Here is a 72089-nt window from a genome sequence, read left to right as displayed (position 1 = left end):
ACTTTCATTCCGAAAATGACTAAATCAGTAACTAAAAATGCATTTTTACCTCAAACGAAGCTTCTTCTCACATTTCTGAGAATACCACGAGATTCCTCACGAAATTCTATTGAATATAGACCCTTGAATCACCAAAATCAGGTTCATATAGGTCAAGAAATAATTATTCAAGGCTCTTCAAAAACTCAATCCAAAAATGGACACAGGTGCAATTAAAATCATGATTTTTAACTGAATCGAATGCTCCAAATCAATTTTTAATCTCTCCAACGCGTTCTCCACGAAAAATCTCACAAGTTTGTCTTTTGAATTACCCAATTTGGAGCCCTAATGCTCAAGTTATGGGGTTTTAAAGTTGGAGAAAAAAACCCAAAAAAAATAAAAATAAAAGGGTTGTTGGCTGCTGCACTGCTTTAGTTTTTTGGAAAAAAAATAATCAAAATCTCAGACGGTGTACTCGAGATTCGTTCGGAATCCGATAAAAATAAAACAGATAAGCTACCCCACTAAATTCAACGTTCTGGACTCAATGGTGAATTCAGAATTTCCATACGAGATCATTTTAATAAAAAATGGGTCCCACAACAAAAAGTTATTTTAAGCCTCATTCCACAACGGGCCTCGATATTAGTCCGGAAGCCTCGAAAAAAGAACGAAGGATCGTCCTAGACCAAAATCAACATTCCAAAACTAACCGCGGTGTTAGAATTTTCATTCGAGTGTGCTTTCCAAGAATGTTGAACAAAGTCAACCATAGGCTAAGTTTCAAAGTCAAAAAAGCCAAATGACCCCAAACTCGTATCGATTGCCTCGATAGTCATTCCAACATTTGGTCATTCCAAAGCTAATGGAACCATCAGAGTATGAATTCGAGATCTCATTGACCCAAAACTCGAAAAGTCACAACAAAACCAACTTAGGCCTTCAAAATACCAAAACAGACTCGGGTAACCAACACTTCTTCTAGACCAAAAACCATCTCCAGAATCCAACATAGTCGTCGGAATTCCATTCCGAGCATCGGAACTCCAAAAGTTAACCAAAGTCAAACCTTGGTTTAAAGTTTCTCAAATCTTCGTTACAACTTCAAAACTGAATATGTAAACTCTCCTAGGCTAATTTCGATATTTTGGAGCTGCTGGAATCGACGGAATTCCATTTCGAGACTCATAGCTCTAGTTGACCCCAAATACCACTTTCTAGTACTTAAAGCTTATAAAAACTCAAAATTTCTAAAGACTTAACTTTTCATAGGATTTTTTAAAAATTAATACCCGGTACCAATCAACAATGACTCGGAGCAACTAAAGGAAGGGGCAAAATGGTCATTTTACAAAAAATTCCAAAAAAGACCTTGAGGGTCATTACAACATAAGTCATGAGCCTCGATACGTCCATATCTTTGATAAGCATGGTGATTTGGTACTTTTTCATAACCAAGTCCGACACGCCCAAAATAAACTTGCTCATTCGAGTACGAGAGTCGACTACCAAGGATGGAGTATACTTAGACAACTTTTTGAACTTGAAGGCATATTCCCTCACACTCATATTTCCTTGCTTGAGGTTGATAAATTCCAACATCTTTGCCTCCCTTAACTCGAGTGGAAAGAAGTGATCAAGAAAAACAAATTTGAAATCTTCCCAACCTATATGACCTTTTCTACTCTTTCCTTTCTCTCTTGATAGTACCAAACTTGGGAGACACCCTTGAGTTGATAGGTGTCACGCCCCGGGAGGGTACCCTAGACGTAACCGACACCCGAAGGCCATTTCTGACCTCCGAGCGAACCACCTGATACAGTCACTCATTCATTCAAGCATATTCTCTTAGCGGAAACTCAATTAAAGAAATCCTTCTCATAACATAAGGGCCGAAGGCCAAACATTTACAAATCAAAGAAGATAATCAAAATAGGACTCCTCAAGATGACCGCTCGACCTCCCCACACTCCAGTCTATGAAGCCTCTATTCAATTCTAAAAGGTGTCAATGACAAGCCCATTGCTACCGACAATCTAAATAAAGAAAAGACAATCAAAACTGTACAAGAAGGCCCAATATCCTCCGGAAACTAGGAGGACTCACCGACTGGCTGGAAGTGTATGTGGATCTTCAACGGAGCGCCAGTTGATGATCTCTAGTACCTGTCTCTGCATCATGAAACAATGCAGGCCAAATGGCGTCAATACATGGAATGTACGAGTATGTAAAATGGCCGAATACAACGAACATCAAGGAAGAATAAATCAACTCGGGAGCTCAACTCAAAAGGAGTGACAACTCAATCAAATGTCCTAAGTCCAAATAAGGATATGATTTAGACTGGACCAATCATATACAATTCAACTCAATCTGACTCAGATTTCTATCAAAACCTATTTGGGAGTTTCTCTTAACCGACAACCAATACTTATGAGCCAGTGAAGGTACAACGAAACGACGTCGTTGCCATGCCCGTTCATACCTTGCCAGGGCATGAACGACGAACACTCATGGATCCAATCCAACCAGGTCCTATAATGTCAGGACAAAAGCTCTCGAGGAAGCATCCGACTTTAACGGTTCAATCCCACCTATGTTTGGCAACACAGGTATTGGGTTCGAGTATGGACTATACTCTTGCCCAATTCGGTGCTCGATACTCCTCCCAAGACTCAATGCTCATAAAACTCCATCAAATCAACTCAATCAGCTCATATCAACAAGTCTCATGACAACCTTATCAACTCATCAACTCTATCACAATCAAATCTCAATCTCAATGCTCAATCTCAATCATATCTTCAAGGAAGTTTTAAATGCACATATATAACATCATCTAGATATAATCAATCATTACCTCCATCCATTTGAGAAAATCCTTGTGACTCATCACATCCTCAATACTTCAAATCGACATTTTTATAATAAGCAACATGTTTAAGAAAATAGTATACTTTATCAAGTCTACATAATTAAGAAGACCAATAAAACATATTTAGCAACTCATTTCTTCATCATCTCATACTCACATAAGGGCTCATTTTAGGAACCTCTTAGCTCAACAATATTAATGCATATAGAATCAAATAAATAGGGGACAAAACTCATTAAACTTAGACCATATCAAGAAACTCCATTTTCATGGACATCTAACCTCAAAACAAGAATAGAGCACATCGGTGGACTTAGCCCATGTTTTGGATAGCCTTACATACCTTAGTGAAGACTTGAAGAAAACCTTGTGGTTGGGTCTTCAATGGAAGCTTGAGGTCTTGAAGCTCTTAGACTCCTTTTTGGTTGGAAATGGAGAAGAAGAGAAGAAAGTGGAGCTAGGGCTTTTAGAGAGAGAGTGGGGGCTGAAGAAATGACCCCAAAATACACAAGGCTTGTGTATATATAATTTGGGAAATTTCCCAAATTGCCCTTCCTCCAAATTCTGAAAATTAGGCCAAAACGCCATTGGCGCGATAGTGGCGCGTCGCGCCCTTACAGCGCCAAGGCCAATTACGCCTAAAACCTGCACAACTTTTAGTGGCGCATTGCACCAGGGACCAAACTACTGAGGCATATTTCTGGCGCGATAGTAGCGCGTCACGCCCTTACAGCGCCAAGCCCATTATTCTGAATTCTGGGAATTTGGCCTGAAAAACCCTGCACAACTTTTAGTGGCGCATCGCGCCAAGGACCAAACTACTGAGGCATGTTTCTGGCGCGATAGTGGCGCGTCGCGCCCTTACAGCGCCAAGACCATTTCCCTAGTAGTTGCAACCCAGGCCAAAAATGGACTTCCTGTCATGCTAGTTCATCTTCGGATCGTCATATCTTTTGACTTCGAACACTAAAATTTACGTTCTTGGTGGCATTGGAAAGAAGACTCGATGACCTTTAATTTGATAGGTCGTGGGCCACCCATATTGACGTCTTTCAAAAGATAGGGTCGTTGAAAGTCGACCCTTATATAAACTCGTCCTAAACTTAGCCACGACGGATCTTTTGGAATTAGCTCGGTCCTAGGGATCCTCAATGACCCCACATCACCTCCAACGCTCTTAAATTTATCAAGGACTCATCTCAACTCAAGCACATACTTTGAAATAAATACGATGGGCCCCACACGTATACAAAGAAGGCCCGAATCTTAGGAAAAATTTTGAGGGGTGTTACATTATCTCCCCCTTGGGATCATTCGTCCTCGAATGACGAGCAACCAAGAATGGACTCGGGGTACAAATCACAATCAAAACTCAGTCATTCAATCAATCAAAACCCAAAAAGGCACAAATGAATTCGAGTCAAGGAAATGGTCATTACCTTCGATATTCTCCTCGGTAGGCACAAATAGATGTGGATATTTAGATCTCATGGCTTCCGCCGCTTCCCACGTGGCTTCCTCAACAAGTTGATTCCTCCACAAAACTTTTACTGAGGCAACTTCCTTGTTCCTCAATTTGCGAATTTGGCGATCAAGAATTTGGACTGGACCTCTTCATAAGACAGGCTATCCTTAATTCCAATGTTGTCAATGGGGACTACCAATGAGGGATCGCCCAAGCACTTTTTCAACATAGAAACGTGGAATACCGGATGAATAGAAGCTAGATCTGAGGGTAAGTCCAACTCATAAGCAACACTCCCGATCCGCCTCGAGATTTGGTACGGACCAATGTATCGGGGACTAAGTTTCCCCTTCTTTCCAAACCTTATGACCCCCTTCATGGGTGACACCTTCAAATACACCCAATTATCCACCTCAAACTCTAAGTCTCTCCTCCTCACATCGGTGTAAGAGTTTTGGCGACTTTGGGCTGTCTTTAGCCTCTCTCGGATAAGTCGTACCTTCTCCATGGCTTGATGAACGAGGTCAGGCCCAATCAACTTGGCTTCACCAACTTCAAACAACCCAATGGGCAATCTACACCTCCTTCCATACAAGGCTTCATAAGGATCCATTTGAATGCTTGCCTGATAGCTATTGTTATATGCAAACTCTATGAGAGGCAAGTGATCATCCCAATTTCCCTTGAAGTCAAACACACACGCCCTCAACATATCTTCCAATGTCTGAATTGTGCGCTCTGCTTGGCCATCTGTATGGGGATGGAAGGTTGTACTCAAGTTCACCCTCGAACCTAATCCCTTCTGAAAGGATTTCCAAAATTGGGAAGTGAATTGAGCTCCTCTATTTGAGATGATAGACAAAGGGACCCCATGTAATCTGATGATCTCCTGTATATACAACTTCGCATAATCTTCTGTGGTGTCAGTAGTCTTAACCGCCAAAAAGTGAGCTGATTTCGTCATTCTATCCACAATCACCCAAATGGAATCATGTTGCTTTCGGGACTTCGGCAAGCCTGTAATAAAGTCCATATTGATCATCTCCTATTTCCATTCTAGAATTTCTATGCTTTGGGCTAGACCACATGGTCTTTGATGCTCAACCTTCACTTGTTGACAATTCGAGCATTTGGAAATGAATTCCGCAATATCTCTCTTCATCCCACTCCACCAATAGATTTCCCTCAAATCATGGTACATTTTTGTGGAACCCGGATGAATAGCATATCTAGAACTATGCGCTTCGGCCATAATCCTCTTTCGAACATCATCGATATCCGGCACACACAATCTATTTTGGTACCGCAATACACCATCTCCCCCTTGGGTGAAAACCATAACCTCTTATTTGTGCACAATTCCCTTCAATTGGAGAAGGACGGGATCTTGGTCTTGCTTCTCCTTCACCTTTGCCACAAGTGAGGACGTAGACCCATCTTGAACTGTAACTCCGCCTTCATTATTCTCCTCCAGATGAACTCCCAATCGGGCTAATCTGTGTACCTCCCTCGCCAATTCCCTCCTTCCTTCCTCCGCGTGGGAAGTGCTACCCATAGACAACCTGCTAAGAGCATCAGCAACAACATTAGCTTTACCTGGATGGTAGAGGATGCTCATATCATAGTCCTTGAGTAGCTCAAGCCATCTCATTTGCCTCAGGTTGAGTTCCCTCTGGCTAAAGACGTATTGCAAACTTTTATGATCGGTGAATACATCGATATGCACTCCATACAGGTAGTGGCGCCAGATTTTAAGCGCAAACACTATAGCTGCCAGCTCAAGGTCATGAGTTGGGTAATTACTCTCATGAAGCTTAAGCTGTCTTGAAGCATAGGCTATCACCTTCCCCCTTTGCATCAACACACAACCCAAACCAATTCTGGAGGCATCACAATAAATCACAAAACCCTCTGTTCCATCAGGCAAGGTTAGAACAGGAGCAGTGGTTAGCTTGGTTTTCAATTTCTGGAAACTCTCCTCACAAGCATCTGACCATTAGAACTTAGCCTTCTTTTGGGTCAGCTTAGTCAATGGTGATGATATGGACGAGAATCCCTCTACAAACCTTCGATAGTACCTGGCCAAACCCAGGAAGATCCTTATCTCTATCGGGGATGTGGGCCTAGGCCAATTCTTCACAGCCTCAATTTTCTGAGCGTCAACCTGAATACCATCTCCAGATATAATATGGCCTAAGAGGGCCACTGATGCAAGCCAAAATTCGCATTTAGAGAACTTTGCATACAATACCCGGTCCCTCAAAGTTTGTAGAACAACTCTAAGATGATAGACGTGTTCCTCTTCATTCTTGGAGTAAACCAGAATATCATCTATAAATACAATCACAAACATATCAAGATACGGTTTGAATACTCGGTTCATGAGATCCATAAAAGCAGTAGGGGCATTAGTCAACCCAAAGGACATGACCAAAAATTCAAAGTGGCCATAACGAGTCCGAAAAGCAGTCTTCAAAATATCACACTCTCTCATCTTCAACTGATGGTAGCCGGATCTCAAGTCTATCTTTGAGAAACAAGCGGCACCTTGAAGTTGGTCGAATAAATCATCTATTCTGGGGAGAGGGTATTTGTTCTGTACAGTAACTTTATTCAGCTGCCTGTAGTCGATGCACATTCTAAGGGACCCATCCTTTTTCCGCACAAATAGGACTGGAGCACCCCATGGTGAGACACTCGGCCTAATGAATCCCTTATCTAACAAGTCTTTCAGCTGCTCCTTCAACTCCTTTAACTCAGCCAGAGCCATTCTATGTGGAGGAATTAAGATAGGTTGGGTATCAGGAAGGACATCAATCCCGAAGTCGATCTCCCTGTCAGGAGGGACTCCAGGCAGATCTTCAGGAAAGACATCCGGAAACTCATTGACAATCGGCACCAACTCAAGGGATGGAGACTCAATGCTGTTATCTTTCACTCGGACAATGTGATAAACACACCCTTTTGAGATTAGCTTCTTGGACCTAAGGTATGAAATAAACTTACCCTTAGGCGCAATAGGACTACCCTTCCACTCTATGACAGCCTCATTCGGGAATTTGAATGTGACAATTTGAGTCCTACAATCAATAGAGGCATAACAGACATAAAGCCAGTCCATGCCAAGGATCACGTCGAAATCAACCATGTCTAACTCAACCAAGTCAACCAAGGTATCCCTTTGATAAATGGACACAGTGCAATCTTTATAAACTCTCTGAGCTAAGACAGAATCATCGACAGGAGTGGCCACACTAAAAGGCTTAAGAAGACGTTCAGGAATTTTATTGAATTTACTAGCCACATAAGGAGTCACAAAAGATAGGGTGGCACCTGGGTCCATTAATACATAACAATCAAAAGAAGAGACTCGAATCATACCCGTCACGACGTTTGGAGAGTTCTCCTGATCTTGGCGACTACCTATGGCATATAGGCGGTTTGTACCTCCACTTATACCTGGAGTAGCGCCCCTCTAATTACCTCTAGCTGGTGGTGCAGTGGCAGAGGACTGGGCCCTGTTCCCCCATGTTGGGCATTCCCTCAAAAGATGGCCCATTTGGCAGCATTTATAGCAACCAACCCTTCCTGCTCTGCATTCTCCCAGATGGAGTCTACCACACTTGCTGCATGGTGGCTTTCCCTTCGAACCTTGACTTACACTGGCCATGGATTGAGAAACCTGGGGTCTGAAATTCTGGCGACTTTATCCCTGCCGATCATACCTATCCTGCGGCATCGGTGCGCTGGCGGTAGATGAGGCATAGGTGGAAGGCCTCTTTTGGAAGAAGGACCTGTCGCCCTTGCTTTGCCTCTGCTCATTCCCATGCCCAGCTGATCTTCCCTTTTTGCTCAGGTGCTCTTCTCTGTCCTTTCTTTTCTCTTCCTCTACCTGTTGAGCATATACCATTAATCTGGAAAGATCCATATCCGAGATCAACAATGCTACCTTGCACTCTTTCTTCACATGCCTCCCTAATCCGGATACGAATTTCCTCATCCTTGACCTCACATCAGGAATCATTTCTGGAGCATATTTGGACAGCTGGATGAACTTCAGGCCATACTCCCTAACCGACATACCTTCCTGGTTTAGATTAACAAATTCCTCCACCTTTGCTTCTCTCAATTCTCGGGGAAAGTAGTGGTCAAGAAAAGCTCCCTTAAATTCATCCCACCTAGAAGGTTCAACATCTTCACCCCTACCTTATTCCCATTGGTTATACCAAATGTTTGCCACATCTTTGAGCTGATAAGACACCAATTCGACCCCCTCAATTTTTGTAGCATGCATAGCTTTCAGAATCTTCCATATTTCGTCAATAAAGCTTTGGGGATCTTCATCAACCTTAGAACCCATGAATGCCGGCGGATTCATCCTCAGAAAGTCTCTAATTCTAGTGGCAGCAGATGGCTCCTGGGAACTAGAGCTGAGAGTCGGCGAACTCTGGTTACCATTTCGGGCAGCCATTAGTTGCGTGAGCATTGCAATTGCCCCTCGAAATTCAGCCTCTGATGTGGGTGCAGGTGGGGTAGATGGCACTTGAGGTGCCTCCGCATACCTCGCGGGTCGGCCTCTAGCCCTTGCTGGGCGTGCCTCTGACTGTGGCATCCCCGCATTATCAACATTCCTCTGGCTAGCGGTACATTTTGGAGGCATTATCTGTAACGTATAAATGCACGAATTAGAAAGGAAGTTTTATGGAGTTTAACTCCATCGCACGAATTCAGAGTATGAAAGAAGTGAAACAATTCCTAATGTCTTATAGCCTCCTGCTTATAAGTGTGGTGCACAACACACCCATAAGCAAGACTCTACTAGACATGGCTTCATAGACTCCCTAGGACACTTGAACTCTATGCTCTGATACCATGTTTGTCACGCTTCGGGAGGGTACCCTAGACGTAACCGGCACCCGAAGTCCATTTCTGACCTCCGAGCGAACCACCTGATACAGTCACTCATTCATTTAAGCATATTCTCTTAGCAGAAACTCAATTAAAGAAATCTTTCTCATAACATAAGGGCCGAAGGCCAAACATTTACAAATCAAAGAAGATAATCAAAATAGGACTCCTCAAGATGACCGCTCGACCTCCCCACACTCCAGTCTATGAAGCCTCTATTCAATTCTAAAAGGTGTCAATGACAAGCCCATTGCTACCGACAATCTAAATAAAGAAAAGACAATCAAAACTGTACAAGAAGGCCCAATATCCTCCGGAAACTAGGAGGACTCACCGACTGGCTGGAAGTGTATGTGGATCTTCAACGGAGCGCCAGTTGATGATCTCTAGTACCTGTCTCTGCATCATGAAACGATGCTGGCCAAATGGCATTAGTACATAGAATGTACGAGTATGTAAAATGGCCGAATACAACGAACATCAAGGAAGAATAAATCAACTCGGGAGCTCAACTCAAAAGGAGTGACAACTCAATCAAATGTCCTAAGTCCAAACAAGGATATGATTTAGACTGGACCAATCATATACAATTCAACTCAATCTGACTCAGATTTCTATCAAAACCTATTTGGGAGTTTCTCTTAACCGACAACCAATACTTATGAGCCAGTGAAGGTACAACGAAACGACGTCGTTGCCATGCCCGTTCATACCTTGCCAGGGCATGAACGACGAACACTCATGGATCCAATCCAACCAGGTCCTATAATGTCAGGACAAAAGCTCTCGAGGAAGCATCCGACTTTAACGGTTCAATCCCACCTATGTTTGGCAACACAGGTATTGGGTTCGAGTATGGACTATACTCTTGCCCAATTCGGTGCTCGATACTCCTCCCAAGACTCAATGCTCATAAAACTCCATCAAATCAACTCAATCAGCTCATATCAACAAGTCTCATGACAACCTTGTCAACTCATCAACTCTATCACAATCAAATCTCAATCTCAATGCTCAATATCAATCATATCTTCAAGGAAGTTTTAAATGCACATATATAACATCATCTAGATATAATCAATCATTACCTCCATCCATTTGAGAAAATCCTTGTGACTCATCACATCATCATGACTTCAAATCGACATTTTTATAATAAGCAACATGTTTAAGAATATAGTATACTTTATCAAGTCTACATAATTAAGAAGACCAATAAAATATATTTAGCAACTCATTTCTTCATCATCTCATACTCACATAAGGGCTCATTTTAGGAACCTCTTAGCTCAACAACATCAATGCATATAGAATCAAATAAATAGGGGATAAAACTCATTATACTTAGACCATATCAAGAAACTCCATTTTTATGGACATCTAACCTTAAAACAAGAATAGAGCACATGGGTGGACTTAGCCCATGTTTTGCATAGCCTTACATACCTTAGTGAAGACTTGAAGAAAACCTTGTGGTTGGGTCTTCAATGGAAGCTTGAGGTCTTGAAGCTCTTGGACTCCTTTTTGGTTGGAAATGGAGAAGAAGAGAAGAGAGAGGAGCTAGGGCTTTTAGAGAGAGAGAGTGGGGGCTGAAGAAATGACCCCAAAATACACAAGGCTTGTGTATATATAATTTGGGAAATTTCCCAAATTGCCCTTCCTCCAAATTCTGAAAATTAGGCCAAAACGCCCTTGGCGCGGTAGTGGCGCGTCACACCCTTACAGCGCCAAGGCCAATTACGCCTAAAACCTGCACAACTTTTAGTGGCGCATCACGCCAGGGACCAAACTACTGAGGCATGTTTCTGGCGCGATAGTGGCGCATCGCGCCCTTACAGCGCCAAGACCATTTCCCCAGTAGTTGCAACCCAGGCTAAAAATGGACTTCCTGTCGTGCTAGTTCGTCTTCGAATCGTCATATCTTTTGACTCCGAACTCCAAAATTTACGTTCTTGGTGGCGTTGGAAAGAAGACTCGATGACCTTTAATTTGATAGGTCGTGGGCCACCCATATTGACGACTTTCAAAAGATAGGGTCGTTGAAAGTTGACCCTTATATAAACTCATCCTAAACTTAGCCACGACGGATCTTTTGGACTTAGCTCGGTCCTAGGGGTCCTCAATGACCCCACATCACCTCCAACGCTCTTAAATTTATCAGGGACTCATCTTAACTCAAGCACATACTTCGAAATAAATACGATGGCCCCCACACGTATATAAAGAAGGCCCGAATCTTAGGAAAAATTTTGAGGGGTGTTACAATCCGCATTCTCCTTCATAGACACTTCCATGATATCCCCTATCTTCTACAACTCATCCACAAAATCTTAGGGTTCCTCATAAATCTTAAACCAATGAAACTCGAGAGGGCTCATCCTCATGAAGTCTCTCACTCTTGAAGCCAGAGTAATCACATTTTGAGGAATTACCACCCCTTGATTCACTTGAGTAGTCACAACTTGGGCTAACATCTAAAAAGTCACTCGAGAAACTCCACATTAGAGACTTGATCATTCATAGGGTCATTTGGAGTGTATTTCTCCTCATCAATAACATTTCTTCGAATGGGATATCATCGTGGAGGCATGATTTTGAAATTGCAAAAAGAAAGCGTTAGAGAAGGAAACCTTAGAGTTCAACTCTATACCACAATAAGATCATGAAAGAAGTGAACGTTTTACTAAGATGCCTTATAGCCTTCTATTGATAGGTATGGCGCGCTTCACACCAATGAACAAGACTCTACTTGACGTGGCATGTTAAACTCCCTAAGACACTTGAATCTTTTGCTCTGATATCAAGTTTGTCACGACCTGACCTAAGGCCTAGTTGTAATACGACGATTAGAATCACAAAGGACTCTAACCAAGACTCTTAGCATAACATTCGTGAGCATACATAAGGTACATGAAATAAGTAAACAAGAATTAATGATACGAAAGCATAATCTCAAATAAAATGTACATTACAAAAGGAGAAAAATGACAACATAGACTCTTTCCTATCTAACATGCATCTAATACTACATGGGGGCTTAAGACAATCTCACAGCTCACCCAATAGAAAAAATAGGAGTAATGAAGTACAACTGTCAAATTTGAAATAAATGTCATGTCTTTGAACTATGAGGACTCACCAACAAGAATCTAATAGTAAACACTAGCCATGAGCGGGTGGAGCATGAATATGATCTTCGGTACCTATATTATGATATAATGTAGGCAAAAAGAATATGTTAGTACATGGAATGAACTAAGTATGTGAGAAGACGCATGAACAATAAACATTGGACATAATCAATCTAAATCATGGAATGCAAAACCAATATCTTTAAAAAATGAATAACGTCATGAAAATATTTAAACATTTATTTCTTTGGTCAATGCATCAAAAGAATCTCATAATCATTATAAGAACTCATAACTCAACTAAAACTGCATGGAATAGGACCTTTAACCGACATATAATACCATCTGACCTAATACATGGAATCTGATGACTCTTACATCGAGACAGGAGAGGCTACCTTGCCAGGGCATACTCCATTAAGTAACTTTTTTAACTTTGCTATGTGGATCCACTAGCTTTGCCATATTAGCATGTGTAAACATATGTGGGCAACGTAGTTTGGGAATTAAGGTTGCTACTAGGATTTTCTTGGATAACTAACTGTGTTACAAGGCCTAACCCCACGTTAAAGTCCTCTCAGTGCTTAGTCAATATTCCAATGAAACTCACAAAACATGATCGTAACATCATAGGGAAAGATAATAACTAATATCAATTCATCTTTATAAAACATCATAAGAATATCTCATCTAGCATCATAGTAAAAGCATAGGATTAGCTCATCTATTATATAACTCATACAATGTGGGTGTAGGTATTCCATCATTACATATATTTGATCATAACATCTTTAGGGACTCAAATTTACCTATCATTAACTTTTCTTAAAGCATCATAGGATCATCATTAATGAACTTCTTTGCATAAAGCATCTGTAATTCATAGCATAAAGCTCTCATAGAATATAACTTGAAAATCATGATCATATGTTATAAATCATACTTGAAACTAGCATATATCTTGGGTCATTGAAATTCAACTTGAAATCATGAAATATTATGTGAATTATACATAATTAGGATAATAACATTGAAGAATATCATAATTGAGAAGACACAATGCAAATCATGAAATTAGGGCTTTTAATTGAAGAAATCACAATAGAAATTAAGAAGAAATCTTTGGGATTCCATGGGTGAAAGGTACCTATGGAAGAATCCCACATCCCACTTACCTTGACCTTGATGAGCCCTAAATTTAAAAGAAGCTTAACCTTGAAGAAATCCCTTGAATTTCTTAAGGAAGAAGAAGACTCTAGAGAGAAAACCTCGGAAAGAATATTTTGTGATACTAGAATTATGAAAAGAATGATAGGGTTCGAAGAATTTAGGGTAGTTAATAGATAGGAATTTAGTCTCTAAAACCATCCACATTCATTAATGAGATACAGCGAAAAGACTAAAATAACCCTCATTAAAACTGAGAACTAGGGCTCCACGAAGGACCCACCATGGTCCGTGAACCTCACCACGGCCAGTGGTAGTGTCCGTGGTAAATGCCTTGGATATTGATAAAACGGTAAATCTTCAGGACCTTCTTCATAGAGACTATGATGATCTGAGAAGATCACCACAACCCATGATAGAGGTCGGGTGAGGATCTTGATAGGAGGGTCTGCAGGGGTAACCATTACAAATCCCACCATGGTCTGTGAAAGTAATACGACTTGTGATGGTCAAGTATGGTTCCTGCCTTGGTAATAATTCTGAGGGTCTTAGGGGAGGGGCTACCATGGAGGACACCACAGCTCGTGGTGCTCACCATGGCCTGCGGTCCCTGTCATGGACCCTTCCCTATAGGGTTCATGTTTATGAAACCCCACCACAGTGGCACACCACGGACTGTGGTGCTCAATATGGCTCGTGATGTCCTTCGTGGTCATCACCTAGTGCCAAATAGCTACACTTTCTGGAATTTTATCTTTTGTTCCTTATTTTCCATATTTCCAACTTTTGGGGACTTATAGATTCCTTCCTCATTGGCATATCCCTAAGTACAAGACAAGTCATTACAATAGATATCAATTTACCCATCACTCGTCCCCGAGTGACCAACTAGGAAAAATAGGTCTAAAGCAGAGATAAAGTACTACCTGATTCAATGAATAGTTGGGGATACTTGTCTTGCGTGTCCTTTTCAGTCTCCCAAGTAGCTTCCTCTATCGGATGATGCTTCCATTGGACTTTCACAGACTTAATTTCCTTGGTCCTCAACTTCTGGACTTCACGATCTAAGATTACAACTGGCTCTTCCTCGTACTGAAGGTCCTTGTCTAAAAAAACTGAGACCCATTTAATGATGTAATCTCCATCTCCATTGAAATTATTTAACATGGACATATGGAAAATTAGATGTACCTAGACAAGTTAGGTGGCAAGGCCAATCTGTAAGCCACTATCCCTACACAGTTAAGAATCTCGAAAGGGAAAATATAGTAAGCACTAAGCTTGCCCTTTTTACCAAACCTCATTACCCCGTAATGAGTGAAACTTTTAAAAGCACTTGCTCGCCAGCCTAGAACATCATATCCCTTACTTGTGGTCAGCATACTCTTTTTGACAACTCTGAGCTGCTAGACGCTTAGTTTGGATGATCCTTACCTTATCCCGAGCATCCTTCACTGAGTCTACCCCTAATGGCTCCACTTTTCTAGCCTCAAACCATCCTATGGAAACCTGCATCCCCTTCCATAAACTACTTCAAATGATGTCATCTTAATGCTAGAGTGGTAACTATTGTTGTAGGAGAACTCACACAAGGGTAAGAACTTGTTCCAGTGCCCCTCAAAGTCAATCACACATGCTCTTAACATATCTTCTAACATCTGTCTGTGGATGAAAGGTTGTGCTGAAAGTGAGTTGAGTGCCCAACTCCTCATGTAACTTTCCCCAAAACTTAGAGGTGAGCTGTTTACCATGGTCTGAAATAATATAAATGGGCACCTGTGTAGCCTTACTATCTCCTTCACATAAATTTTTGCCAATTGTTGTGCATTGTAGTCCACTCTTATCAGAATGAAGTGTTCTGACTTGGTCAACCTGTCAACCACCACCCAAATGGAATTATATTTCCCCAAGGTATTAGGAAGTCCCACCACGAAGTTCATGGCTATCCTTTCCTACTTCCATTTAGGAATGGCCAATCTTTGAAGCAAACCTTCAGGTCTTTGGTTATCATATTTCACCTATTGGCAATTCTGGCACTTAGCTACATATTCTGCAATGCCCTTCTTCATATCTGGCCACCAACATAGAGTCTTAAAGTCTTGATACATCTTAGTCAGTCCAATATAGATAGAGTATCATGAACCATGGGATTAGGACAAAACCTTCTGAATTATTCCATCTAACCGGGGAACACGAATTCTTCCCCTAAATTTGAGCACTCCACCCGCATCAAAGACTGTATCTTGGGCCTTGCCCATCAAAACTTTTTCTCTAATCTAATTCAAGTTTACATCCTCAAACTGTTTAGACTTAATATCTTCTATAAAAGTAGGTCTTAGATCAATATTGGTCATCACCCCACCCTTCTCTAAGATGCCTAGTCTCATGAATTTGGCCTCCAAGGACTGAATCTCTCTAGCAGAGGGCCATTTGCAGGCTCCCAAATAGGCTAGACTTCCCATGCTAACTGGTTTTTGGCATAATGCATCTGCTACCACATTAGCCTTACCTGGATGATACAGATGGAGACATCATAGTCCTTAAGAAACTCCATCCACCTCTGTTGTCTCGAATTCAAGTCTCTCTAGGTAAACACATGGTGCAAACTTCGGTGGTCAGTAAACATCTCATACTTAACACCATAAAGGTAATGTCTCTAGATTTTTAGGGCAAACATTACTGCTGCCTACTCCAAGTCATGAGTATGGTAGTTTCTCTTATTCCCCTTTAACTGCCGCAAAGCATAGGCTATAACATTCTTATTTGGCATCAAAACAACATCCAAACGTGAATGTGAAGCATCGCAATAAATAATAAAGTCTTTAAATTCAATCGGCAGGGTCAAGATAGGTGTTGTAGGTAGAAGAGTCTTAAGCTTTTGGATTCTCTTTCACATTTGTCAGTTCACTCGAATGGTACCTCATTTTGAGTCAACCTAGTGAAATGAGTAGCGATAGAAGCAAATTTCCTTATAACCTGCCCTTGGGAGGGGAACAACTAGCGAGTCCCATAAAACTCCTAACCTCAGTCACAGAGCTAGGCCGAACCCAGTTCTTAACTGCTTCAATCTTTTGTGGATCCACCATTACCCTTTCTTTTGAAAGAACATGACCCAAAAAGGCAACTGAAGGAACCCAGAATTCACACTTAGAGAATTTTGCATACAACTTCTTCTTTCTCAGAACACCTAGAACAATACGGAGATGGTCTACATGTTCCTGTTCACTATTCGAATACACCAAAATATCATTTATAAACACAATTATGAATGAATCTAGGAATGGCTTGAAAACCCCATTCATCAAACTCATGAAGGTTGTATGTGCATTGGTCAGCCCAAAAAATATCACCAAAAAATCATAGTGCTCATATCTAGTTCTAAAAGTTTCTTTGGGCACATTCTTAGGCCTAATCTTCAATTGATGATACCCAAACCTGAGATCAATTTTTGAAAAGATAGATACACCTTGTAACTGATCAAAAGGTTTATCACTACATAGCAATGGGTACTTATTCCGAATAGTGACTTTATTCAGTTGTCGATAATCTATATATATTCTTATGCTACCATCCTTTTTCTTAACCAATAACACTGGAGCACCCCACGAAGAAGCACTGGGACGAATTAATCCCTTATCCAGGAGTTCTTGGATTTGAGCCTTAAGCTCTCTAAACTTAGTTGAGGCGATATAGTTGGAAGGAATAGAAATTAGGCGAGTGTCCAACTCCAAGTCAATGCAGAAATCTATATCTCTATCGGGAGGCATACCAGATAAGTCTGTAGGAAACACTTCTGGACACTCACACACTACTAGAATAGACTCAATGGATAGAGACTCCACATCTACATTCCAAACATGGGCTAAATAAGCCAAACAACCCCGCCCCACCCATTATCTTGCATAGATAAAGGATATAACCTTAGCCAGCTTAGGCTTGTATACCCCTTTCCACTCTAACCTTTCCCTCTCCTGGATTTCTAGAGCCACGGTCTTGTTAAGTATGACATAATAAGAGGACAACCAAGTCATGCATAGGATCACATCAAAATCGGTCATATATAAAATCACCAAGTTAATTAAAGTCAGGAATTCCAAAACAAGCACGATAAGAATGGGTGACTATGATAGACTCTCAAATAGGGGTAGAACCATGGATGGGGGTATCAAGTATATCACATAGTGCATCAAAACCCAAGACATATTTCACTGAAATATATGAATAAGTAAACACCGGATCAAATAAAATTATTGTCATCCGGTCATAGATAAGAATAGTACTTGTGATCACTGCATCATATGCCTCAGCCTCGGTCTTGCCGGGAAAGGCATAGGCTGAGCCTTGTCATCCTAACGGGCCACCTCCTTAACTGGTTGTGCTGCTACTCAACCTCAATAGCCATTACCTCGGTCTCTATAGCTTTGTATATTTTCTTCTTACCCACCGTATGAACGTCCTCCACTGCTTCCACCTCTGCATGTGGGTACCACTGTTATGGCCTGCTGGGATGTTGAATCTGTCCCACAGGCGTGAGGACACTCCCCTCTTATGTGCCCCAGATCACCACAATTAAAACACTTGAGATCAAAGGACGGCCTGCTACTTGGAAAATATGCTCCTTGACCCTTCTAGGCCGGATGCTGTTGTGCAGTACCTGAAACACTGCCAGTAGAAGTGGGCATTGCCAAATGAATAGGACGATCTGCAATTACCTAACTGCCTGGACTTTTAGAATAGGATCTCTGCAAATACCTGTACTCTTGGGCTTCTTAGCCAAAGCTTTGGTCTGCCTATCTCATCTTACACCCTCTACCTTCTTCACAAAATCAGTGACTTCATTAAAACTCATTCCTGATGAACTCATGTTAACTAACAACGCCTACAATTCAGGGTTCAACCCCTTCAAAAACAACTGGATTATTTCTTCCTCTATGGTCACCAGCTGAGTAACATACCTAGATAGTGGATGAAATTTGGCCTCATAAGCGGCCACCGACATACCACACTGCTCTAACGCCATAAACTTGTCCTCGGTCCCTCAAGGTACATGGCACATATTTTTCCTGAAACAAGGCATGAAACTGGACCCAAGTAAGTGACGGCAACACTAGAGAGCGATACTCCACATAAGCCCTCCACCACTGCTTGGCCTCACCCTATAGTTGGAAGGTCACAAATTCTACTCTATGCTGATGTAAAATGCCCATCTTGTGCAAACTCTAGTAGCAATCAAGGATGAACTCATAGGCATCCTTATTCTCAAAACCATGGAAGACTGGAGGCTTAAGTTTCAGGAACTTGGTGAGCATGTCATTCTTAGTGCCGGTCATAACTAGGCCCATGAGTGGTTTGAAGAAGGCATCAGTGCCTACCACCCCATCTCCAAAGGCGTTGCAGAACAAACGGACGAGAAATAGGGGTTGGTGTTGCAGGCATGGTGGGAAAGGCTCCAGTGCCATCCAACCCACTCAAAAATACCATGATCTGCTGTGCTAGTATGGGGGCCAGAGGGGGAAGACCGGCAGCCCCAGCTTGGGTGTCCTCCACCTTTTCATTTGTCTCCTCCTCCTCAACCTCTTTGTTCTTTTCTAACTCATCATGGGGCACAGGAGGGGCCTCACCTACTGGTACTTCCTCAAATGGAGCCTCAACCCTGGCGGGTGTTGCTCTCCCTCAGCCTCTATCGCATCTCCCTCTCTTTCCTCTACCTTGGTCGCATCCTCGTATGGCTGGCTCTTCCTTCGGCTCAACTAGAGCTACAGGAAGAACACCATTATAGCGGTTATTCACCATCTGCAGACAAGAGAGTGAAAGAGGTGAGATACCAATTTGGATCACCAAATACCAATTGGAATCAAGTTATAGCACAAAGGAAAGAAGATAGAGAAACTTTTTCCTAAAGTCCAATACCCTCTCAAAGAAGAGTATAGACGTCTCTGCACCATTTTGCAAGACTCTACTAGACTCATTTTGGTATGAAGAGACCAACGAACCTAGGGCTCTGATACCAACTTTGTCACGACTCCGAGCGCCATGACTGGCACCTATACTAACCCTCTGATAGGAGACCAATTATTATAGCCCAACTAACCAAATTAAAGTTGCATAAACATGTTTAAATACTTAAATAAGACTGAGTTTTCATAAACTTAGAAAGTCTAGTCAAACAACCCAAAATACGCCGAAATGAACACCTAGGACTTGGAAGTCATTGTATCAAAACTCTATCAACCATCAAGTCTAAGAAAGAAAATGCAATCCTAAAAGAAAAGTCATTAAAACTAAACCAGTGTTTTAAAAATCTAAGTCACAGAAGAAGGACTAGGATAAGGAGAGTCCACAGCAGCCTGAAAGAAATACTCGAACAACTATCTATCTTTTATGCGAAGTATCTCTGCAGCCAGCTGAATATGACTTGTACTCAACAAAAATAGAACAAGTGTAGTATCAGTATACATAATCAACACTGTACTAGTAGGATCATGTGGTTAGCCAGTAAGCGAGTCATGGACAAGTAAACCCAACATAATAAGCACATATATACTGAATAAACTTAACCATCCTCATCTCATTCAATACTCAACAAGATCACAATTTATTACTCTCAATATCATGCAATTTTACATAAGGGTCCTCTCATAGAACCTGCAAACACTTACTTATGTATGTGTCAGAACATGGCACCCGATCCAAGGTTTGTCGGAACGTGGCACTCGATCCAAACATGTGTCGGTACATGACACTCGATTTAAAGGTATGTCGGTATGTGACACCTGATCCAAACATACAAATCAGCCACAATTACAATCAATAGTCAACCATCGTATCACCAAAAACAGTTGCATCATAAGTCAGGCCAGTAAGTGATCATTTCACATAGTTCGTAGCATGCTTCTCTATTCATATACACATATGCATATAATAGAGTAATTTAGCAAATACATGAATCACATAGGGGAAACAAAATCATCACCTACCTCGAGGTCAAGTTTTGACAACTCTAAAGTGCAGGAGTTTTCCCCTTCCAGGTTTGTTCAACTTGTTTTTGGTCTATAAATAATAAATACATATAAAGAATCAACGAAATGGCCTAATTAATATGAATTATAACACAATTCTCATCCTAATACAAACCCATGATCCTAACCCCCATTCTAAGGCTACTTCCCACTGTTAGTTTCAAGCCAAAACCCTCCCCCAAAGATCACCCACCATAGATTATGGGTTCAAGGAATCAATTTACAAGTTTAGAGAGTAAATTACTTACCTTTGGAAAATATTAGGGTGGTAACCAGTAGAAAATTTTCCTAGGTCACGTCTGGACTTTTAAGAATGAAGTGGAATAAAATAAACCATTATGGGATTTTTCCCGACCCAAATCGCATTTTGTCCCACCACAGTGGGACCATCCTGCTCTGGTGGGATTATTCCCACTTTAGCAGGTTGCACGGAAATAGAGAGCTCAGAACTTGAGCTCCAAACTCTCATTTCACAACACACCTTCAATCCATGGCGCCTTATATCATACCCTTCACACCAAATCTATTTTCGGGAGTTTTACTCACTCAAATATAATTCCGTAAAACCGTAAAGGATCTGTATCGTCTTGGCTATCATCTAACTTAATCAGATTGCCAATTTGATCCCTCACCTATCACAATATCACCCTACACCTCACCTGACTCAAAATTCGTCCAAGTCTGGCCTAAGCTCAAATTTTTTGAAGTTACTACCCGAAGTTCTCTTCTCTGTTGGCCTATTCCTATCAATGGGGACATGTCGTTACACTGAGTCTCCAAATTCACACAATCTATTCAAGTATAACATCCCCATAAGAAAATATGAACAACAACAACCCAGTGAAATCCCACAACGTGGGGTCTGGGAGGGTAAAGTGTACGCAGACCTTACTCCTACCAAGGTAGGAGGGTGTTTCCGAGATAAAAAAATATAAACAATGATCCCAAAATGTTATTTTCTAAAAATTGGGTTCAAATCAACCAAAAAGTCAAACACGAGGGCTAAGGAAAAATCTGAAATTTTTATAGAAAAACATGTTACCCAAGAATTTAGAAACTCACATGTGAAATTGCATTGAAAAATGAGTTAGAAACCATCTTCAAAAGCCTGAAACACAAGATCAAAGTTCATGAGAAAAAACCCCAATATTCGGATCTGAAATTCCAACTCAAATCTGAATCATTTCTTGAAAATAATGCTTAGAGGAGTTCAAATATATATGAAATTTCATCAAAATCAGAGTTAAAATCGACATTGAAATTCTCAATTTATCAAACCATAACTTTATCGGGAAAACCCCCAAGTTTATATGCAGCTAATATGATAAAAATAATTGATAAATAAATAAGTTTATGCCAAAATCAATTTAATCATAGTAAAGATCCTAAATATAAATTTTCATCAAAAACTAAGTACAAATCGATAAAATCTCAATTTCCCCCCAAGAAATTTACAGATAAGAAAAAAAACAAATGAAGAAATCATGAAAGAATACCAAATGAGGATTGGATACTAACCCCCATATTAAATCGAGAAGAATGTTGTAAGAAATGCTCCATTTTGATCTGTAGAACTCTCAGTATGCTCAAAATACCAAATGAACATAGTCTGAAATTTCAAATACCTATACAACAGTATTTATACCAGAAAACCATCAATTTTTCTTTCACTAAAAAGATTGTAACTTCCTCATACGATAGCGAAATAACTCAATTATTTTTTTGAATGTTCCAAATAACAATACAGACCTATTCTTCAATCAAAACTCAATTACGTGCTTGTTTACCCAGTCAAGTATTATTTTTTACTCAATAATCAATTATTTCATATTTCGCGATAAAATTTCAATCTCAACTTAGCGAAAATACACCAAACATTACCGATCAGTCCTATAATTCCTGTTCAAACTTTCTGAAGTTTTGGAATAATTTTTTTATTTTTAAAACTAATGACAAACCTTTTAGTTAGCATAATTTGCTGAAAAAGCGCCAATGAACCCAAAAAACTTAAAAAATCACCCAAAACTCATCTGGAACCTTCCAAGCACAAACCAAATTTGCTGCTAGCTTGAAAATGACATTTCAAACTCAATGAAATGCTCAAAACACCCAAATAGGGTCACCTTAACACGATGATGACCAAAATCAACTTTAACTCAAGAATCTCTAATTTTCTAAATAAGGACATGAAACTCATCCAAAATTTCGTGCACTGAACTAAACCCTCAACTTGACCAAATATCACCCTTCTGACCTAGTGGAATCATCGTAACTTGAAAATGACCTTTCTAACCTCAAACGTTGACTAAAGTCAAACTTTAATCTTAACTTTTCTCGCATATTGTCTATGGCTCAAAATCAAACCAAAAGCCTTGGGAGCCAAACTAACAATACATATGGACGAAAAAACATATTCCAAAGGTAAAGTGTTACAACCCGTATTTTTGTATATTTGGACATTTGGGATAATTGTAACAAGTGAAGGATAATGCTACGTTTTGGTCTTGTTTGATACATAAGTTGGTTATGCAATTTTGGAGGTGGAAATATGGAAAACAAAAAAAAAATTGACTTGCAAGGAAAGAGGTTATGAGTTATTTTATTTAATACCGGTGTAATGTTAAAGAGAACATTGAGGTGGAAATACGGAGGAAGGCCGAGGGAAAAATTTATGTGGAATTTTTGGGAAATTAGTTTGGGAATTACAAAAGTGAGATACATAAGTTTGGACTACAATGGAATAATGATAAAAGAGTTGAGGCCCAAATCAAGAAATGGCCCAAATTTTGGAAATTGAGTTCATCAATTAGGAAGGCCCATTACCCATTTACTATCTATTTTTATATATATATCTAGTTGCTAGAAACTTCAAGAAGAGAAAAAAGACCCAAAAGATGACTTATTAGTCATCTTGGTTTTTATTTTTCTAGAAGCTTCAAGAAAAAAAAAGGGAGAAAAAGAAGTAGATAAGTCCAAAGATGACTTAGTAGTCATCTTATTTTCCATTTCTAGAACTTTCAAGAAACTTGGAGAAAAGAGGGGAAAAAATAAGAGAGGAAAATTGGCATAGCTAGGGATTTTATCCCTTGAAATCTTGTTCCAAAATTAATTCTTCTAATATTCCAAGCAAGTTGAAGGCCCTAATCAACATAGAGTGATTTTTGGAACAAGAAGACTATTCATTCTTGCAAGGCACAATTCTAGCAAGTTGAAGAACTAAGTGGAAAAGGTAAAGTTTCAATCTTCTCTATTTATTATGGATTGTTGGTATATGTTGTAGAGTGAAGAAATGGATGAAGTATATGAAAATAGGTATGTGGGTGTTGGCCGTGTATGTGATGTTGTGTGGAAAGAATAGATTAATTTTATGTAGTATGTGGTGGTTGTTGCAAGGTATAGGAATGGGTGGAAACTTCATGAAAATATGCATATAGTTGTTGTGGCCGAATATGGGGATGGTTTGGCAAGTTATGGTGAATTGATTCTATTTAGTATTTTAGTTATTGTTATGGATTCTATGTTGCTAAGAAAAGCTTAAGGATCCTTATAAAGTTGTAGTAGTTGGAGACTTGTTTTAGAAGTTTGTAAATCTAATATAATGTTCTTGCATATATGGAAGCTAATATTGTTAGTATGATGTGGTTAGTGTGTAAATTATTGGGTTGTGGTAATTGAATTTGAAAGAAGGGATTAGATTGTTATTGTTCTTATTGGAATTGGAAGGTCTTGGAGAAAGTGGTATATTGATTTGGTATGATTGTTGGTAAATTGGCCGAGTTAGATTCTCGGGGATGGTGTATTTATAGGAGAAGTGCTGTCGAAATTTCGGTAGACAAAATGTTAGTTTAGAATGAGGTTCTTGGATACCTATAGCTAATGTTGGCATTTATTAATTTTGTTATAGATTTTGGAAAGGCCAAGAGTTAGGTGGGGTGACTAAGGAAGCGGACAAGGTATGTAAAGCTAACCGTTCCTTCTTTTGGCATGTCTTTGGTATAAGTATGTAAGGCTTACCCTTTTCTTTCAAGGCATGATTCCGATGTTATGGTTTGATAAGTGCTTCCATATTTTCTTTGTTTTCAAAAGCTAGGTGTCAATGGTCCCAAGGAAATGACTATTTTTTTTTCCTATAACCCGTCAATGTTTTCCAAAATGTCTATGATTTTCCAAAACAACGGTTTACAATATTACTAGCTTTTATGGCAATGACGATGGATATGTTTTACAACGACATTGATGATGTCGAGGATGAGAATATGTCTATGATGGATATGATAAGAACGGCTTCATGTATGTAATGTTTACTCTTCTTTCTCTTGGCATGTTTTGACATAAGTATATAGAGCTACACTTTCTTTTGGCATGATTTTTATGAAACAAGTATATGTCATTTTGTACAATTTCAAGGAAGTCCTATTCGTAGAGCCACTAGGATGGTCAATTTTCTTGAGTTTCCAAAAGATATTTTTCTCGTGCTTAAATACGTGTATATGATTCCAAAAGTTTTATGTTGATATAATCCATGGTAATTTTTGAAAGGTACTTGATATGACTCTTATCTTGTTTTGTTAATCATAGCTCATTCCGATTATTCTACGAGTCTTGAAAATTGGTCATATGTGCATATGTATACGATTTGACGCCTTATAAGATTGTGACCTTATTCTACGTTCTCTTAATATTATCTTTCGTTGATAGTTTCATCCTATAATAATTGTTCCTTCAAGGTGAGACAAAGCGACCACGGTTAGTCTATAATACAATCGGAGGTTACCGACCTTCCGTCACTCCGATAAATACACGACTTTCATTGGGCTCTCGTGCATGCTGTCTATATGTATATGTATATGTATATAGGGGATATGGGGAGGTGTATATGTGGCGCTATAGACGCATTCCCACCTGATCAGTTGGAGTAATTTTCATCCTGGACGCGGGATGCCCGGACGCGGGAAATATGTGGGCACGCCGACGTTGTTCGGTGATATGACTTCTATTTTCTATGAATATGAACAAGAAATGTTTTTTTTATGATAAGACAAGCATGCATGGCATCCGGCCTAAAAGGGCACTCATATGTACAGGTTACTCTCTTATCTCACTATATGTCTATGATTCTACGATATGGTTGTTCATACCTTATGTTCTTTATTATGCTGATTTTCATGCCTTACATACTCGGTACATTACTCGTACTGACCCCCTTTTCATTGGGGGCTGCGTTTCATGCCACGCAGGTACACACAGACAAGTAGAAGTTACTATAGAAGATGTTCCAGCAGGGTTAGCAACTCCACTTGTTCCTGGAGTGCGGCCGAGTCAGAGTATATGCGATATGATGTTTCGTTCAAAGTTAGAGACTTTGCAGACAGAGTTGTGGGTATAGAGTGTCATCTTTGTAAGCGGCGTCACCAGCCGATATGTTATTATGTTGCATGAGATGATAGATTTTTGATAGCAAGTTCGGAAAGCGTAGCTATGTTTTTTTCATTTCTTTTGATGCAAATTTTAAAGAGATTGAGTATGTACTATGAGTTAGCGGGTTCGCTCGGCTCCGAGCACGGGGTCGGGTGCCCATCACACCCTATTGATATCGGGGTGTGACATAAAGGAACTTTCGAAATTCCATTTCAAGCTTGTTATCACCAGATGTTGAATTTGGTCAGCCATCTTATGCTTTCTACTTTCAAAATACAAAAAATCTTCAGGACCTGATCCAATAGTCCTACTAACCCAAAAGTCATGTTCTGAAACTGATGGAACTTACAGAATTCTATTTCGATACTCGCAACTCTAAAAGTTGACTAAAGTCAACCATTTCAACTTCAAAACCTTCAAAAATCCAAATCCTTTTCAAAACTCCTAATTTTTCACTCCAATTCCCAAACCAACCATATCAATGGACCAAAAATGACTCGGTGTAACTTTCGAGAAGAATAAAACAGTACTTTTTCAAAAATAAAATAATCCAAAAAAGACCTTCGAGGTCATTACATTCTTATACAATGATGACATTATGGATGACTTGTCTATTTTTGAGGAAACTGGACTGATAAGGTCCGATCATTTTATCCATAAGAGACCTTAACCTTCGAGTATAATTTTCATGATGATTTATAGATGGTGTTACACAATCTTATAGGCCTAAAATCTTTTAGATTATTGGCATTCTTGGTTTTTGGAATTAGGGATATGTGGGTTTTGTTAATATCTGGGGGTATGGACCCATTTTTTAAAGCGTTAGTAAACAAGGAAGTGACTGAGTCTCCTACAATATCCCAACATTTTGGTAGAAGGGATGAAGTTCGTCTGGGCCAGGAGCTTTCTGAGGCTGAATGGATGTAACGACTCTCTATATTTCTACAGTTGGTAGAGAATCAAGGCTGGCTAATTTTAAGTGTTGCATAGGAGTATTATTAACTCCTACTGAACAGTTAGATTGATGTTTCTTGGTTGCGAAGAGCTTGTAGAAATATTTATATGTTTCATCTTTTATTTCACTGCCATTGTAGATCCAGTTGCATGCCTTTGTCGTTTTGGAGTGCAGATATTCTATTTCTCCTTCTTCTATTAAGAGTAGTTTTGTGGAAGAATTTTGTGTTTGAGTCACCCTTGTTTAGCCAAGTAACTCTCGATTTTAGTTTCCATAATTCCTCTGCCATATGGAGTATGCAGTTATATTCTAGGATGAGTTCACCTTCCAGTTTTGAGAGGACCGCTTTTTTACAAACAATGAGTGGCTGCATATTTTTCCTAATGCGCAAGTACAACACTTGCCGCGTACACACTCTGACCACTGCCCGTGGCTATTCTCTTTTTCAAAAATCCATTAAAACCAAGTTAAAATCAATAAATTTGAAACTATGTGGACGTCGCACCCGGACCGAAAGACTTTAATATTAATAGCCTGGCAAGATACTAATAACATTCTTGAAGCTCTTCCAAAATTCAAGAAGGAAGTAACCAACTGGAACAGGAATACCTTTGGTAATATTCTTTATAAAAAGAGGAAGCCATTATGACGTATAGAAGGAATCCAGAACTACCCAAACTACACAACTAATCGCTTCCTCTCGAATTCTTCAACTTATTATTCTTATTGTTTTACTTCCAAGTATGAGTAGCTAAATCCTCTTCTGAGGTTGTGAAACCCAATGCAGTTGTACAGTTCAAAAGGTTTTCGTGTGTTGCATGATTGTTGGGTAGTGAGATTTCAGCCTTCTTCTCGTTCTTAGTTATTGGTTGGTGGTTCTGAGTTGGATGATGTGGACAGAACTTTGATAGCTAGGGAGTTCAAACTATAACTATTGAAGTATCATTTGGATAGATCACAACAAAGATGGTGTCTTAAGGTAACAAACATAGGACTGATCACAACAAAAGATGGTATCTTAAAATGCAGCATTTTAGACAGGTTAGTATGACAACTTATCACCTTCAAAAAGGTGTCTTATAAATATTATGCACCTTATATCATTATTGAGAGGATTGGACAAGTTGCTTATAAATTGGCTCTTCCTTATGCTTTTCACACTACCTTTCATGTGTCTCTTATGACGTAGATGGGTTGTATGTCATGCTTGCCGAGTGGTACATATATTATTTAGTCGACTATCAAACAGGGAGTTGCATATGAATGAAAATATTAAATTGTCTCTTTTCTTTCTCAAATTCCTTTTTATTCTCTTCTTAGTAGCAATTCTAGTTCAATTGTGCATAATTATTCATTTAATATGCAAAATAAACTTCTTGTTATTTAATACAGAATATGAGGCAACTGAAAGTTAGATAACTTGTCAACCAAGGATTAATCTTACAGAAATGATGTGACAATTTGGAATCTCAGTGATCATCTACTAATTGTCAGACCGAAAAAAACTTACGAAACGACAGAAAAATCTTCATTAATTATCATATTGACCTTTTACGCTGGATCACCGCGGGATATTTTTCTTGTGTAGTAATGAAGAACTATCTGAACTATATTGTCCAGAAAAGATGCTGCTATTTGTGTAGGAATTGGGATATTGTCCAGAGAAGTTGTCGATACCTGTATTAGAGTCAATTGGAATTGAATACAGATCTTCTAATTCAACCTCATTTTGATATTCATGTACGTGTCCATTAGTCCAAGGGCTAGTGAACTTTCTTAAACTCTCAAGTTCCATAGCCACTTCCTTCATCATAGGCCTATCTTCTCCGTGCAAGTGAAGGCACCTCTTAATGAGCTCAGCAATCTTTTGAAGTTGCTCAAGACCTCCTTCTCTGACAACTCTACGATCAAGAATTTGAAATAAGCTCTTGTTGTTCATGGACGAGACAAAATACTCCACCAAACATTTGTCCTTGTCATTTGTGTCCCTCAAAATAGGTTTCATCCCTGTTAAAAGTTCCGCAAGAACTACTCCAAAACTATAAACATCACTTTTGTCTGTCAATTGACCTGTGTGGAAATATTCAGAATCTAAGTACCCTAACGTTCCTTGAACCAATGTAGCAACACGTGTTTGGTCAAGGGGTACTAATCTTGAAGCTCCAAAATCTGCCACTTTTGCAGTGTAACCATTATCCAATAATATATTAGTAGATTTGACGTCTCTATGAATTATTGGCATGGATGCAGATGAATGAAGGTAAGCAAGTGAACTTGCTGTCTCTACAGCAATTCTCAACCGATTTTGCAAAGATAACCAAGGCGCTCCATTTTGATTGTGGATATGCTCGTAAAGAGTTCCATGAGAAACATATTCGTAAACAAGTAAAGGCATTTCAGATTCCAAGCAACACCCAAAGAGTCTCACTACATTTCTGTGGTTAACTTGGGTAAGAATAAGTACCTCATTGATGAACTGTTCAATTTGATTCTCATCCACAAGCTTAGATTTCTTAATAGCAACTATGCGGTTATCAGGTAGAATACCTTTATAGACAATTCCATTTCCACCGCGACCTAGAATTCTTTCACTAGCATAGTTATTCGTAGCCTTCTTCAACTCGTCAGCTGTAAAAATTTTGGTTGCTTCCACACCACCCTGTTTAGAGGAGATTTGTTGTTTCAAGAGTAAACCACCATTTTGTTGGAAGAACTTTTCCCTATTTTTAATAAGTTTTCGTTTGTTGATACAGAAATAGAGCAAAATTATCCCAACCACTAGGGATATAAAGCCAACTCCCATACCTGTGTTTATAACAACAAAATTTAAAGGAAGTGAATTCCTTTGATCACTTCAATAAAAATATAAAAATATTTAACCAATTAGATTATTTTTGAAGTTCGATATAATGTATACCGACTCACTTTCATACTTCCTATTCATAGAGCAAGGGAAACTCTTTTTAGTAAGTGTTAGTGGTTTCAATAACCAGTAAATCTTTGTTGAACGTTCTAATATGCGAGTAGAAACAAGTTGGATTTTCTGAGAAACTTACCAACAGAAAACTTGATCCATGGGAACTCAGAGTTGGCAATACAGCCAACACCATTGTTTTTGCCATCATCAGTGAATCCTTTTGGACAAGAACATTTGTAACTCCCCGGCGTGTTTTCACAAATGTATTCACATGAATTGGCAGTTGAATTTGCACATTCATTAATATCTAACATGAAAAAAAGAGAAACATACCACATTAATCCCTTACCTTTTGTTTGCACATATTTATAATTAGCAGAAATTGTGATTGAGAAATTGCTCAATGAAAATTCCAGGATTACTTTGTCATTAATGGAAACTCAGAGTATCTAATTAAGCATTACAACTACTGCAACAATAACTCAGTTGTCCCAAATGATCGATTAGCTGCGATCGATCATATGAATTGCCACTAGTGGCCATGTTTCTTGAAGTAAACTTGTCTCCGACTAAGATTATATACAAAATAAAAATCGAGGTCTAAACTACTAGACGTTTTCGACATTTTTTTTGGCATATACATTTTTGATAGAGCTATAAAGACAACTTGAAATAATATGACCTAGTAAATATACTACTCTTTCTGTAACACCCCGAATTTTGTTTCGCCAAAACTCGAACATTTCTTCACGTGTGTGTAGACTCGAACCGAATGACTTGTAATTTATATATGAGTTACGATCAATTCCTAAGCATTTGAAGAGTATTAGATGTGGTTTAGGTTAATGAGGGATCTCTAACACCAAGCCAAATCCAAAGAGTTTCTATCGACTAAGTTTCCGCATGAGTTCATATAAGGGTCAACTTCAAACGACCATATACCCTAGAGTATAATGAATTGGGTGGACCATCACCTATCAAAGTAAAGGTCTTTGAGTCTTCTTTTCAGCGCCACCAAGATTGCATTTTTTTGAGTTCAGAGTCAAAGGTTATGACCATTTTACTATAGACTATAACTGCAGAAATTTCAGGCCTGGGGCTACAGTGGCGCCCGGCACCACTATAGCGCCAGAAAATAGCCTCTGTAGTTTGTCCCTTGGCGCGGTGTGCTACTATAGCGCCTGCAGGGTTTTGAGTCTATTTTCCAGATTTTCTTTGATGAAGGGCATTATGGACCATTCCCTAATTATATATATATAAGAAGTGGACGCGTTTTGGGGTCATTTTTCTATCTTTTGCCTCTCCAAAACCCTAAACTTCCTCTTCTCTCTCAAGTTATCTCCAACAAATTGCTCTCAAGCTCAAGGATTCAAGATCTTCAAGTCAAGTCTTGGTTTCCGGTGAGATGATCTTCATTCTAGGTATGTAAGGCTAACCTAAAATATGGATTGAGTTCTTCCATATGCCCCGTAGATGTGTTAGATGAAAATTGTGAAAGACTTGAACCTTCTATGAATGTTTCTTGATTTTTTGTATATAAATCCATATGTATTAATGATGTTTTTGAGTTGAGTTTGTTGAGATTATGGATTCATGTATTCAATCACATGAAATCAAAATGAGATTTCCTTTTTGGTCATAATTTGTCTTGAGGTTGAGATTGATGGTTTTTATGTATAATAAAAACAATATTGCTTTCAAAGTGAAATGAGGTATCCTTTTTATATGAGTTGATGAAATTGAATATTGAGTTAAATGAGGATTTTGGAGCAAGATGATTGATGATGATGTGAATGATGTTTTGAGATGAAGGGGATTGGAGTCTAATGTGACTATGTGATATGATTTGCATAATTTGATTTGATTAGAGTCTTATGAGCATTTTGAATATAAATGATCTTTTGAGAATAAGTTTTAAATAAATGATTTATGAACATTTTTGCATAAACTATTTATACACTATTTTGAGTTTAAAGAATGATTATCTTCATCTTTGATTTAGAAAAAGTTTAACCATGATTTGAGTTTGAAAAGTCTCTTGCTTATTATTTTGAGTATGAGTATTTTGAGTATAAACGAGTTGACAAGTTTTACATTAAAACATCTATTTTGAGATTGAGTTGAGTAGTTAAAAACTATGTTTTAAATGTATTCATTGAGTTGAGATTGTATCAAATTTAAAGAAAAGAGTTTGATGATTAAGATGAGTTGATTTGAAAGAAGGTCCAATGAGGCCAGATTTGATTGAGTTTTGAAAAGAGTCCAATGAGACTAAATGTGTTATATCCCGTATTTTATACTGTTGAATATTTTAAAGTGGCCGTGGTAAAGTGAAGGGAATGACCATCTTCCAAAATTTATTTTAATATATAAGTTGATTATGAATATTATTTATGAACATTAATAGTGTGGAAATATTGGGAAAGGCAAAGGGCAAAAAAAAAATCGCAAAGTGGCCTATGGTAATATTGTGGAAGGCTAGGGGTAAAACAAAAATTTTGCAAAGTATTCAAGAATGTTCTTGAAAGACCAAAGTGTACATAGAAAGACAATTAAGTCATCTTTATTTTTTTAAAGAAAGTTCTAGAAAAATGGAGAAGGGGGAGGGGGCTCATGTGTCTATATTCTTATTTGAGGGGCTTAATTATAAATATGGATAAGTGGTGGAAGATATATATATATATATATATATATATATATATATATATATATATATATATATATGTGTGTGTGTGTGTGTGTGTGTGTGTCTTGTGAATCATTAGGGTCATTCTTATCCCAAGAGAATTCTAGAAAATTCAAGAGGAAGAAGAGAAGAGAAACTTGAAGCTAGAGAGAGAGAGCTCGGTTTTGGGGGAGAAAAAGAGGTAAGTCTCCAATTTTGCTCCGTGAATTAATTATATAGGGTATACCATGATGTTATAAAAGTATTGGTAATGTAAATTTATAGTTTGGAGCAGCCCAAAACGTTACCAAATAGCCCCAAAATTTTAGTCGCGCTACGAGAGCTTCCGAGGCAAGTTTCGACGAGTTTGACGAGTTTCAGGCAAGGTAGGAGTTTCTCTTTTGAACTGGAGTTTAGGATGATGTTATGAGGTATATTACATGTATTAAATGATGCTGGAAGTGGAAAATTTTCACAAGGATGCTTGACGTTAAAAACAAGCTAAATTGAAGTCGCAGTAGCTAAATCGAAGTCGCATAGTGTATTGTCGTTGTGGTGCTGCGGGTGCAGCTGGTGGGGTTGCGTGTTGCAGGGATTTAAAGTGTTTTAAAAAGGGTGTGGGTGCTGCTGGTTGCAGCCACACAACCCCCCGTTTGGTATGGTTAAATATTTTACAAAATAAAGGTTAAAAACTCTATTTTTGGTATCGTAAATTTTGCGCTAGTTGTTTGGAGTTGTATTGTGGGATATTGAAGTGATTTAATGGTATATGTGCTGCTGGTTGTTGTTGTGGGATAGTTTTTGATATTGTGGCCGAGTTAAAATCTCGGGGATGGTGTATTTATAGGGGAGATGTTGCCGAAATTTCGGCAGGTTATAAATGAATTTGTTGAAGGATTAAGACAACTAAATGGTGATGAATCTAATGACTATGTCGACTCTCTTAAATGTATACAAACAAGTTGGACGCATAAGCATAGCTAGTAAGGCGCGGCACAGGTATGTGAGGCTTACACTTTTCTTTCAAGGCATGATCCCGATGTTATGGTTTCATAAGTACTTCCATATTTTCTTTGTTTTCAAAAGCTAGGTGTCAATGGTCCCAAGGAAATGACTACTTTTCCTATGACCCGTCAATGTTTTCCAAAATGTCTATATTTTTCCAAAACAAAGGTTTACAGTATTACAGCCTTTTATGACAATAACGATAGATATGTTTTACAACGACATTGATGATGTCGAGGATGAGAATATGTCTATGATGGCTATGATAAGAACAACTTCATGTCTCAAAGGTGCTTGATATGACTCTCGTCTTGATTTTTGAATAATAGTCTCATCTTATAGCAATTGTTTCTTTCAGGTGAGACAAAGCGACCATTGTTAGTCCATAATACAATCGGAGATTACCGACCTTCTGTCACTTCGATAGATACATGACTTTCATTGGGCTCTCATGTATGTTGTGTATATGTATATGTATATGTATATGTATATGTATATGTATATGGGGGATATGGGGAAGGGCCATATGTTGCGCTATAGACGCATTTCCACCTGGTTAGTTGGCGTAATTTTCATCCTGGATGCGGGATGCCCGGACGCAGGACATTTGTGGGCGATATGACATTTTCTATTTTCTATGTATATGAAAAAGAAATATTTTTAAAGGAAAAGACAAGCATGCATGGCATCCGGCCTAAAAGGCACTCATATGTACAGGTTACTTCTCTACCTCATGATATGTTCTATATTTCTATTATGTTATTATTCGGATTTATATTCCTTACTATATTACTATTCATGCCTTACATACTTAGTACAAAGCTCGTACTGACCCTCTTTTCTCCGGGGGCTGCATTTCATGCCGCGCAGGTACACCCAGACGAGTAGAAGCTATTATAGAAGATGTTGCAGCAGGGTTAGAAACTCCACTTGTTCCTGGAGTGCTACCGAGTCAGAGTATATGTGCTATGATGTTTTATTCGAAGTTAGAGACTTTGCAGACAGAGTCGTGGATATAGAGTGTCAGCTTTGTAAGCGGTGTCATCAGCCGATATGTTATTATGTCGTATGTCACGAGTTTTATGGGATGATAGATTTTGGAAAGCAAGATTCACAAAGCTTAGCTATGTTTTTCATCTCTTTTTGATGTACAAGTCTAAAGAGATTAAGTATGTAATATGAGGTAGCAGGTACGCTCGGCTCCGAGCATGGGGTCGGGTGCCCATCACACCCTATTAAGATCGGGGTATGACAAAGTGGTATCAGAGTAGGTTGGTCTAAGAGTTGTCTGCAAAGTGTGTCCAGTAGGGTACTGTTTATGGATATGAAGCCTGCCACATTTATAAGCAGGAGGCTGCAGGGCATCTAGGGATTGTTGACCTTCTTTCCGTCCTAGATCGTGCAATAGAGTCAAGTCATAGGAAAAGAGATTCCTTATATGAGCCTTATACGCAACAGAGGGAGGTGAGTGACGATATGGCAAGTTATAGAGGTGAGTCTGGATATATTTGCATTGCTACCTGAAACTGGAAATACTGGATGGGTGGAATGTGTCATATAGCTGTATGTTCTGTGAAGTACAATTGATATTTGCTACGCACGGATTTTGAATAGTGGGCATGGTAAGAAGATCCTTCCAGACTAGGTTTGCCTAACAGGAAGAAGCGTGGGAAGGAAATACTGTAAAAAAGAAAAAGTGAGATGCATTGTTTCAGAGAGGTTATGGATTTTGCATGGCAATGAAGGGCGATCACTACCCTCGGGAATCTGGGCGTCCAGGACAAAACATAGTCATGCGCGAAAGCGAAAGGTGAAGATTGAGGATCAGAAAGGGCAAAATAAAAGAAGGACGTGTTACGAAAGTGTCTCGGAACCTGTAAGACCTTGACTCGCTCCCAATGATGTAATAAAGGTCATGCGAAGAAATGGATGCAATTATATCGGCATTAATGCACCCAATTCCATCAAAGTTACGAGGTTAAGCGTGCTTAGGTGGGAGCAATTTTAGGATGGGTGACCTCCTTGGGAAGTATGCAAGAATTCTATATATTCAGACGTAAGAGACAAATGAGAAGTTAGAGTAACCTAAGGGAAAACTAGAGTTTATGGAATGGCTGGAAACCTTAAGAGGCCGCGTAAGATGAGGTAGACTAGGCTGGTGAAGAGACAGAAAGTGCATCACAGCTCTGGAATAAGGATATGCTCGAACAGCGTTTGGAAGTATTTTGTAGGCTAGTTAATAGTAAATATATACATGTACATATGAATGTGTAGGATGTCCCACGTACGATTGTAGCAGTGAACATGTGAGTTCCAGCAACTGGTGGCATTAATCACGCAAGGGTACTGAAGATTCGAGCGACAACAAGAATAAAGGGTATAATTATTGCAACGTATGCTACTATTATTTGACTATAGGTTATGATTGAAAATTCTAGTGGAACGATATTTGGGAAATAAAGAGAGTAAGTGGATTGAAAACAATAAAATCAAAGTATTAGAAGGAGGTGAAAAGTAAGGAACCCTCAGTAAGTGAAACTCCCAAGAGAAATCACCGGCAAAGCGCGAGACCATATTATATTAGGCTACAGAGGGGTCACAATATTCTCAAGTACCAGAAAAGGAAACCCATAACATGGAATGAGGACTCGTATAAGACCGAGGAGTTCGAGTATAAGGAGAATGGAGTGTGGGATAAGGAATGGGCAAGAATAAAAGGACAACAATAATAGGAACCCTCCCGAAGTATTAATACATCCCATGAGGTCAGTTGAACATTCGAGGACGAATATTCTAAAGGGGGGAGGATGTTATATCCCGTATTTTATATGGTTGGATATTTCAAAGTAGTCGTGGTAAAGTGAGGGGAATGACCATCTTCTAAAATTTATTTTAATATACAAGTTGGTTATGAATATTATTTATGAACATTAATAATGTGGAAATATTGGGAAAGGCAAAGGGCAAAAAGAAAAATTCGCAAAGTGGCCTATGGTAATATTGTGGAAGGCTAGGGGTAAAACAGGAATTTTGCAAAGTATTCAAGAATGTTCTTGAAAGACCAAAGTGTACATAGCAAGAAAATTAAGTCATCTATATTTTTTTAAAAGAAATTTCTAGAAAAATGGAGAAGGGGGGGGGGGGTCATGTGTCTATATTCTTATTTGAGGGGCTTAATTATAAATATGGATAAGTGGTAAAAGATTTATATATATATATATATATATATGTGTGTGTGTGTGTGTGTGTGTGTGTGTGTGTGTGTGTGTGTGTGTTTCTTATGACTCATTAGGATCATTCTTATCCCAAGAGAATTCTAGAAAATTCAAGAGGAAGAAGAGAAGAGAAACTTGAAGCTAGAGAGAGAGAGCTTGGTTTTGGGGGAGAAAAAGAGGTAAGTCTCCAATTTCTCTCCGTGAATTAATTATTTAGGGTGTAACACGATGTTATGAAGGTATTGGTAATATAAAATTATGGTTTAGAGCAGCCCAAAATGTTACCAAACAGCCCCAAAATTTTAGCCGCGCTACGAGAGCTTCCAAGGCAAGTTTCGACAAGTTTGACGAGTTTCGGGCAAGGTAGGAGTTTCTCTTTTGAATTGGAGTTTAGTATGATATAATAGTAATAATAATATTTTCTCAAGAAAGTAACTCAAAAACTTCTTAGTTTTTATTCATATCTTAGTAGTGGGGGTATTTTACAAAAGAGGGGAGAGTATTTTGAGGTTCCTTTTCTATTTCTATCTTCTTCTTCCATTTGTCAAAGTAGCCAAGATAGTAGGACCACCTATCACAAAATGACAAATGTGTCTCTATCTTACTAAAATGAATCATTATCTTCTACATCTTGATCTTTATCTCTTTTTCCACACGTAAGAGCTTTATTCGGATGATGTGGACATGACATCTTCAATTATCTTTTCTTTTCTCGGAGAGCAGAATTCACACATCCCTTTGGCGTGCTTTCTCATCTCACATAATCGTTGTTGTGCTTGTGGACTTGATCTAATAATTTCCTTATTAATCAGGTCTATCTTGGTTTGCATATATCTTTTTGCCGATGATGGTATAGTTTTAGCAGGGGCAATCATAATTGAGGAATGTATTTTCGTTCCTCCATAGGTCCTGAATCCTCTTTTGAAACTATGTTCCATGTTTTGCAACACAATTCTTAATCCAATAGCACGTTTATAATGGACATCTTTGTTGGTGAATCTCTGAAATATCTTTTCTTGAAAATTATTTACAATATTAAAATCGTCGGCCTTTCCAATTTGCATAAAATGGTAGGCAGGATATCTTTCTTCTTTGTAGAAATCTGGTCCGGCAGAAATAAACTTAAGGACCAAAATATCTTTGATGGTAATCGTTGGGTTATTGAGATATCAATCTTTAACTCCGTCTTGTACCCATGACGGTAATCTACTAATTTCCAGAAAATTTGGAGAAGTAAGATAAATAGAATTTATGGCTTCAAAATCATACCAGTATCTAATTTCTTGGGGGGATGAATCTTGCAAATAATTGATTCGAGGATATATCCCCGTAAAATCGATGTATCTGTTGGGAGTAATTTTAAGAGAAAATAAATCTCTCATTATCTGTTCTTGATCTCCAATGGCTTGAAGTATCTTATCGAATTTTTCTTTATATCCCAAAGTAACTCCTTTTTGAGGCAATTGGGGCCTAAAAGATATATTTTCATACTTATCTTTTTCTTCAGTATTTGTCGAGGTAATATCATTTTTATTAGCTTTTATCAAGCTATTAACAATATCATAAGAATCGCTGCATTGTCCAATTTTGAACGTTATCTGGGCACATACGCTGATTCATTTGTCAGCAATCAGTTGTTCACAATCGAAATTAGCAATTTTGATAATATCTGAAACTGCCTTTTGAATATCTTTAAATCTTTTATCAATATCTTGAAGATGGTCTTTAATTCTTTCCATCTCTGGTGAGAAAATCTACTGCAATATTTTTATTAGAGCGAATAATTTCAATATCAAAAGAATATTCAGACAAAAGCATTTGCCATCTAATAAATCATTTGTATTCCGGTTTTGACGGAAGATTATTATGAACAAAAGCCTTTACTTGAGTATTATCAGTTCTAAGAGTAAATCATTTTGGTAGTAAAAAGTAATATAATTTTTGACAACTTTTTACTACGGCTAACAATTCTTTTTCATTAATATGATATCTAGTTTGTGTATCTGAAAAAGTTGCGGAACAATATCGACATAGACTTTCTCCTATCTTATTTTTATTAAGATCATAATCTATCTTTTTTAATACTCCGCTCCAGCACTGTTCTGAAGCATCTGTTTCTAAAACTAAATCATCACTATCTTTTGGTAATTGTAATTTTGGTAAGTTTTTACAAATAGATTTAATATCATTTACTTTTTTCATTAAGACTTCATTAAATTCAAAGCTCTTATCCTTTTTTAATAATTCTTGAAATGACTTTCTTAGTTCAGCCAAATTTTGAACATAATCCGAGGCATAGTTAAGTATCCCTAAAAAGCTTTGTACTTGCTTTTTATCGACTAATTTATCTGGGAAAACGGATATTTTTTCGACGATATGGCTTTGTAATTTAATACCATTTCCGTCAATTATCATTCCTAAAAATTCTATCATTTTTTAATAAGCTTGCTTTCTTTTTAAAAAGTGCTAATCCATTTTCTAGGCATAAATTAGTAAATTTATTTAAGTGTATCAAGTGTTCTTCAAGGCTATCGAATAAAACTAAAATATCATCAACGTAGACAAATATATAGTCATAATCTTTAAAGATATTATCCATTTTTCTTTGAAATATCTGTGGTGCATTTTTTAATCCAAATGACATGACTAACCATTCATATTGCCCTTACGGGGTAGAGAATGCGGTATAATGAATACTATCTTTATTCATTTTTATTTGCCAAAATCCACTTTTACAATCAAACTTAGAAAATATCTTTTTGTTAGTAGTTCTATTAATTAGGCTTTCTTTATGTGGTAAGAAATATCCATCAAATATAGTATTATCATTTAATTTTTTATAGTTAATTACCATCCTTGGTTTATTTCTTACTATCTCTGCATGGTTTCTAACCATAAAGGCTGGTGAGCTATGAGGGGAGTTACTAGGTCTTATTATTCTAAGACTTAATAATTCTTTAATCTATTTTTGGAATTCTTTTTGGTCATCGGAGTTGTATCTCATTGGTTTTACTCTAATAATTTTATCTTTATCCTTCATTTCTAACTTGGCTTCTATCTTATTTTTATCCCAAAATTCTAAAGGATTTTCTGAAAAACATTATTCTAATTTTTGTTTAATCATGTCTAAACTTTCTTCTAATTTATTAAAAGTTATTTGATATTCTAACAAGTTGTTAGATTGTTTATTTATTGTTTGAGGGTTGTCCCAATCCGTATCGTATTGAAGTAATGGAGTACTTTTTGGAAAAAATGGCTTATCTTGATATCCTATATCACCACGCTGGGTTGTGCGGGGTTTAAAGTGAATAGGTAATCTTTTGGAGTAAGCAGTTTTAAATCGTTTTACCACAATAATATGTTGGCAAGGAGTTTTGAATTTTATTTGAAATAAAACTCTATCGTATAAAATGGTATGAAACATTTTTAAAAAATTATTTCCTAATAGAATATCTTGTCCGGTATTATGAAAATAAAATAGAGGACATTTTATTAGAAAATATCCTAGTAGTATGATCGGTTGAGCAATGCCTTTAGACATTGTTACGATATTATTAGATATATCTTTTCCCTTAGTAATGGGTAATTCTTGATGGTATTCTTTGGGGAATACTTCTGGTCTACAACAGCATATTCCCGATCCGTTATCTATATAAGTCGCAAAATATTCTGCTTTGTAATCTTTATAAGTTATTCCTATTGATATATAGATACTATATGGACTTGTCATTTTGATATGGAAATTATCTTATCGTCGTAAGTAATCTTGATACCATGATCAAGAATATCATATGTTTTACACTATCTAGGAAAGTGATTCCTAGCAGTATTTCTAGCATATCATTATTTCCTTCTGGTTCAACCAATAGTCTTATAGGTATAATGTTATCTTTGAATCTTAAAATAGTTTCTATCATGTTTGTTATTTCATGTTTCTTTCCATTAAAATCAGTATAAAGATGATTATCTTTTAGTTTATATTGTTGGAGGTGGTTACATAGCCTAAGGCTAATGTAATTTCCACTGGCACCTGTATCTAATAGGATGTTAATGGGAACAAATTGTATTCCATTAAAATATTCTCCTTTTATCTTATAGTTTTTTATTTCATCATTTTTTGCTTCTAAAATAGGTTGTCTAACTCTTTCTGATTGTGTTCTTCTTATCATTACTGTAGGATTTATGACTCGAGTCTCCTCAAAGGATAATCGAGAGGTGGAATCTTGTTGGTTGTACACAGGTTTAGATTGTAAATCTAAATCTAATGGCGTATCTTCTATTTTCTGTATCTGCGTTATACTAGGCATTTGTATCTGACTAACTTCCTCGAATAGATGGGGATAATCTACTGTCTCTTCTATGGCAAAGCAATCAGAATGATGTGTATTAGAAATAGCATATGATATTACATATGTTATCGAATAGAGTCTATTGTATTTATGAAAGAAATCTTTTCTTTTATAATCTTGTACTAAGCTTAGAGTTTTATCAAAGTCTTTATCTAGAAGATGGTATGAAATTCTAGGATAAACATTAAATTTAATCTTTCCATATTGTAAATTTCCTCGTAGTATCCCTAGGCAGGCTTCTTTCCTGTTTATTATCCTATTATCTATAATAGCTAAATCTATTGGGGTATCTAATCCTTCTCTAAATGTGGATTTTATTATTATCTGGATTGCTCCCATATGTATCCATCCTAGAGTATTTCGAATTTCTGTTTTTATTTTTCGTAATTTATCTTGAATATCTTTTTTGGATAATAAAGGAATCATTATTTTATTAGAAGTAACTGAAACTTCTAACGCTCTTTCTTGGATATTTAATCCATAAAATAAATGATGTTGTCTTTTTCTTAATCCGAATCTATCAAGTATATTTACGTCAAATCCTGAGTAGTTAGTCAAAGAAAACTTTTCTTTTTGTATTTGTTTTAATTTTCTTTTATCAATAAAAATATCTTGTTTATATTCTCCAACTTGTTCTATCGTTTCTTCTATTACATTAGTTTCTATTTCATTATTCATTTTGATTGTCTTCATTTGACGAAGAATAATAATCTGTATCAGTTAAAATAAATATTGTATCGTCGGAATCTACTTCTTCAAAGTTATTTAGTTGTATAAATTCTTCTAAATTTATCATTTCTTCTATATCTTCATCGATTTCTATTTTCTTGTTATTATTAGCAAATTTCTTTGGGCATCTATTGGCATAGTGTCCTATCTCCTTGCAGTAGTAACATCTACATTCTTTTGGATTTTTTCTTTTATTATTCCTTTTATAAAAAGGTTTTTGATATGGTGTATATCCTTTCTTTTTGTAGTATCTAGCCTTTCTCTTTTTAAAATATTTTTTCTTAAAGAGTTTCTTTTTCTTATATTTTCTTTTAATCTTTTTGTAATAATAGGGACTTTCACATCCAATCATTATAGGCATTTTAGGATTATCACAACATAGGCTTACTTTTTGTCTTAATCCTTTTGTTGCTTTAGCTAATATGACATCTGCACACCATGTACTAAGACTATCTTTTAAATGAGTTATTCTTTTACCTAAAGTATCGGCTGTTCCGGGATTATAAGTATCTATTAACTTTTTACCCCAAGGGTCTGGTATCTTAGTAAAAAACATCGGTAAATACATTTCTGTATTTTTACCTCTGTTGCAAACATAATAATAATAATCTTGAAAGACACAAATATATTTATCTATTTCACACATATCACATAATTGTAATCTTAACAAAGCAATTTCGTATTTTTTAATCGTTGCAGGGTCTTTTAAAATATTACCTTCTCCGGCAAATTCTAATCTTATAGCTTCGGTAGCTCTTGTAATTAAATTAGCAATATTATCATCGGTATCAAAAATATCATTTCGAGTGGCCTCATTTAAGTTTTGCCAAAATCTTAACACACCATTTAATAGACTTCGTTCTATAAAATATTTAGTGGTGCCATAATCCATTTTGTTTACTGTTACTACTATCCTTAAAGAAGTTTCCCATTTATCTATAGCTTCCTCAGTATTATTAATACAATCATAATACAATCTCTTTAACTATTAAATTTCCAAAATAAATTATCGTTCTTTGTATTTCATATAAATCTTTCTCTATTTTTAAAGGATCTTGTTCATTAAGTAATTTATAATTGGATTTATTTTCCATTTTATCCTAGACTAGCTATCTGATTTTTGAAATAATAGTTTCTTAGTAAATTTATATTATGATTTTCATTTATTATATCTTCATTATTAGCAAGTATTTTTTCTTGTACTCTCTTTATCTGTTCGGACATGGTAGGATCTAATTTTTGTGAATATCTTTTAAGAGCTTCATCTTTTATCTTAGCATTTTTTAAATTTCTTTGAGATGTCCAATATAATCGGTTATCTAACCTTATCTCTGCGAAGGAGGGTTGTCGTTTCATTATCCTATACTTGAAGGATGAGTTTCAATCTCAATTTTAATAAGTTTTATATTATCTGTTAGTCCTTTTATGACTTCATCATGATCATCTAGAATTCGTTTTGTCCTAATTATAGAATCTATCTCGCTTTTGTTATCTTTTAACATTAAACGTAATAATCTTTTGCATTTTTCTTTACTGTTTTGGGTATCTTTTAAGTGTTTTCTAAACTTCCATAAATAATTATTATCTATTTTTATATCTGTAAAAGTAGGATTGTAGATGATTGAGTCGAATGGTAAAACATTATTAAATTCTAATTTGCATATCTATTGAGTTGAGTCCTTTGACTTGATTGTTGAGTTAGATGATATGTGATTGGATTGGATTAGATGATATGTGATTGGATTGGGTTAGATGATATGTGATTGGATTAGATTAGATGATATGTGATTGGATTGGATTAGATGATATGTGATTGGATTGGATTAGATGATATGTGATTGAATTGGATTAGATGGTATATGATTGAATTGGATCGTATTATATATGATTGAATTGGATCGGATTGTATATGATTGGATTGGATCGAATTGTTTATGATTGGATTGAACCGATTGTATATGATTGGATTGGATCGGATTTATATATGAATAGATTGGATCGGATTGTATATGATTGGATTGGATCGAATTGTAAATGATTTGATTTGATTATATTGTACATGATTGGATTGGATTGAATGGTATATGATTGGTCTCTGTCTAAACTGTATTCTTACTTTAGACTTATGGCACCTTGATTGAGTCTCTCTTATCTTACTGATTTGAGATATCTGAACTGATATTATTCTACCTTGAGGTATGTTTCATTCTGCCATATTACATACTCGTACATTCCATGTACTGACGTCTATTTGGACCTGCATCATTTCATGATGCAGAGACAGGTTTAAGAGATCGTTAATAGGAACACTATTGAGGATCTATTCACACTCAGCTTATTGGTGAGTCCTCCCCTATATTCGGAGGACACCACTTATGTTATTCTTGCATTGAGTTTAGTATTTTTCATTCTGATTTGAGGCAACCATGAATATGTCACTGGCACTAATTAGATAGTAGTGATAGAGGCTTCATAAACTAGATAATAATGAGTCGATTGAGTATTCTATTTCCTTGAACTGTTCTTGTCAAACTAATTAATGACATAGATTGAAGCTTGATTTGTTGGCTCATGGCCTTTCTTCCTTGAGCTAGATTGTTGATTTGAGTTGCCTACTTAATTACCCCGTTATTTTAAGTCTTCTGTTGATTGAATGAATGAATAGGATGTGTGATCAGGTTTAGTGGTTCGCTTGGGAGCCAGAAATAGTTTCTGAGTGCCGGCCACGTCTAAGGTACCCTCTCGGGGCATGACACTTTCAATCTCAATTTATGTGACACCTATACAACAACAACAACCTAGTGAAATCCCATAATGTGGGTCTGAAGAGGGTAAAGAATACGCAGACCTTACTCCTATCAAGTAGGACGGCTATTTCCGAGAGACTCTAGGTTCAAAAGAAGAATAAAAAGAGGTTAGATAAGTCTAAGAAGTTTAAAGCGTTATGGGAAAGCAAATAACGAATAACGTCAATAACAAAAGCGACACAGATAAAATAGAGTAATCAAAGTACAGAAAGTAATAGAAAAATAATAACAGAAGTCAGAGTACAAGAAATTATAGTGCGCTAATGCATCTACTAATACAGAAGAATAACGAGAATATGTACTAGCCCCTAATGTGGGCCCTCTACACCCTCCTATCTAAGGTCATGTCCTCGGTAAGCTGTAATTGCGTCATGTCCTATCTAATCACCTCTCCTTAATATTTCTTCGACCTACCCCTACCTCTTCTGAAACCATCCATGGACAACCTCTCATACCTCCGCATTGGGGCATCTGTGTCTCTCCTTTTCACATGCCCAAACCATCTCAGTCGCATTTCTCGCATCTTGTCTTCTACCGAGGCCACTCCTACCTTGTCCCGAATAGCCTTATTTCTAATCCCGTCCCTCCTAATATGCCCACACATCCATCTCAACATTCTCTTATCGACTACTTTCATCTTTTGAACGTGAGAGACCTTAATTGGCTAACACTCCACCCCATATAACATAGCCGTTCTAACCACCACTTTGTAGAACTTGTCCTTAAGTTGTGGTGACACCTTTTTGTCACATAGCACACTGGAAGTGAGACTCCATTTCATCCACCCTGCCTCAATACGATGTGTGACATCATCGTCAATCTCCCCGCTGCCTTACATGATAAACCCAAGGTACTTGAAACTACTTTTCTTTTGGATGGCCTGGTCACCAAGTCCAACTTCCGCGCCAACCTCCTGAGGTATCTTACTAAACTTGCACTCTAAGTACTCTATCTTGGTCCTATTCAGCTTAAACCCTTTAGACTCCAAGGTATGTCTCCAATCCTCCAGCTTAGCATTAACTCCGCTACGAGTCTCATCGATCAGGACTATGTTATCCAAAAAAAGCATATACCATGTCACCTCACCTTGAATTTATCGCGTCAATCCATCCATCACCAAAGCAAATAAAAATATACTAAGGGTTGATCCTTGATGCAACCCCATTACAACTAGGAAGTGCTCTGAATCTCCTCCTACTGTCCTTATCATGATTTTGGCACCCTCATACATGTCCTTGATCACCCTAATGTATGCCACAGGTATACCTTTAGCCTCCAAACATCTCCATAATATCTCTCATGGAACATTATCGTAATCCTTTTTTAGATCGATGAATACCATATGCAAGTCCCTCTTCCTCTCCCTATACTGCTCCACCAGTCTCCTCATAAAATGGATGGCTTCTGTAGTTGAGCGTCCCGGCATAAATCTGAACTGGTTCTCTAAAATAGACACGTCTCTCCTAACCCTCATCTCCACTACTCTTTCCCACATTTTCATAGTATGGCTTAGAAGCTTGATACATCTACAGTTGTTGCAGCTCTGGATATCCCCCTTGTTTTTGTATAGAGGGATCATTATCTTGGCACATGGCCGGCTCTATGTTGTACAAAATAAGTCATATGCCTTAGGCCCCAATTTTGGGGAGTTAAATTTTTATCAAGAATAAATTATATAATAATTTTTTCATCGAAAAAACTAATTACTTATGATAAAAACATAATTATTTTTAAATATATATATTGTTCTCTTTACCCCATTCAAATATAAGAAATCAAGAAAATATTGTTTTGCTTTCTTACATTCTCTTCACTATAATTTACATTATTTTTTAACTCCTTTTGTACTCTTCTTTTTCAAAGTATTGATAAGTTAAATAAGGAATAATGGATAAATATGTCATTTAACTTGGCATTATTTTACACTCCAACTTTGAATGTGCACAAATAGACACTCAAACTTATATAAAATTGAACAAGTAGACACGCATGTCCTACGTGGTATAATACACGTAGGACGCCACGTAGGATGTAAATTGCCATGTATGATGCCATGTAGGACGAATGTGTCTATTTGTTCAAATTTTGAATAGTTAAAGTGTCTACTTGTGCACTAGTAAAGTTAAAGGTCATAGTTATCAGCTAAAGCCAAGTTAAGGGTCATATTTATGTATTTTGCCTTAAAGTAATTAATACACTGTAAAAAATATGAATCAATAGTTGAATAGTGTTGAACAAAGAGAATTGAATTTTTTTTCTTATATCTTTTGAAATTGTCAACCATTACAACGGTCATATTAAGTGGGGACTAAGTTACCATCAGTGTGCGATCCGGATTTAGTTATGGCTCCACGGGCTCCGAACATCAGGTGGAAAACCAAAAAAAAGGTGGGAACTAAGTTATCAACTTCTTGCCTAAAATTAATAATGGAAAAAAAATTATTCGAAGAAATCCTTTATTAAAAAAATATTAAGTAATAATTGACATCTAAAAAGTGTCAGAAAGATAAGTTTTTAATAAATACATATGAAAGTTATTTTGATTTTAGGCCTCTAATTAAATTTTCACTTTAGGCCTCAACTTATGTAGTTATGTTAAGCCGCCTGTGACTTGGATCATCTAGCATCTATGCCCTCCAACTTTAAATGTGCACAAATATTAAAATTGTACAATATCAGCCGTTATTTTCTAGTTTGACTATGTCTGTAGCTTTATTTTAGCCTTCTGTTGGTACTTTGTTATATTTAGTTTGCGATATTTTTCCCTATTTTGTAGTATTGCAAATATGTGTTCCTAAAGTTTAGGAGAATTTGTTTAGTGGAACTACATAGTGGTTTAGTGGATTATGATTCTATAAAATATCTAAGCCTATATAAGACCATTAAGTGTATTGAATAAAGATTCAAGCCACATTCTCTGCAAACAGTTATCACGTTTCTCTTCTATTCTTCCTGTTATTTTCTTTTTCAACTATTGGGCTTTCTGTTCTATTGAGTTCATAAACAAGTAGGTATTTAAACTTATATAAAGTTGAACAAGTAGACACATATGTTCTATGTTACGTCCTACATGGAAATTCACTTCTACGCTATATCTTATGTGGCATTCTACGTGTATTATGTCACGTAGAACGCGTGTGTCTATTTGTTCAATTTTATATAAGTTTAAATGCTACATGTACACTCCCAATGTTGGAGGGCATACATGTCAGTTAAGGCCAAATTAAATGACATATTGTATTATGTCTTTTTTTTAGTCTGTCTCAAAAATAATGTCACGTTTTTATACTTAGAAACAACTTAAATTTAAAATTTTTATTTTACCCTTATAACCACACAAATATCTGAGGTTTGTTTTTAGACCACAAATTTTAAAAGTATTCCTTTTTTCAAAAACTTTGTGTATGCCACATAAACAAGGATGAAATTTGGAGTAATATGATTAAATATTTTCAACTTATTGATAGTGTAATATAGTTCTTTTTATTTCATTCTGCACTATTTTTTGCTAATTAAGTCTGAACAGATTTCAATAGATAGGTCTTTTAAGATAACTAACATTTATGTGACTTTAGGTTTACCTCATTCTATTTTAACACCTTTATTCACAATATTTTCACATCTACAACTCGTATCTCTAGAGGTCAACATAGAGCATGACCAAGCTATCTTAAAGAGACCACTGTGTGTTATTCTCAATCTTTGTTGTTTTCACTTTTTTTTTGAATGTGGTCATTTTGGTCTGATTATTAATGCCAACTAAAGTGTGTATAGTCTAGTTGGACATTAGATGGAAAATAGTTAGTTATAACTAACTCGACACTCAACTCACACTATTAGGAGTGAGTCTGTTATTAGGAGTTAGTTAGATCAAGTTGTTACTTACAACAACTTATAGAATGAATTGTATAAATAGCTCCTACTAGCAGCTTCAGCCATTAATGAAATGAACCACTTCTTCTTCCCTAATAATATTCTCTCTAAGATCAATCTAGCTTAGCTTGTTCTATGAAGTTTTATGGATAGATTCTAACATGGTATCAGAGCAGCAATCATGAAGGGCTGATCTGCGAAGAAGAAGAAGAAGAAGAAGAAGAAGAAGAAGAAGAAGAAGAAAGGAAGACAGAAGTTGATGTTGTCAAGCTCTGAAAAAGGCTTCTGCAGTCGAGCAACAATGGCAGAAAATGAAGTAACAAAATTGAATATTTTTGGAATATTCCTGGGGCAAGAAGGCCTACCCTGTAAAAAGGATTCTCCAACTGATGAATTGAATCATAATCATCTTCTTTATCTCCAGACATCTGATATACCTAGAGTTGTTCTTATTTAAACTAAACTGACAATACCAAAAAATTATGCATTATGAAGTCGATTGATGAAGTTAGCTCTCAGAGGGAAAGGGAATCTTGGATTCATTACTGGATCATGTGCAAAAGGAGATTACAAAGGAGTGTTAGAGGAACAATAGGAAAAATGCAATGCAATAGTGTTATTTTTTGATTGCAAGCATTGTTACAAGTGAGTTGTTGCCAGGAATCATGTGTTATATTCCGTATTTTTGCATCTTGGACTATTCGTGAGCTAATGAACATAAATTCAAGTACTTTTAATTTCAAATTTTAAAATAGAATGCATTGTTTGTAAATGACAAGTTATATGGATAATATATGTGAAGTTAAACACAACTCAAGAAGGACCCTTGAGCCAATTCAAAGTGGAAGTCATCAAAAAAAAAAATTTAAGTCACATTTTCGGGTGATCTAACTTCGGGAGGCCATAACCCCTTTGGTATTTAGGAATTTGGGAAAACTCTCAAAATTAAAGTTGTATATAATTGAAATATATTTTCAACCATAGGTCATGGATCTGAATATGACATCGGGATAAGAAGATATGGACATTTTAAGTTTGACAGGATGAATTGAATAGTGGATTCGGTCCAACCCGATTCAAACTTGGGTCAGGCCCAATACTTATGCCATTAAATCAAATTTTTCAGCTTTTCCATCATATTTTAGACCAAAACATGTCCAAAAATTTCCAGAGAGAGTGAGAGAAGAGAACCCTAGAGAGAAACGCCAAAATTTATCACAATTGAAACCCCGAATCTCAAAGGTCATGAAGAGGAAAGTGTTGTACGTCGTGTTGCCTTCAATTTGAGCTAAAAATCAGCCTAGAAGGAGAAATGTTAATGTGGTTACTGCACACTTAAGGTAATATTAAGGTCTCTTTTTCATTGTTAATAAGTTTATTTAGAGTTTTAACGGATTAGAATAGAGAAAATAGCGTTATAAACTCGTTTATTGATTTGTTGAGATTGATGGATTAAGGGTCGTTTTAAGTGGATTAAATAAATAGAATTAGCTATGTGATTATGTATAATAATTGTTGATATTTTTTTATGTTGTTGATGAGTTGTTGTTCTTGAATTTGGAAGACTAAAGTGTATGAAGATATTGTATATATATTTTGGAGCTCTTTGGTATGATATTTATGGGTTGTGGTAGAACTTGGTGTAACATTAACATGGTTTTCTTGCATTTAAAAGGGTGATGTTACTGTCATGGGGCTACTGTGATATGTCATCAAATTAGATGAAAAGATTGTATGAAATAACGTATAAAAATTATAGGCAGTTTGCTTGGCGTGGTGTAGGTTTCATAAGGTTTTTAAAGCATCTTTATGTGGTTAATTAGGGGCTGTTTTGGTATGTTGTTGTTGTTCTTGTTGAGATTGGAAGATTTATGATAGTTAAGGTTATATGTTGTGTTATATGTTGGTTGGGTTGTTGTAGCAATGTTTCAATGAAAACATTAAGACTATGAATCATTAAAGACGACTTTAGATGTAATAGTTGTATGTGAATTTGGATAGTTGTTGGATGTTATGAATGTGGGCTACTTTAATCTAGAATAATGTTATGATGAAGAGATTAAATTGTATTAAATGGAATTAGATATAAGAAAATTCCATGATTAGCGTTGGTGTTGAAATGGATGGAATTGGAGTTGCTTGAATTAGATTGGGATGCTTGTTGTTGTTGATATTATTGTTATGGATTATGTGTTAAAAGTGAAGGGATTCTATATGTTAATGTTAGATTTCCGTTGAGGTCGTGTAGGGACTGTTCTAAGATAATAATGGTGGATTAATTTCGATTAATGTTGTAGCTATTATTATGGTTGATATATTATGAAAATGGAAAAATTCGATATGTCAAGTTGAAGTTGTAATGGAGTTAAGGGTTGGTTGTAATGTGTGGCTGCTTATGTTGAATTGAAGGATTAAGAGTAGTTATGATTATGTATTATATGGTTAATTATTCGGTTGTTATAAACCATTTCGATAAGGTGTGATCGCTGCACCCTATTAAGAGTAATTCGGTAGCACTGTAGTCATCATGATGTAATTAACGAAAGTCGAATGTTATGTAAGTTGTTTGGATTATTTTTGAATATTATCTTGGCTTATCTTGACATGGCATTTGAATGTGTGATTGTTGATGTTGCTTGGTGATTATATGGCTGGTTTGGAAATGGAGAAAAGTGAGTGGTATAGGAGATGTGCTGTCAATTTTTTTTTAAATAACCTACTAACGATAAAGTATATTTTGTGCCTTTTCCTAGCTTAATCATAGTGCTTAACATTTTAATATAGGTTGAGATAATATTGGGCAGCATATACATATTGTGTGCAAGTGATTGCTAAAGGTATGTAAAACTAACCTTTCTTTCTTTTGGCATGACCTTATGAAACAAACGGACGACGAATGTATAAATTCCAAAGAAGCTCTTATTTATAGATATACTAGGAGGGATAATATTCTTGATTTCCAGAATTTATATCGTTATGTCTTGACTCATATGTATGATTCCATCCATCCTAGTTGGTAAAATTCATATTTTAGTACATTCATTCTTTGGTATAATTCATATTTGGCATGATTCATAATGACAATAGAAGAGTACTTGGAATGACTATTGTCTTGGTTTTCAAATGATGGTTTGTTTTGCTTATTCCATTAAGTCTCTGATAATGATCAAGTTACACATGATTGCTAATGATACCCTATTCGTGCATATTGTTATTGTATTATCCACCGAGTCCTATGATAGGCCGGGTATGTTATCATGTATGGATTGCACTACATTATTCACCGAGTCCCTTACTAGAGGATTGGGTATGTGACATGATAATATGAAGTTATAATAATATGACGATATAATTATGGCACCGAGTTCCATGACGGGCCGGGTACGATATATATGTGCACAACTTTATTCACCGAGTCTTATAGTGGGTTGGTTACCGCATATGATCACAATATGTATGACCTTATTTATAAAATACAAGTACAGTGATTTCTTGGTTTTTATACTTGCCTCCTGAATCTCTATTTTAGATGTGATCTCCTTTATGGTATTTTATGCTTTATATACTCGGTATATACTTCGTACTGACCCCCTATCTTCGGGAGACTGCGTTTCATGCCCGTAGGTACAGATAATCATTTTGGAGATCCACTAGCTTAGGATTTCTATTCAGCTATTTTGGAGTGCTCCATCGTTATGGAGCATAGACTTTTGATACCGATCTCTTGATGTATATATTTATTTATTTAGGGGTACAACGGGGTCTAGTCCCATCATATGCTATTGTTAATACACTTAGAGGTCTATAGACACATGTGTGGGTTTTATATAGATATTGTCCGGTTGTACTGATATGACTTATGTTTCTGAATGTTCCCATTTATAGTGGAAGCCTTGTCGGCTCGCGTTTATGTATATAGTGGAACGTTCGTACATGTAATGACAGCCTTGTCGGCTTACGCATTATGTTATCTTATCTTTTGAAAAATGTGACTCCCTAGAAGACAGGTGGTTTTGGTATACATGTATATGTGACAGTTTTGAGACGATGCTTCATCCGTATAAATTTCATGACATATGGTGTTGATCGATTATAGATAATAGACATGTCTATAAGTGTCCAATTTGGGCACCAGTCACGGCCTACGGGGTTGGATCGTGACATATGTATGCTTCAAATGCGAAGAAAGTATGGACAGATTTTGAAGAGAGGTTTGATAGGTCAGATCTCACAAGGACTTACCATTTATGGTATAAAATTGCATCTTTGAAACAAGGTATTGACTCTGTTACTTCATATTACTCAAAATTGAAGGATCTGTGGTTTGAATTAGATATGATGATTCCATCACCTGGATGTAATTATGAAAGTTCAGCTCCCTATGTGGAGCATCTGAAGTTTCAGAAATTACTACATTTTTTGATAGGATTGAATGAAAGTTTTGGGAATATTAGAAGCAGAATTTTAGCTAGAAAGCCTGTAGTAACTGTGAATGAGGCATATGTTGTGGCAGCACAAAAAGAAAGCTAAAGAGCACTAGGAGTTATAGACAAAACAAGGGATGCATTGACACTTCTAGCAAGTAGATCTCTCGAATACAACTCAAAGCCTAAGAAATTTGTACCACCTAGTATAGTTTGTGATCATTGTGGGTTCAAAGGTCATTTCAAGGCTAATTATTATACGTTGGTTGGTTATCCACCAGATTTTAAAAGTAAAAGAAAGGGTGCAGGTGATTTTAAGCATAATTTCAAACCTTCAAATGCACATCTTACAAAGAATGCTAATGATTTTATCAATACTAGAAGATACATGGAGAATCATATGTCACCAACATATATGTCACCAACTCAGAATCTAATTGATAAAATGAATAAAACAGGAACATCAAATTATGCTGCTAACATGTTAGGTATCATTTCCTTGCTCTCTAAAGCTAGTAAGGTTTACGAGTGGATAGTTGATAGTGGAGCTACTCATCATATAACACCTAATGAAGTTTTACTAACTACCATTAGACAACTAAAAGATGGTGATTCTAGTGGTGTACAAGTCCCAATAAGTAACAGATGTGATATCAGTGACACAGGAACCACAAGCATCTTAGAAGGCAATGAACTTAAGAATGTCCTATATTTTCTAGACTTCAAGTTCAATATACGGCCAGTCTCCAAACTAACCAAGGAACTTTCTTTTTCAGTTTCATTTTTTTTTTGATTTCTGAGTACTTCAGGGACTCTTCAATGGTAAGGTATTGGGGATTGGTAGGGATAAGGAAGGTCTGTACATACTAAAGGAATCAATAAAGTCCACAATAAATGCAGTAGTTGCTAAGAATGAAAATGCAGATGCAAACCTATGGCACTTGAGGCTAGGACATGTATCACCTGGAGTATTACAACATATCTCATTAAAGCACTTCTCAAACAAGAGTGTTCAACATAATTGTGAGATATGTCCTTTAGCAAAGCAATGTAGATTGAAATTCCATGTCAGTAGTAGTAATACATCTAGACCTTTTGAATTGATTCATATTGATGTATGGGGTCCATATAGCAAGCTTACTCATGATAGGAAGAACTATTTTGTGACTATAGTAGATGATCATAGAAGGTATACAAGTATATGCTTGATCCATTCTAAAAGTGAAGTCATTGTAGTGCGGAAAGATTTTATTGCTTTAATAAATACTCAATTTGCCTTGTCTGTGAAAACACTGAGATATGATAATGGGTTAGAATTTTTCAACTCTTCAGTTATTGATTTACTTGTATCTCATGGAATTATACACCAAAGTAGTTGTGTTTATACTTCTCTGTAGAATGGGACAGTGGAGAGAAAACATAGACACATTCTAGAGGTAGCTAGAGCACTAAGATTTCAGAGTTTATTGCCTATGCATTTCTGGGGGAAATGTGTTAGAACTTCAGTATATTTGATCAATAAACTATCCACTGATGTGTTTGGAGAAAAGACACCTTATGAGATGCTACACAATAAATCACCTAGTCTTGATCATTTGAGAGCGTTTGGTGCTTATGCTACGCAACTAAACTTCCAAAAGGGGATAAATTTGCACCTAGAGCTAGAAAGGCAGTGCTTTTAGGATATTCAGAAACTCAGAAGGGGTATAGACTTTATGATTAGATTGACAAAATTTTCTTTGTAAGAAGAGATGTCTCATTTAGAGAAAATATTTTTCCTTATCATGAAGGAAGCTCAGAAGTTCATCTTTACATGTTTCAGTTAGTTACTTCAGGGGACTCAGATCCTTCCCCTAGCTGTGATAAGCTTATTGTGTTGGATCAGTCAATATAGGTGGCTAATCATGGTGATCCTCACCCTGAATGCAATATTGACAGTAGTTCAACCACTCGTGTTCTCCCTGATACTGTTGTTGAAGAATCAAATCATGCAAAATATTCAAATGAAAGGTGTTTAGAAAAGGCACCACCAGTGGTTCATGATTCTATTCCATTAGAGGTCTAGGCAGAAGATCATACTAGACAACATACCAGGCCAACTAAGAGCAATAAGAAGCCTACTTGGATCAATGACAATATCACTACTTCACAATCTTCTAAATCATTTTCTAGTTGTTCCTATCCTATTTCAGATTACATAGGCTACTCTCATTTTTTCTCACCTTACCAAGCCTACTTGAGTGCTTTTTCTTCATTAGTTGAACCTAAGTCTTTTAAGAAGGCTTCACAATATGAAAAATGGATTGCAGCAATGACAGATGAGATAAATGCCTTAGAAAGTAATCACACTTGGGAAGTAGTTGACTTACCCCCTAGAAAGCAAGCTATTGGTTAAAAATGGGTTTTTAAAATAAAATACAAGCCAGATGGGACTGTAGATAAGTACAAAGATAGACTAGTAGCTAGGGGCTATAATCAGAAAAAGGGTTTGGATTATCAGGATGCATTCTCTCCTATTGCAAAAATGGTGACAGTGAAAACAGTTATTAGCATTGCAGCTTCCAATGATTGTCCTTTGAAGCAAATGGATGTCAATAATGCTTTCCTACAAGGTGATATCAATGAAGATGTTTATATGTCTTTACCTCAGGGATTTCACAAGCAGGGGGAGGCAAGGGTGTGTAAGCTTGTGAAATCTTTGTATGGTTTGAAGCAAACCTCCAAACAATGGAACATAAAGTTGTCCACGGCCTAGATAGAAGCAGGGTATAGATAGAGCTCACATTATCATTCTTTGTTCATCAAACATGCAGACAAGGATATTGTTGTTATATCCCGCATTTTGGTAATTTTGGATAATTCGAGAAAAATCACGAGAAGTTAAAAACAAGGCCATATTTTTATTTTGTTAGCACACAAGTTGTTTATGAAAATTATGAAATGAAAATATCAAGAATGGCTAGGGGCAAAAAAAAGGAAAATTTGCAATATGACTCATGAAAATATGGAGGAAGATAAGGGAAAAATTTGGAAATTGGAAAATAAATTTTTCATGAAGTGCAAAGCAAAACAAAATAGGCTTGATCACTTGGGCCTAGGTGGCCATCCATAGTGATGGGCCAAAGCCCATATGGATACAATTTAGAAAGAAAAAAAAGTCCCAAAAGAATGACTTATTAGTCATCTTGGTTTTTATTTCCTAGAAGCTACAAGAAGCTTGGAGAGCAAGAAGAAAGGGAGAAAATAAAAAGGGCCATTTGTCCATGTTCTAATAGGTAAGAATTTTGGAAAAATTCTCACAAAAAAATATTCTTTCTTAGCCAAAAAACTAATTGGAGGGTCCTTAACAAAGTGGAGTAGTTGTTGGAGCAAGAAAATTATTCATTCTTGCAAGGCAAAATTCTAGCCAAGTTGTAGAACTAAGTGAAAAAGGTAAGGTTTCAATCTTCTTTTATATGTTATGGATGGTTAGTATATGTTGTAGAGTGAAGAAATGGATGAAGTATATAAAAATATGTGTGGTGGTGTTGGCCGTGTATGTGTGAAGTTATGTAGAAAGAATGGATTAATTTTATATAGTATGTGGTTGTAAGGTATAGAAATGGATGAAAAATTCATGAAAATATGCATGTAGTTGTTGTGGCCGAATATGGGGGTGGTTTGACAAGTTATGGTGAATTGATTCTATTTGAAATTTGAGTGGTTGTTATGGATTCTATGTTGCTAATAAAAGCTTAATGGTTTTAGTGAAATTGTAGTAGTTGGAGACTTGTTTTAGAAGTTATGTAAATTGAATATAATGTTCTTGCATATATGAAAGCTAATGTTGTTAGTATGATGTGGTTAGTGTGTAAATTATTGGGTTGTCGTAATTGAATTTGAAAGAAGGGATTAGATTGTTATTGTTCTTATGGGAGTTGGAAGGTCTTGGAGGAAGTAATATATTGATTTGGTATTATTGTTGGTAATTTGACCGAGTTGAATTCTTGAATTGTTGTTGATAAAATTGGGTGAGTTAGATTCTCGGGGATGGTGTATTTATAGGGAAAGTGCTATCGAAATTTCGGTAGAGAAAATGTTAGTTTAGAATGAGAATCTTGGATATCTACAGCTAATGTTTGCATTCGTTAACCTTGTTATAGATTTTGGGAAGGCCAACAGTTAAGTGAGATTGACTAAGGAAGCAGACAAGGTATGTAAGGTTTACCCTTCTTTCTCTTGGCAAGTTTTGACATAAGTATATAGAGCTACTCTTTATTTTGGCATGGTTTTTATGAAATAAGTATATGACATTTTATACAATTTCAAGGAAGTCCTATTCATAGAGCCACTAGGATGGCCAATTTTTCTTGAGTTTCCAAAGGATATTTTCTCGTGCTTAGATACGTGTATATGATTTCAAAAGTTTTATTTTGATATAACCCATGGTAATTTTCGAAAGGTACTTGACATGACTCTTGTCTTGATTTTTGAATCATAGCTCATTTCGATTATTCTACGAGTCTTGGAAATTGATCCTATGTGCATATGTATACGATTTGGCGCCTACGAGATTGTGACCTTATTCTATGTTCTCTTAATATTATCCTTCGTTGATAGTCTCATCTTATAATAATTGTTTCTTCAAGGTGAGACAAAGCGACCATGGTTAGTCTATAATACAATCGGAGGTTACCAACCTTCCATCACTCCGATAGATACATGACTTTCATTGAGGTCTCCTGCATGCTGTCTATATGTATATGTATATAGGGGATATGGGGAAGGTTCATATGTGGCGCTGTAGACGCATTGCCACCTGGTCAGTTGGCATAATTTTCATCCCGGACGCGGGACATATGTGGGTGATATGACATGTTCTATTTTTTATGTATATGAAAAAGAAATGCTTTTAAAGGAAAAGACAAGAATGCATGGCATCCGGCCTAAAAGGCACTCATATGTACAGGTTACTCTCTTATCTCACTATATGCTCTATGATTCTATGATATGGTTATTCATACCCTATGTTCTTTATTATGCTGATTTTCATGCCTTACATACTCAGTACATTACTCATACTGACGTCCCTTTTTGTGGATGCTGCATTTCATGCCACGCAGGTAGGCAGGCAAACGAGTTCGGTCCCTAGGAGCTCCACCAGCAGTACACTGAGAGCGCTCCAGTTATTTCAGAGCTTCACTTTCTTGGTACTACTTTTGTGTATATATTTGGGCACGACAGAAATAGGCCCTCCCTGTGATCATATGTATCTTGTTTAGAGGCTCGTAGACAGATATGTACAGTTAGATGTTTTGCACCTTTGCCCGTTGCTGTATAATATGTTAGCAAAGTTGTTGACACATGGTTATAATTATGCCTTTAACAATGGTATCACTCATTCAGCCCACTCAGTAGTAAGAATAGGATACGTTATAGTAGGTGCTCGGAATAACACTTTCGGATACCCGTCGCGACCCTAGTTGGGTCATGACAATTGTAATAATTTTGGTATATGTTGATGATTTGCTGATCATAAGAAGTAGTCAACAGATGATAGATGAAGCTCAAAGGACTTTACGTAGCAAGTTCAAAGTGAAAGATCTAGGACAACTCAGATATTTTCTAGGAATTGAAGTGTTGAGATCATTAATCAAAGAAAGTAAACATTAGATTTGTTTTCCATAAAAGGATTGAGTGGTGCCAAACCAACTTCTACTCCTATGGAGATAAATATGAAACCCACTACAGTAGAGTATGATTTAGTAGTTGGTAAAACTGATGATCTTATTTTGGATGATATTCACAATTATTAGCAACTAATTGGGAAGTTGATTTATTTGACAATAACCAGGGCTGACATATGTTTTGCAGTCCAAGTTCTTAGTCAATTCATGCAAAAGCCAAAAAGATCACACTAGAATGCAGCTTTAAGAGTCCTTAGATACTTGAAGAAATCACCAAGACTACTGAAGAGAGGTTCAATCACTACACTAACAGCCTTTTGTGATTGAGGCTGGGCAGGTTGTCCTAGCACCAGAAGATTAGTGACAGGATATGTGATACAACTTGGTTAATCATGAATCTCATGGATATCCAAGAAGCAGAAGCAGCACACAGTAAGTAGAAATTCAACAGAAGTTGAGTATAGAAGCATGGCAGGAGCAGTAGCAAAGATCATTTGGTTAGTAGAATTGCTCAAAGAACTCAAAGTGGAGGTCAGTACACCAGTTAGACTCTGTTGTGACAGTAAAGCAGCTATGTAGATTGCCTCTAATCCAATCTTTAATGAAATAACTAAGCACATTGAAATTGATTATCATTTTGTGAGGGAAAAGCTCAAAGATGTTTTGATCAAGACAGAATATGTTGGGACCAAATTTCAGTTAGCAGATTTTCTTACAAAGGGACTGGGACTAGCACAACATCAGTGTTTGATTGCCAAGCTAGGATTTCACGATGTCTTTCATCCTAGCTTGAGGGGGAGTATTAAAGCCAATTGAAGTGTGTATAGTCCGGTTGGACATTAGCTTGAAAATAGTTAGTTATAACTAACTTGACACTCAACTCACACTATTAGGAGTGAATTTGTTATTAGGAGTTAGTTAGAGGAAAGTGAGTTAGAGCAAGTTGTTACTTACAACAACTTATAGAATGAATTGTATAAATAGCTCTTACTAGCAGCTTCAGCCATTAATGAAATGAACCACTTCTTCTCTAATCAAATTCTCTCTAAGATCAATGTAGCTTAGCTTGTCCTATGAAGTTTCATGGATAGATTCTAACACTTATCTAATTTTATATGACCACATCTATCTAGCATCTGCATCTCTACTATACTCATCTTGTAGCTATGATCAATTTTAGCGGCTCAATTTTCATTGAGTAATATAACATTGTCGATCGTATTCTCTCATTTTATCCTCAATCTGGTCTGTTTGCAACCTATATTCACTCTTATATAATATTGTTGTTGTTCTGGATATTCCATAGAACTTGCCTTACTTTGACATTCATTCTTCTACCACATAACACCCCAATAGTGCTTCTCTAAAATAAGAAACATTTATTTGAGAAAAAAGTGAGGAAAGCTATATATTGATGGTAGGATCAACTCATCTAAAATAAATTGTTGAAGAATGCAAGTTTTTAGATGCCTAATCATATCATATCTCCTCTCATGTATAGGCTTAATTCTTTTTTAAGCGACGGTGAAGGTTGAATCATAGACATCTTGCCTTTCAGTTATCATATTAAGGTGTATGATCAAACTGTATTTAAATTATTATTTTCTAAAAAAAACACACTTTTTAATTATTTCATCACATGATATCTTAAACACTATAAGGGATACCTCAGTACTATGCAAGAGAAGCACGTCCCCCCTATACAGTCACGGAATAAGAAAGAGTTAGCTAAGATTAAAAAGTCATTTCCTCAATTAGTATTGTGTTGTTGATACGAAATTCGGTACTAATATTATGGAAGGTCATTGCCTATCATTGAGTCCGATTAATCTATACCATTAGTTATTTAAACTCCATTTTTACATCGTAATGAAAATATTTTGTAATAGGGGAAATTCTTGAAAAGAAAAAGAAAAAAGATTCATGGAAATATAGATAAAGTGAGACCTTATTAAAATAACCTAGTTTTTTTAGTGATTAGTTATTATGATACCTATGATAACATTTAATGTTTAAAATATTTTTTGGCTTTTATAAACAAAATTTTCCAATTTTTTTCACTTCTTACTATTATAGGAAGATAAAAACACATTATTTAAATTTAAAATCTCCAAAAATATGCATATTTCACTAATTAAAAAAATATATAAAGTTAATGCCTTATATAGATTTTTATCCTCTATAACTAAATAAGACTCTCTAGAGAATAGCAGAATAAAAGTATAGGGGAGAGATTTTCTCCTACCTCAAGATCGTTAACTAATATTGAAAGACTCAACTAAAGAATAATAAGCTAGAAAGGAGAATGAGAAATTTAGAAAAGATAACTTGTTTTATGGAAGAAGACTCTTGAATTGCTTTCACTTTTGGGTTGATTATAAATGTAAAGACCACTCTTATTTATACTTGTCTATGGATGATTCTAAAAAAAATAATCTAATATATCGTTATCTTCTACTTTGGAAAATAAAGATATTTCTGCAGGTTACTTATCCAAGTGACTATACTAAACAGTTCTAGAAACTTGATTAAAAAATTAAGTTATTTGTTCATCCAAAAGATCTACTTAAAATATATTTTATATATTTTTCACAACTCTATATTACTAGGATTAGGATCCCCTCAGACCATTTGAGGATACTGGTACTAAAGGGGATCCAAACCATATTACTAAACATATATGTATTTTTTCTTATTTATCAAACATAACAAGTATATTATGTTTTGTCTCAAAGCACTATAAAAATATTGATCATGATTTCTAACGTTTTTTAAATATCATTTAATTTCCTTGCAATGTCTTGAGTGGACAATCAATTACCACCACTTAATCTTTTTTGTTCTTACTAAAATACACTCAAGACTCAATCAATCTTATATTCATTATTGCATATTGATCTGTGTATTAAATGTGTATGGCAAGTTGTTTGTATAATTGTGAGATATGTGTGATTTTGTGTGTATGAAATCCTTTTGAGAAGATGAGAGGCTAAAATGGAAAGTGTTCGCTATATATATCGATATTAAAGGGTATTAATTAAGCTGATCATTAAGGAATAGTTAAAATGTCAGGAGTGATCTGATTCTCTATTTGATCAAGTTGGTGACAAAACAAAGAAAATCAACAAAAAAAAGATAAAAGTCTAACTGATTTTAATTTCAATTATGGTACGATACTTTAGGGCGACGAGATTTCTCTAATATTTCTACAATTTCAATATATATATATATATATATATATATATATATATAGATAGTTTGTTAGTTTTTTAAAACTATTGAAAATTGATTTGTATGGAATTTGATCTATATCTGTTTTGGGATATGTGTGGTTAAATTATGTATTAAATGTGTATAAATTCTATAGAAAATTAATCTTAAAAATATTGAAAACTGATGTGTATGAAATTTGTCTCAAATATGACTTATATCAAGTAGGGAAAATGGTCTGATATACCCTTCAACTTTGTCATTCACAGTTAATATAATCTTCGTTATGAAAGTGGTTTATATATATCTCTATTATTATATAAATGTCTCACGTGTACCCTTTTCTTCTAAAAGAAGTGAAAAAAATAATTTTAAATTTATTTTTTTAAGTTTTCTATTAAAAAAATAATACATATACGGGTATATTTTATCCTTCTCACACATAATTTATTCTTTTTTGATACAACGGCTAATTTGAATTTATTATTTTGATGGTCAAATTAATTTTTCTCACTACTTTTATTGTAAAGTTTATTATGCATGCTCCAATTTTTTTTTATAGATACAAAAACTAAATTACAATATAACAGCAAAAAAATAGTTTTAAATTACAAAATAGCTACAAAAAAAATAGTTCAAATTTTTTTTCTTATTTTTTTTCTCTTTTTTCCATTCACACTTTTTTTTATTTCTCTTATATTTACACCAAAAAATGAAAAAATAAAAATAAAAATAAAATAAAAATTAGAAACTCAAATAATAATAATCAAAAAAGTCAAAAAATAATTAATGGGTGAAAAAAATTATATATACCTCTAAACTTTGTTTAAAAAAAATAAATCACATATATGAGTATATATATTTTTTATTATTTTCTTACTTTCTCAAAAAAATATATATCCCATGCACCTTTTCCCTATCAATTAAGATGCGTGTGATTACAGGCATATGAAATATGTATAAATAAGAAATTTTTGAACTCGACTGTGTATGATTTCTGAAATTTATTCGACCAATACAAAAAGAGGTGATATTGATCGATTTGGATGTGATTGGGAGAATTTTTGTCTTAAATTTAAGAAAAACAAATTGGCCATAAATTATGAAAGAAAATCGTTGATTTCAACCGTAATTGGTTAGTTCATTGCTCTTGTATTAGATATGTAACAAATCTATAGTTATAAATTGTTAACAAAAAAGTTTGATATATTTTGTAATTAGGAGTTTTTTTTTTTTTTTTATATATATATATATATATATATATATATATATATATATATATATATATATAAAAGAAAATCTCCCTACATTATATTGAATGTTGGCACTGCATCACCACTTAATACATGGTTACCAAGGGAATACAATATTTTTAATAATGAAAGTGTGTATTCACATTATATTCATCATAAATGGTATATTAAAATTGTACAACATTTGATCAAAATCTATAGATTTATTACTGATGATTTTAGAAATTTACTCGGCATAAAAGCCTGAGTTGTGGTCTAGCCCTTCTACGGACCCTGCGCATAGCAGGAGTTTTAGTGCATCGGACTGCCCTTTTTAAGAGCCTGAGCTGCTATTTTTTTCCTCTCAATTTATGTAATACAGATTAGAGAGTCAATCCAATGTTTGTATGATTTTTAAATATTTAAAGTTGCTAATTACTGATGTATAATAACTTTTACATAATTTTAAGATAATACATGTATGTTACACTCGTTGTTACAATTTATGTGGCACTGATGAATTTGGATAGTCAACCAATTTTAATTTTTCATATAGTTTTTTATTTTTGTATGACTTTTAAATATTTTAAGTTGTTAATTAATGTGATTTATAATATTCTTACGTAATTTTAATATTATATGGTACTCTCTATGTCCATTTATGTGACACACTCGGAATTTGGAGAGTCAACAAATTTTATATATAGTTTTTACACATTTTAAGTTGTTTATTATTGTGATTTATAGTACTTTCTATGTAATTTATAAATAATATATGTTATTCCCTCAATCCCAATTCATGTGACGGTAATAGAATTTAATATTTTAAGTTATTAAGTGTTGTGATTTAAGTAGTTTTAAAATTATTTTGAAATAATATATGTTATCCCTATGTTCCAATTTATATGACATTGATAGAATTGTGAGGATTTTTTTTAGTTCGTTGAAATATTTAAGTTATTCCAATTTATATGACCATGATAGAATTTTGAGAATTTTTTTTAGTTCATTCAAATATTTTAACTTGTTAATTATTGTGATCTATAGTGTTATTTTTATAATTTTTAAATATAAAGCAAGCAAAAAAAAGAGTAAGACAAACAAATTAAGATGAAAAAAATATTTACTGAATTTCAAAAATGCCCTCAGGTAAAATTATATACCAAAAAATACACGGTAAACAATTACAAATACATGAATTTTTTGTCCAAAAAAATGAAAAGATACATACACACAATAGTAAAGTACAATAAAACTACATCATAATACTCATTAATGCCAAGAAGTGGCTTGGTCGGCAAGACAACCACTAGTTGCTTGTCAAGCCACTCCTCTATATTAGCAAAATATCTATTATTATTGTTATTATATTTCAAAATAATGTTATAATGAATGATTTCACAAAAAGCGTAGAGTCATAAACATAGATATTATTAGTGTAATTTACATAAATCACATAATATTAAAAGTTAATTATATTATTTTCCTTCTCTTTTTTCAAATTACAAAAATTATTTAAATTTATAAATTTTGAATACATCAGCGGACTAGTGGATATATCAGCAAACATCCGGATACATAGGGAGAGATCTATATGAGAGAGGAAGGATGTGTCAGAGAAGGGATAAAAATATATCAGAGATGAAATAGGGCATCCGGATACATAAGAGAGGGATGTATCAGAGATGGGAGAGATGTATACGAGAGGGGAATAAGGATGTATCGGAGAGAGTAGAGTGATATATTTGAGAATGAATTTTTAATTTTCTTTTAAATGATAGAAAATTTTAAAGATTATGATAAAATAAAATATATATTTAGATAAATTTTACATATTATTATTATAAGTAAAATTATTATAAAAGGATAAAATATAATACAGATAATCGGTTTAAAAAGTTACTTGATTTTTATAATTAAATGTTATATCATGTTGGGTGACTATTATATATAGAGATAAGTCTTTGTATTAGTCAAATTTTGATGAGAGCAATACGTTAACTTCGCCATTTAATGTTAGGTCCACGCTTCAATCAAAAAGATAATAAGGTACTACGATTCATTTAATTTCTAGTGAGTGGTGTTAAAAAGGCCTAATGTCCCTACCCTTCTTGACACCCAACCAATTTATACGTCTTGTTTTTTTTTATGTTTTTGGTTTTCATTTATTTATTTAATTTTGAATTGACACAAAAATTTTAAAAATAAAAAAATATTTATGAATTTTATGATCTCAAACTAAAAATAAGTAGAAAGTATCAAAATATTCTTAATTTTGTATTTTTAAATATGTCATATCGAAAATTAATTAAAGAATATTTGCCAAAAAAGAAGAAGAAGGAAATAAACATATTTTTTAAACAGACTAAAAAAATGGGACAATCAAATTAAAATGGATGAAGTAATATATTTGATAGGGTTATTTCTTAGTGAATGTTCGATTTGTTCTTTTAAAAACAATATTCATGACATAATTTCTAAGAATAACATGTTTGCTTACAAAAATACTCTCCATAAGTGTAAATGATGTGAAAAGTGATGTATAAAAAGAGTTTACGTGGACATATTTTTCATTTTAACAATTTTATTGTGTGATAAGTTATCTCAATATTATTATTTCACCTAGAGATAAAGATAACTTATCTCAATACTAATTATTTATCCTAAAATAATTTTTACCAAACAATGAAATCAAATAAGAGATTAAGGAATACTAAAAATTTATCCCTAAATTATCACTTTTTATCCATCACATCAAACATGTACTCATAGAAAAAGTATGAAAATAATTTCTTTTTGTTGAAGTTTATCTAGCTTGCCTCACCACCCCTAGTAGTAAAAGTAAAAGTAAAAGTAAAGAGATCAGATTACCTGAGCAGCCTGGACTGATATATGGGTTGCCTTCATATCCGGGGTTACAATTGCACCGATATCCACCAAGTCCAGTGTTCGAATCAACACAATGGCTATTAACAAGGCAAGCATAATCGTTGCGTTTCTTTGCCTCAACACAAGTAAGATTATTTCCAATAGCCCAATCTAGCACAATAGGGATATTATCCAAAATCCTCTTTGTAAGATTATTATCAGTAAGATCTTCCACACCCCTGAATTGGAAGCTCCTTGCTTCACCGAGAAACGCGTATCCACATCCATTGAAAGACCAAATCGTAGTGTGATTTTCCACACTCTCCATTGTCGTGTTGAAGTATTTCAACCCTTTAGGTATTTCTATCTGACAGCATCCCGTACCCATACACCTTCCTTCAACAACATTAATTTCACTCGAATTAGTACAAAAAGAGTAACATCCGTTACGAAAGTTATCTCCAGTCATTATAGCAGATTCATCACATCCAATAACGGTAAACATGTTAAGGGCTGAGAAACTGTATGGAGTTAATTTTTCGAAACGTAACCATGTTGGATGATCAGGGATTAAAAGTTCTCCTGTCTGTGAGTAACACCTCTGGTACAATGTATTTGATACGCGTATTTCAGCGTCAGAGATGTCGTATACTTTGATGTTGGATGCGTAGAGTGTTGCAGCAGACCCTGTACAGTTGATCTCGAAACTCGGGTCTATGGCACAACGTGATCCAACACCAAAAGGATACGGAACTGTAACGTTCCCGCACTGATTTGGGCATCCTGGTTTAGCGATATTTGTACCTTTGGTGATGGTGGTGGGAGCTATGGGTGTGTCGGCGGTGGGATGGGCGGCGGTTGATGTCAAGATCATAAGCACATAACAAGAAAATGAAAAAAACAGAGCAATTTGCCTATGTTGCATTGTTTTAAATTGGAGGAATGTATACAGAGCCTATTGAGTAAAGGTTTCCATATATAAGACCAAGTAGAAACACCTTAGAGGCCGTTTGTTTGCTTCGTGAATGTTATACTCCCTCCTGTTTTAATTTGATTCTCTAGTTTTGATTTGAAGTGGAGTTTAAGAAAGTAAAGAAAACTTTAGAATATTATAGTCTTAAACATATGTAATACTCCTAAATATCTTTTAATCTTGTGGTCTTAAAAGTGTCATATGAAAAGCTAATAAAAGAGTTGTCCAAAAAGAAAAAAGACGTTTTTAAAACAGACTAAAAAAAAGCAAGACAAACAAATTGAACGGGGTTATAATGATGAGATTATATATAAGACAGGAATTAAAAAACAAAGGCATAATACATAAATAGGATCTTAAACTTGACTTCAAATTTTAAGTTGGACCTCCAACTTTCATAGTGCACAAGTAAGCACTTTAACTATCTCATTCTTAATCAAAAAAACATGTGAATCCGATTTGGCATAACGCGTGATCAAGACGCAATTCAGATGCGTCCGGAGTAAAATTCGAGGTCAACAATAGTAAAAAAAAGTGGAAATGACACTCATGCTCTTAATGAATACCTTTTATATATATATATATATATATATATATATATATATATATATATATATATAATTTATTTATTCAAATAAAAATCTCATTTTTTTCTCTTCTTTCTAATTCTATACGCAAGCTTTTTTTGCTCTTTTTTCCCACCATTTCTGATCTTTTTTTAATGAAATGGCTTCAAACTTTTTTTTTTGTCATTGTGGAAAAAGAGTTATAATAAAGATGACCCATATGATCAAAGTTGTATATAGTCATGGTGTCAAACAAATTCTGCAATCTATCAATAATAAACTTTCAAAAGAAAAAAATTAATCATACCTGGACTAAATTGATGAAGAAGAAAAGACAAACATCCAAGAATATCAACTGAAAGCACAAATTCTGAACAAATTTTCCTTTGATTTGCGAAGAAATTATAGCTAGGGTTTGCGATTTTGAGAAAATAGTGAGTGAAAAGGTGAATTAGTTGGCTATTTTAATTTTAAATTTTAAATTCTACGTGTAAACTAGTTGGCAACCATTAAATGACTAATAAATCCCTGTCACAACGTTTGCCTTACACGCATTTAGGTTGCAGGTGTCGAGTGATTTTTTATTTAAGCGTGTGATAGTTAAAGTGTCTACTTGTACACTATGAAAGTTCAAGGTCCAACTTAAAATTTGAAACTAAATTTAAGGTTCTATTTATACATTATGCCTAAAAAAACAAGGAATTATATATTAGATACTCCTATATTGTTGTTGGTAGATATTTGATCTATTGCAGTGACTCATTGATCCTCATATCGTTCTTCATATCCCCAACTTTATTAATAATGAGGACAATGAGACTCTTATGAAATGTCCAAGTGTGGAGGAGGTTAAAGATGGTGTCTTCAACATTGGTCCTAATATCACCTAAGTTCTACATGTCTAGTACTTATTCCCAGAGGCACCTCAACCCTTCTCTGAGGCTATACCTTGTGGCTTTGTTGTAATAAAGTGTTCTTACTTACAATCTCACCCTTGGAGGGGACTTATGCATATTTGTTGGAGTAACATTTTAAAAATTAGAATATATTAAAGTTTCTTCATATTGTATTGCCAATGTTTGTGAAAATGTGTTGCTGCACGTTGGAGTGCATTACTTCTCACATTAAGTTGTGGTGAAATGTGGCAATAATTTTTCATATAACTCTTGTAACTTCTATAACTTCATTCCACTCTTTATGCCTTGTAATTCATATAGCCTATAGATCATTTAGTTACCCTATTAACTACCCCATTATCTTCCTATTCATTGCAAGAAAGATTTCTCCCACTATAAATAGTGATGGTCTTCTTTGTATTGAAAAGATCAAGAGATATACAATACATGAAAACATAGAGTGGAAAAAGTGGAGGAGTACTATATTGTGTTAAGGTTAGTATAGTGAAAGAGAGAGTTGAAACATACAATATTCTAAGTCTTCAAGTATTTATTCACTATATAAAGAGAGTAATTATATGATGAAGGAAGATGTTCTTATGTGGAGCTTTGGACTCTTCAACTAATCCGGAGTTGCTTGAGTTATACGATGTTGTTGGGATGTTGTATCTTAGAGGAGACAAGTCACGATATATACTGCTGGATCGGTGTAGATTATGCCGCATTGGGCTTGAATATCCTTAAAGAGAGAGCAAGGTATCCTCGCCTCAGCCTGAATATTTTTTATTCATTTTTATTTATTTTATTTGCACTCTAATTTATTGTAATTGTGGTATATTACATCAACAATATCAAATATAGAGTTGATAATCTAATTTTGTGGTAGATCTTTGAGGGTACATAAGGTAAGTTTTTGTGGGATAACTAGACAAGTATGAGAAGTCTTGGTCAATTCAGTCATGCTTCCTTCTCTATCAAAATCACTATTTCTAATTTTCTGACTGATAGAAACTGAAATTTGGATAAAATATCTCAGTTTATCCCTACTCACATTCAAGGAATTATCATTCACTCTACTGATCAATGTGAAAACCTTTTTTGAAATGCCACTTTGGATGGAAAACTTAGTTGTAACTGTTTGACTCATATGAATCCACGATGAGTCATGCTTCTGTGGGATAACTAGACAAGTATGAAAAGTCTTGGTCAATTCAGTCATGCTTCCTTCTCTACAAAATCACTATTTCTGATTTTCTGACTGATAGAAACTAAAATTTGGATAAAATATCTCAGTTTATCCCTACTCACATTCAAGAAATTATCATTCACTCTACTGATCAATGTGAAACCCCTTTTTGAAATGCCACTTTGGATGGAAACTTAGTTGTAACTGTTTGGCTCATATGAATTCACCATGAGTCAAGAGACCAGGTCTTTGACTACGAAATAGCTAAGAATAGAAAGAACAATCTACAAACAACAAGTAAATACACAAGAACATATGATGTTTACGTGAAACCTTCTTTGCTCAAGAAAAAGAAAAACCATGACCTATCACGTAGGATTTCACCAACACATCCACTAAACACGAGCAAAGATTTAGATTATGTTGCACTGCAAGAACAACTTTGTTAATTGAATTCTTTTGAATTATTTTCTTATCATAACGTACATCATTCATATATGTACAAGTATCCGTTTACTAAAACTTCAACCTATTCTGGGAGACAAATATAAACAAGGTAACAAGCGATATTCCCTAATTATGAATCCCTACAATTATTAAGGATCCCTATAATCATGATTTCTATAATCATGTAGATACTCCTACAGTTATGGTGCATAGATATCTCTCATGCATAACTTGTCAATAACTCCATGAAATATCCTTCCTGAGACCGTCGTTCTAAGAATGTTTGCAAGTTGGCCTTTTGACTTGACAAATGGAAACTGAATAATCTTTTGGTGAAACTTTCCTTTGATAAAATAACAGTCAATTTCAATGTGTTTAGTACAATCATGCTCTACTGGGTGTTTGAGCATTTTGGATAGCATGTGGCTTGCAAAGTAAGCTAGGTGACTCGCCAAAATTTACTGAAACCTTTGCTCAAAGGAGAGATGATTTCGACGAAGGGAGTCAATCTTGGCGACTCGCCAAATGGGTTTCGCAAGCTCATTAGCCTCTCCTAAAAGTTTTGAGGATTTGGCAGGGTTAAGAGAAACAAGGTGATGAAAGGAATCTTATTGGTGAATAACCAAATTGACTGGGCGTCTCACCAAATGGTTTAAGAGCTCACCAAATGTGTCGAAAACTTAGCTAAGAGGGCCAAGAAAGTTTACAAATAAAGGAAACAAGGGTGACCCGCCGAAGTAGTCGGCAAGCCAAGTCTTCTTGCCAAATAATTCAGAGATTTTCTGAGAAAATATCAGGGGCGAGTTGGCGGGAAAAGCTATGAGATCGGTGAGCTTGACCGACCTCGTAAAGAGGGATCTCGACGGTTTTAATTAAGGGTATTTTAGTCAATTCTGAATTATTTAACTCTTAAGCTACGTCATTTAAAGCCTATTACTGAAGACTATAACTACCCAAACTCTTCAAATTTTCCCCATTCCTTCTCCAATCAATAGTTATAATAGTTTTCTCTGTAAAATCTCTCCCAAGGATCAATTTCAAGACAAGGCTAGGGCTCAAAGGTTTCAAGTCTCCCTTTTCAGATTTTTGAGATTTGTTTATTCAATGTATCTGGGAATTCATCCATGAATCCTTCCATCCGTGGCGTTCTAAGGTTTTCTATCCAATTCTCCTTTATAAATTCTACTTCAAAGCCCTAATTCTTATGAAGCCGCATTGAGTCAATTCGATTATAGTTTCCTTCATTATCATTGATTTAATTATGCATGAAGTAAGTTAAATTGTTATGATTTCAAGTTGATTTCCATGGACCCATGCATTATGCTATGAAGTTATGATTGTGAACTGATGAAGTAGTTTTGAAAAGCTATGATGATAATGAATTATGATTTCGATAATATTTCAAGAAAGACGTGAAAGGTAATTCTGACACATTCATGTTGAAGGAGGTGAAATTCTTTCTCACCTAATACAAATTCATAAGGATTGAAATGTTGTCTCATTCTTGGATAAATTAATCATTTAATGAGCTACTCTTATGACTATTTTATGATTATTGGGTAGATATTTATTATAGCTTTCCAAATGATGTTAATAACTATGTTTTAATAAATTATGTTGAGATAATGACTAAGCACCGAGAGGACTTTAAGGTGGGGTTTGATTCGAAAGGTCAAGTAGCGACCCAAGGGAATCCTAGTAGCAACCTTTAACCCTTAATTATGTTGTCCGCGTAGGTTTACCTTTATGGCCTTGTTAGTGGATCCACAAATAGCTCAAGTTTAAGATGTTCTCATGGAGTCTACCTTGGCAAGCAGCCTCTCTCTTCTCAATGCTGTTATTATATCAAATTCCATGTTATAGCTCGTGTGGTCTTAAGTTTTGCTTAAGGTCCTACCCCACAAAGGTATACAAAATGGTATAAGTTCTAATGATGTCTATGATACATTGACCACATGAATATAATTATGATATTAAAATATTTTTAAATTTTCCTTATGTTTTAGGATATTGGTCATGCATCCCATGTTCATATTGATTATGTCCTATTATTTTTGTTCATGCATGCTTCTGACATACCTAGTGCATTCCATATACTAGCGCATATTTGTTCCTACATTATATTATAATGTAGTTCTGTC

At 35.6% G+C, this 72089-nt stretch overlaps 1 protein-coding gene across 1 annotated transcript; it reads right to left on the bottom strand.

Annotated features, from left to right (window-relative positions):
* Nucleotides 1-28252: 28252 nt before the first annotated feature.
* On the bottom strand, nt 28253-66903 carry LOC129882416 (wall-associated receptor kinase 2-like). The gene is made up of 3 exons (XM_055956707.1): nt 65884-66903; nt 29977-30144; nt 28253-29725 (listed from the first exon to the last, which is right to left on the bottom strand). Exons 1-3 carry the CDS (start codon nt 66803-66805, stop codon nt 28482-28484), a joined length of 2334 nt encoding a protein of 777 aa, XP_055812682.1. The 5' UTR covers nt 66806-66903; the 3' UTR covers nt 28253-28481.
* Between the last annotated feature and the right edge of the window lie 5186 nt (nt 66904-72089).

This window comes from Solanum dulcamara, chromosome 3 (assembly GCF_947179165.1).
Source record: "Solanum dulcamara chromosome 3, daSolDulc1.2, whole genome shotgun sequence".
Classification (NCBI taxonomy): domain Eukaryota; kingdom Viridiplantae; phylum Streptophyta; class Magnoliopsida; order Solanales; family Solanaceae; genus Solanum; species Solanum dulcamara.
Note: the sequence above shows the minus strand (reverse complement) of the source record. Positions and strands in the feature narration are given on the sequence as shown.

What these genes read in the sequence shown, in the direction of transcription:
- LOC129882416 (XM_055956707.1), bottom strand. Translation starts at nt 66,805, where the DNA reads ATGCAACATAGGCAAATTGCTCTGTTTTTTTCATTTTCTTGTTATGTG. An exon ending in TATCAGTCCAGGCTGCTCAG is followed by an intron (nt 30,145 to 65,883) that starts GTAATCTGATCT and finishes TTTTCATGTTAG; the next exon opens with ATATTAATGAATGTGCAAAT. An exon ending in ATGGATCAAGTTTTCTGTTG is followed by an intron (nt 29,726 to 29,976) that starts GTAAGTTTCTCA and finishes TTATAAACACAG; the next exon opens with GTATGGGAGTTGGCTTTATA.